Genomic DNA, 51,766 nt, shown 5'->3' with positions numbered 1-51,766 from the left:
GAATCTTCAGGATTATATACAAAAATTCACTATATACATAAAGTCTAAAGAGTTGAGGGTCAACCCAAAAGACAAAGTGTTGAAACATAGACAGTTTCAAACAACTATAGTTGGACTGAAATGCAAGTGAGAGTGAAAAACCAAATGATCTACCCCTAAACCTGGATTTTACACTAGATATACTATTGGATACAAAATCTCGCAGTTTTGGGGGTTCATCATGCACAAGGTCTAACTCGAAATGGACTTTGCTAGGGACGGGCAAACATGCATATTCCAATTGTGGATCCTTAAAGGTATTGTATTTAGATGCAAAATAGTCCAAGAGGAGTTGGGAGGCACACAGTTCCAGGCCTAGATTAGGTATTCTCAGAAAAGTTGGTTTTACAATATTGTTACAAACCAAATCTAGGTTGGGTGGAAGACTATCAGATTGTGACTTAAGTAAGAAGGTGACATATAAGTTTCTCACATGCATGAGATCAAGAGTACCAATATTATCAGTCACATCAGCATTTTCTAAGTCATAATCAAGTTGTGTATCATGCTTATCATCACAAAACAATTGCACAAGTCCAAATTCAGAATCACGGTTATCCGAAATATCCAAATCAGCATCAAAAGAAGCAATATATTGTGGCTTAAGTATGGAATCAGACACATCAACTATATTTTCATGCACATGATCATTAGTGTCAACAGAAGATTCAACATTACCTAAGTTATGCTCTTCACAGCATAACTGCACAATATCTAAATCAGTAGCCTCATCACATGTATATGGAATACTAGAAGAAACATCATTCATGAAGGTCGGGGCAGAAAAGCCTAATGTATTTGAACCCAAAGGTTCCATAACACTTTCATCATAGGCATGTTCTTCTAACATAACATCATCATCATCATCATGATCACAAATACATGAAAATCCTACTTTGTCAAAACCATTAGTGTTTTTCGTCCATACATCTGCCTCTAAAATAGGTGAATATGGATTGACATTTTCAGCAATAGGGTATGAAACACTATATCCATAATTAAGCTCATTGGGAAAATCAACATCTGACTCATGGTGATTACCCATATCATGTGGCATGGTCCTAGTTTCCCTATAGGTTTCCCACTGATGGGTTTTTCTGCAACTTCAGCTAGAAATGACCATGCATCGTCCACAGTTTTATCAATGAACTCACCATTACACATAGATTCAACCAAGGCTCGAGACTTAAAGTCTAGTCACTCATAAAGAATGGGGACCAGTCTCCACTTCTCAAGGCCATGGTGAGGACACTCAAACAACAAATCATTAAACTGTTCGAAATAATGAAAAAGTGTCTCTCCCTCTAACTTGACAAAACAATTAATACTTTGACGAATAGAGATGGTCCTATGATGTGGAAAGAACTTTTTGACAAATTGATTTGTGAGTTGGTCCCAAGTGGTGATTGACTGCGGTCTCAGATTGTAAAACCATGTTTTAGCCATTTCCTTTAAAGAAAATGTAAACAAGCTTAATTTCAATGAGTCTTCGGATATATGGTCAGGTTGTAAATCCCGGACAATTTTTTCAAACTCTCTTACATGGTTATAGGGATTCTCAGAATCGAACCCTCAAAATATAGGAAGTATTTGTATCATGCTTGCGTTTAGTTCAAATGGGCCATCAGTCTGGGGTAAGACGATACATGATAACTGACTTATTCCGTTAGGGTACATGTATTCATGGAGACTACGGGGTTTATTCACACACTCGCTCATTTTTTTTTTCAAAAAATTTGGTTTTAATGGGTTTTGAAATTTGGTTTGAAAGGGTTTTGAAAAGAAAATTTGGTTTGAATGTCGGAGAAAATTTTTGGTTATTGGGAGCAAATTTGGTTTTAAAATTGGGAGCAAGCCCACATTGGTGGGAGAATGCACAACCCACTAGAAGTTTGAAAAACAGCCTACAACTGTGAATTTGGATGAAGTTTGAACAGGCCCAGTTGGTATTTTAACAGGTCCCAAAGCATAGCCCAGTAGTCTTCAGGAGGACCAACAGGTTTTTTGGAAAGTGAGGAGCCCAACAGGAGTTTTTGAAATTGGAAAACTTGATAGATTTTCAAAGATTTTAAGCCCACTGTTCTCAAAGTTCCAAAGTTGTTGTTTTGAGTACAAGGCCCAATAAATGTTCAAAGTTATAAGCCCATAGTCCAATTAAAATTACAAGCCCAAAAGTCAAAAAACACAAGCCCACTGTTGGGTTTAAAATAATATTACAAGCCCAGAAAAAAATATAAACCCAACAGACAATAAAGAAGGCCCAGTTGGGCTTTGCTAATGGGTTCAGGCTTACTTGTTTTTGGAGGGAAGCCCAGTTGGGATTTTATCCCCTTTTCTTTTGTTGCACAGCCCAGTTGGGCCTTGTTCAATCTTTCAACTCCAACAGCAGAAGGATCACCTCTTCAGTGGCAGTAAGCTAGCTCACAGCCCACAGCAGCAACTGGTCATGGTCTTTGGCCCAACAGCAGAAGAGAAGGACCAAGATCAGCTTAAGAGTTAAGAATGGAGATGCACTGCTAAGATGGAGTGAAAAACAGTGCAAGAACAAGTTGACAGTGCAATTGACAGATGAAGAGTATGTAATGAAAGGGGATGCAAGATGTAACAGGATGCAGGTAGAGCAAAATGCAACAGCAAAAGAAGATGCAAGTAGTGACAGTTATGCAGTGAACAATAGAGCAAGGATAAAGAAGATGCAAGCAGTGACATGAGTGAGATGGAGCAAGTGAGATGAAGGTGAAAGAAACAGCAGGTTATGCAGGAAGGATGCAAATGTATTTACAAGTTATGCTAAATGAAATGAAATGATTTTTTGTAAACAACAAAGAATATGCTACCAAAATGCAATAGAAGCATGGGATGAATAGATGCAAGAAAATGATGCAGTGAAGACTGCAAGATGATATAATGCAAATAAGATGCAAGAAACAACAATACAAGGGAATGTACAGCAAGAACAGGACAGTAAAGATCAAGATCATTGAGCAAAGAGTGAACAACATATGCGCCGCCACTGAGTTCCTCGGCAGCGGCGCCAAAAACTTGGTAGGACTTGAAAGAGTACCTACGACTATGTCTAACTTCAAGTGCACAGTGTCACAATGTAACACAGGGCAAGCACAAGTCGATCCACGGGGACAAGGTGGGTGTAAAGCTGAAACTATGGTCTCACTTAAACTGATTCTAAACAAGAAAGAGTAAACAAAATGGGGGTTCTTTTGATGTGTCGATACGACAAGGTGTTGGTGAGGATTACAACAGAGAATAAATAAAAGTAAAAGATGCAAATAACACCGGGAGTAAACACTGAGAATGAAGGTACTAGGATTGTCGAATCCACCATTAACTCATACTATGTATTCAACTGATTATGATACTCTTTTCCTTTTAACAGATAAGGTAGAGGTGTCAAGTATATTACTTACCTAAGGTGTTTCACCAATGGATGATTCAATCACAACTAAAATATCAATCCGGAGCACTAACTGTCTAATTAAGCACAACTAGGCAAGGGATTAACAATAGTCTCTAAAGCATGAGCTGCAGCATAATCAACACTGTTTTATCCTGACTACAATGGATACATGGCATACACTGTGAAAGCAAAGCATTGACGTACTAAGATTGAAACTATCCTAATAGTTTAAGCATTCAAGAGCAACAATTAGTATGAATAACACAGCAGAAATCTAAGGTTTCATCTAAACCCTAGTTATTGAATTATAACATAATAACACTACTGAAAAAAACATAAATTACTACAGCTTGGTGCACCGGCTAATCCGGGCATCTAGGGTTGAGTTCTGGCTAACCCAGACATACCCACACACACACAATACCATGTACTATTTATACCCAAAATTAGGGTTCTCAACAGTTTCCCCCAAAATTCCAAAATTAGGGTTTACATTGAAAATTAAAATTAAAGCTCACCCGTCTCTGCTTTTGTTGTCTCCTCTGTCGAACCCATCTCTCTTCTGCGTCTCTGATGCTCTTCCTCTGCTCCTATTGTTCCCTACTGATGCCCTAGATAGCTTTTTTACAAACTCCACACCCTAGGGTTTCACGGGATGTGAAATGGGAAAAATATCTAACCTAGAGAGATGGTGGTGTTGTCGGGTGAAGAGATGGTGGTGGCAGTGACAGGGAATGGTGATGGAGCAGTTCTCTGCAATTTGGGGAAGATGGAGTTTGGTGAGAAGAGAGAAGAGATCGATGGATTTTGGATTGGGGAGTGTTTGGTTGGGAAGACGGTATTTGGTTGCTAGGGTGTGAGGCGGGGACATCAAGTTTTGATGATTAGTGATGAGAAGATGTTGGATGAAAAAATGAGGGAATGATCCAACGACGCGATGGAAATGGGTGTGGAGCGACCGTTAGATGTGAGATACATCAAAATTGACGGCGAAGATCGGGGTTAGGTGCTATGATGTTAGACAGAGACTTCAGAGTTCGATGTACTCTGATGAAGCGACCGTTGGATGATGGAATGGATCCAATCTGACGGCTAAGGAGAGAAGCGGGTTTGGGTTTGGATTTTGGGTTTAGGATATGGGTTTGGGATTAGGTAATCTTGAGCCCACTTCTTCTTTAAGAACAATTTTTTCCTTGTTAAGCCCATTTTCATCCTTGAGTCTTCCATACCGCATTCTTCACTTCTTTTCCGCTAGAGTTTCCTTCGGCTTTTTCCCGTGTCTTTGCTATTTTCGCTCCGCAACTCATCTAGACTTTATTTATCACCTAAAAATGCAAAATTAAGTAAAATAAAATATTTATCCTTGAGGAGAGTAAAATACAAAATTCATTGCAAAAAGGGAATTTATGGTATGCAAAAAGGGATAAGTTCCAATAAAATGGTAGCAAAATAATGCAATATTTGGCACCTATCACCGAGTTCCATTCTCCTCAAGTGAATTCATCTCATCTTCCATAGCAAGTTTCCACTTGCCTGAATCATCAGCCGCTAGTGCTTCTTTAATATCTTCAGGTTCACCTTCATCCATAAGTAATAGATAATTCAGAGCATACCTTGGGTTTGGTTTTGGATTTCTTGATGATATTTGTACTTCTTGTGGAACTGTAGGAGTAACTCCCACTGCAGCAGAAAAGTCTTCACCTTGTACTTCTCTTCCATCAGCAACACCGTTCCCTTCTTGTACCACACTTTTTCCAGAAACATCATCAATATCGATATACAACTCCTTATCGACGTTGCTTGATCCGACATCTTCAACTTGTGTTTTATTCTTGTCCTTGTACATCTCATTCTCATTAAAAGTGATGTCTCTACTTCTAATAACTTTGTGACCCTCGTAGTCCCAAAGTTTATACCCAAAAGCGTCATTTCCTTAACCAAGAAATATACACTTGTTTGCTTGAGCACCTATCTTAGACCTCTCACCGGGACTAAGATGACCATAACCAACACAACCAAAAACTTTCAAATATGAAAGATTTACCTTTTTTCCGGTCCAAACCTCGTCTGGTATCTTCATATCTAATGGACTACTAGGTCTCCTAGTAATTAGATAAGTAGTCGTCTCTGTTGCATGTGCCCAGAAGGTCTCGGGAAAACCATACTGCAACCTCATGCACCTAGCACGTGCATTCAACGTCCAATTCATACGTTCTACTACTCCATTCTCATGTGGCGTCCTTGGAACAGTCCTCTCCAAATGAATTCTATTTGTAGCACATAACTGTAAGAATTATGTTTTGTCATACTCACCACCGTTGTCTGACCTTAGACACTTCAACTTCAGACCAGTTTCTGTTTCATCCTAAGCTTTCCACTTCTTAAACACTTCATACACCTCGAACTTATTCTTCATGAAATAAAGCCACACCTTCCTTCAGTGATCATCAATAAAGGTGACATAATATTGGAACCCGCTGTGAGATGCAACATTAATTGGTCCCCATACATCCGTGTGAACCAAATCAAGTTTTGCACTTCTCAAGTCTCTTCCTCCTCTGCTGAAACTAACCCGTTTTTGCTTTCCAAGAACATAGTCTTCACAAAAACTCATATCAACAGACTTCACCTTAGGTAGATATCCTCCTGAACATAGAATCTTCATGTTCTTCTCACTCATGTGATCTAATCTTCTATGCCATAAGTTAGTGTCTTCACCACTACTAGCCACTGCTAAAGTAGTTCCATCTGAAGTCCGGTATAGAGTACCGACTCAAACTCCACGAGCTAATACCATAGCTCCTTTCTTCACTTTCCAATTGTGTTTCGTGAGCACAACTTCACAGTCATCATCACAAACTTGGCCCACAGACACCAAGTTCTTCTTTAAATTTGGAACGTGTCGCACATCCTTCAATTTCCATGCCGAACCGTTGACTTTCAAGATCGTATCACCCAAACCAATGATTTAACATGCTTCACCATCACCTAAGAATACTTGGCCATAATATCATTCTTTATAAGAGATCATACACTACAAGAAAAACTAGATTAAGCAACCAGTCGATTTTGGTGGCAACAGCCCGTTTTAGGTCGCTCAAGGGGTTTGAACAACTTAAAGTGGCACTCGCTCCTTTGTTGCAAGAGGTGGGATCTGTAGAGACTTGTGGCATCTATGCACTCGCTTTAGTTATGTTTTAACTTCATGCAGCGACAAAATAAGGTCATTGGTCTAAAATTACTCCGACCATCCTTGAGCGAGTAATAAGGTCATTGGTCTAAATTTACTCCAACCATCCTTCAGCGAGTAATAAGGCCACTGGTCTAAATCTAGTCCAACTATCCTTAAGCGAGTAACATGTCCAGCTGCATCAGTTTTCGTATAAGTTTGAGCGTCTAATCTGCAGGTCGTTGCTCAAAATAAAGTTTTGCACTTCTCAAGTCTCTTCCTCCTCTGCTGAAACTAACTCTTTTTTGCTTTCCAAGAACACAGTCTTCACAAAAACTCATAATAACAGACTTCACCTTAGGCAAATATCCTCCTGAACATAGAATCTTCATGTTCTTTTCACTCATGTGATCTAATCTTCTACGCCATAAGTTAGTGTCTTCACCACTACTAGCCACTGCTAAAGTAGTTCCATCTGAAGTCCGGTATAGAGTACCGACTCAAACTCCACGAGCTAATACCATAGCTCCTTTCTTCACTTTCCAATTGTGTTTCGTGAGTATAACTTCACAGTCATCATCCCAAACTTGGCCCACATACATCAAGTTCTTCTTCAAATTTGGAACGTGTCGTACATCCTTCAATTTCCATGCCGAACCGTTGACTTTCAAGATCGCATCACCCAAACCAATGATGTCGCATGCTTCACCATCACCTAAGAATACTTGACCATAGTATCCTTCTTTATAAGAGATCATACACTACAAGAAAAACTAGATTAAGCAACTTGTCGATTTTGGTGGCAACAGCCCGTTTTAGGTCGCTCAAGGGGTTTGACCAACTTAAAGTGGCACTCGCTCCGTTGTTGCAAAAGGTTGGATCTGTAGAGACTTTCGACAGCTATGTACTCGCTTTAGTTATGTTTCAACTTCATGCAACGACCAAATAAGGTCATTGGTCTAAAATTACTCCGACCATCCTTGAGCGAGTAATAAGGTCATTGGTCTAAATTTACTCCAACCATCCTTCAGCGAGTAATAAGGCCATTGGTCTAAATCTAGTCCAACTATCCTTAAGCGAGTAACATGTCCAGGTGCATCAGTTTTCGTATAAGTTTGAGCGTCTAATCTGAAGGTCGTTGCTCAAAATCAAGTTTTGCACTTCTCAAATCTCTTCCTCCTCGACTGAAACTAACCCGTTTTTGCTTTCCAAGAACACAGTCTTCACAAAAACTCCTTTAATATGAGTCAATAATGTTTATGTAGGCCACCATACTACTAGTAGCAAATTGCTGTCTTGACTTGTCTCTTGTGCAAGTCTTTGTGACTGGCTGCCCACTAGTTTCCTATTCTCTTTTATGAATCAATAATGTTTCTGTAGGCCACGATAGTACTAGCAAATTGCTGTCTTGACTTGTCTCTTGTGCAAGTCTTTGTGCTGGGCCAGTAAGTAATTACTCTCCAGCTTAACTCCAATAGTACTAGCAAATCGCTGTCTTGACTCGTCTCTTGTCCAAGTCTTCGTGCTAGGCCAGTAAGTAATTAACCTCCAGCTTTACTCGATGGGAACTGAATTGATTGATTCTCAGAAAAAAAATCTTATAGGATTTTGTTTTCCATCCACTTTTTTTTATAATGCAGAACAGAAGCGTAAATAAAACATTTGATAATAGAAGTAGAAAATTGTAGAGAAATCTCTAGTTTTGATTGATAATATTTTGATTAAAAATAATATTGTGATGTTCAATTGGGGAAATAATCTTTTGGTACTTTTTTAGGTAGTCCCAAGTCGGTTTGGTCATTCAGATAAGAAGACTAACAATCACATAGTCTCTTTGTTTTATCCTTGCACTCTCTATTTATAAGTCTATACCGATAAGAAAGGGTCTAAGATTTATATCCATGAAGTGAAATTGATCAGTATTATCCACCACCATCAATGGCAAGCAATCAAGCAACCAATTCTATTGTTGTAATCTCACCTCAATATTGCGCACTATATCCAGTGGAACTTTATACTGCCAAGGAGGTTGAAAAAGTAACAGAAGATAGGTATTTAGGAGCTTTTGATATCAATGGAAATAATATCTTCAAAGTTAAAACCAGTGGCTACTTCAGTAGTCGCCTTATCCTTGTCGATGCTGCGGGAGTTCCTGCCGTATCTCTAAAACCAGTGGTCGGGCGTCAATTTCATACGTATTTCCTATATCCGGTCCTATTTGACTGGATTTTATAAATTACATGATTTTCTCATTGGTATTGTTTCTTTGACTGTTTTCAGAAATTCTCTTGTCATCGGAGGTGGAAAGTATATAGAGGGGATAGCTCAGAGCCAAGAGATCTATTGTTTACTGTAAAGAAATCTCAGTATCTACAATGCAAGATTAAATTGGATGTCTTCTTAGCATCTAACACAACTAAAGATATATGTGATTTTAAAATTAAACAAACCTATAATGAGAAATCTTGTGTCATCTATCGAGGGAACTCAGGCAACATTATTGCTGAGGTAATAATATTTCACTCTTTTGATTTATACTTGGATCTTAGCTATATTGTACTCTTATGTTAATAATTTTTCCGGTTATGTTAGATGCACAAGAACAAGGCTGTCCGAGATAAAGTTCGTGGGAAGGACACATTCTCAGTCACCGTCTCCCCGAATGTTGATCATGCATTTGTTATTGCCATGGGTGCGGTTCTCAATGAGGTTAATACGCCTAGTAGTTGCAGCTGCTGTTGCTGTGTTGCTGGACTGGTGGAATTTGTCGGGGCGGCGGCTGGTAGCTGATCATGTCAATGCAAGGTGGGGGTGGATGTTATTATTGGCCGACCTTAAGGGAGGCCTTCTATGTGATGACAAATCTGCACTTTGTCGGTCACACAAAATGTCCCAAGTTTTTGAAATTGAAATTTCAAATATCACAATTGAGGTTATTTTTGGTGTGATTAATCAAATTGATGACAAATTCCAGTAGAATATCATCACTAAAGCAAACTCACAGTTCAAAGATCATAAAAATATCCATTAGATCGATTGGAATCGATCAATTTCAGTTTCATTTTAATTCAAAAAACATAAAAAAATAATCAATTCTCTGTTTCCAAATCACTTTCAAGGAATTACCAAACCGATAAATGATAAATATCCTTCAGTTTATCATTAATCTACAAAACAATAGTACCCATTTAATTTATTGAGATTTTTAGGATAGCAAATTTGACAATTCGAGAATCGATTTTTACTGAATGATAAAACAGAGTATATATTGAAGAACTATCCCGTCTGTGAAGACGACGACGGATTGACACCCGCCCCGACCCGACCCAGACAGTAATGAAGAAACAAACAGAATAACCTTTCAATATGTTCTTACATGATTATACATTTGGATTGGATTGCTAGCTTCAATTAAAATATTACAGTGCTTATTCACCCAATTGTAGGAAAAAAAAGCTGTACAACTAGAGAGAAATATAAAATGAAAATTCGAAATACGTCTAAAGAACCCCAAAACCGAAATCTCATAACTATTTACAAACACAACAAGATACAGAGAGTAAGAAAAGTGTACATGTGTGGATTTGTAACTCTTCAAGTTGTTGCAACTATCGATTCAATACATTAGTGAAAGAGGACAACCCAACTGATTGTTTTCATTGGTTTGTTTTGTAAAAGAAGAATTGAAAGGTTGCTGATATGTTTCCACCTGATTTGGGGGCCGGGGTTGTTTCTTCGTAGGATTTATGCAACGGTAGAAGTTGTATTTCACGTAAGATTTTTGAAAGATTAAAAATGATGAAGACTTTAGTTCCTAGTTAGCAATTAGGCGAATAATTCGCGAATTATTCCGTATCAATCGGGAACGAATCATACGGGCGACGCATTGAAAGACCGACCCAGATACGCGTGTTATATGAAGATCCCGAATATTCGCGTCTTTTACGTCCCGAATAAACCTTTATTCGTTCGGAGGGGAAAAATAGGGTTAAGAAATGAGTCTGTATAAATAGAAAATTTGGAGAGAGAATGAAGATTTCTTCTAACCTAACTCCTTCTTCTACCTTCTCAGTCACTGAACAGATCGCACCCAAATTCGTTTTCTGATTTCCTATCTTCAAATCCTTCAATATCTGCTTCTAAGGCTGGCGACAAGGTATGGCATGATTCCATCAAAATATTATGTGTTGTATTTTTATGTTTGATTCTGATTTTTTGGTTTTCAATATGATTCAATTGAATCAACAGTACATCTATTTATGTTTAATTTATATTGGATTGTATTGAATTCATGATTGGTTATATCTTTAGGTTAGATATTTTGTTACTGCAATTTTAGTTGATTAATAATATTATGAATAAGGAATTAGGTTATAGATTTATGAATAATATTATGAGCTTAATTTGGATTCATATGTTTATAAATTAATATCGTTATTCGTTCAAGAAATTCTCTTTCTCTAGTTTTGTTGATACTTAAAACTAGTTTCAGTGTGTATTTGGTAGGAGATGACGAAGATAAAAGACAAATTTTGGGAATATGCCGAGAAACTGAATAACCGTTTCAAATGTAAGTACTGCAAAAGAGATTTTCCTGGAGGAGTAGCAAGAGTGAAGTCTCATTTATCGGGTATTAAAGGTCGTGACATTGCTGTTTGTGCACAAGTACCTGAGGAAGTACAAGCATCTGTTGTTATTGCAGTTGGGGAGGCCGGTGTTAATGTTAGTGGGACTAAAAGAGCTAAATCATCTACTGGGAGTGTTGGGGAGAGCAGTGTTAGTGTCTGTGAAGAACCAAGATTGCAACAAACTTCATACCTGCAATGCTCAGCAAAAAGGATAAAGATGCGGTGGACATGAAAGTAGATCTTTGTTTCTTCTTGAATAACATTGCTTTTAATGTTATACAGACAACAGGGTTTATTGAGATGATTAAGGCTGTTTCGGAATATGGTATTGGATATTCATTACCTAGTTATTCTACTCTTCGAACTAAGTTGGTTGTCAATACTAAAGCATATGTGGAACGTTATGTAAATGAAGTCAAAGAATCTTGGAGTTTAACTGGATGCACCATCATGTCAGACATATGGACAGATATGAAAAAACGGTCGTTTATAAATGTGATTGCTTACTCACCAAAAGGGGCAGTATTCTTAAAATCAGTTGAATGATCCGTAGAGTCCAACACAGGTTTATTTATAAGGGAGGTACTTTTACCAGTTATTGAAGAGATTGGTGCTGAAAATGTAATGCAAATTGTGACCGACAATGCTTCAAACTGTGGACTTGCTTGTAACCTGATCATGGAAGAGTATCCCCACATAATCAAATCAAAGTGTGCTTCTCATGGAGTTCAATTGCTGTTTGAGGATATATATGATTTTGTTGATTGGGTTAAAGATATTTTTCTCAAAGCAAGAAAAATGACCATTTCTATAGGCATATCATTCTTTTGGACTTAATGAGAGAGCATACCAAGAAAGATTTGAGAAAGTATTCTAAAACCAGGTTTGCGTCTCACTTTCTTATGCTTCAATCTATTTTAGATGTTGAAGATGGTTTGAGAAACTTGGTCGCATCGGTTGAATATAGAAACATGTTGTACAGCAAAGGAGTTGTTGCTGACATAGTCAAAGAGCTTATACAAGAAACACCATTTTGGGAGGATGTGAAAGAGCTAATTTCAACAATGGAGCCATTGGTAAAGGTATTACGATTAGTCGACGGTGATGGGTCAACTTCAGGCTACATTTATGAAGCAACAGATAAAGCACGAAAGGCAATTAAAAAACTATGTGAAGAGGATCCTGTTAAGTATATGCATATATGGAAATTGTTTGAATTCAGAGCGAAATCTAACCTGCTTCATGAGGTTCATGCTGCTGCCATTATTTGAACCCTCCTTTCATGTTTGATGGAAAGATTTCATATACTAATGAAGCTGTGCAAGCTGCCTTGTCATATATTTATGACAAACTGATTGATACCACTGAAAGAACCAAGTTTTCGCAAGAGCTTTTACTCTATAATGGAAAACATCCAAAGATCTTTACAAGCATCTCAATAGATCAAATCAGTAATTGTCATCCAAGTAAGTTTTTTTTTAATGAATTTTTTTTTTTTTTTGGATAATTAGTCGTATCTAGGGTGTATTGTTTATCTAAGTTTATGGCCTTATTATAGGAGTGTGGTGGGAAGCAAATGGAGGCTCTGTTCCTATACTAAGAAAGGTTGTCATTCGTTTATTAAGTCAGCCGTGTAGTGCTTCAGCATGTGAACGTAACTGGAGTGCTTTCGATGCCGCACAAACAAAAAAGAGAAACAGATTGGCTCCACAGATGTTGGAAGATCTGGTGTACATAAGGATGAACTCGTTAATGCTGAAAAATTCCGTGAATTTTGAGTTAAAAGATAGAGACCCAATTAATCTTGAAAATCTCGCAGAGTGGGACACTGAACTTGTTGATGGCAATCTGGATGAAGCTATTGATGAAGGTTTTGTAGCCGATGCTCAAAGTGACCTGAATGCTGCTTGGATGGATAGAATGTGTAGCGGCATTGGGACATCTTCGAGAATGAATTATCGTCATCAGTAGGTATTTAATACTTGGAACAAATTAGGCTCTAACTGACACATCTAATTTCTTAATCTGTGTTTATATTTTGATTTTTTGTGGAGTTAAAACATTACTCCAGTAACTTAACCTGTTATATATGCACAGGGACAGGTATAAATAGACTGTAATGTATCTATATCTGCCAGAATCTAAGATATATATTATATATATGAATAAATATTTTGTATTTCGAAGTTCGAACTATGTATTTGCAGGATTATATATAAATTCTGAATATCTGTTATTATACGTGTGCCGAATTTTCGGTGACGAACTCATATTTGTAAATCGAATTATATACGTACATATGCCGTTACGTATTACTCCCGTATCACGAACCGTTGACCGGATTCTTGACCGAATTCGATTTTTACAAATCCGTATAGTACGCGTACGTATCCCGTTCCGAACGTATCCCGTATTGCGAATTGCTAACTAGGCTTTAGTTCTACAGATGTAACACATGTGTTTGGTTGTAGCCACGTGTTAGCTAGGTGTTAACGAGGTGTAGGTTTGAAATTGTATTCTGCTACATTCAGGTGCGGCAAAGTGTACGCTAGGAATAGTTAGCTGATAGGGTGTTCTTTCGTCCGTTATCTTGAAAAAGTAAATCATTAATATGTTGAAAGTTTTTAAAAATATTTTCAATAATAATTAATATGTACAAATAAATCAAGTTCCTCCAATTATACTCTTTGATCAATTTTCAAATATTATACATATGAATTAGTTGTCAATTCTTCGAAAACAAAATCCGGAAAAACCTTGGTATAGTCTAAATTTTAGACTTACATTTCAATTTTCTTTTAATTAAAATCTAATCAGATTGATCGAATTTTCGGTCGGCCTCCCCACCGCGTGCGATAATCTAATATAATATATGTTTGATCATCCATTGGAACTTTCAGGGTGAAGATTTCAGAACTCTGATCTTCCGTATCAACATAATATTGTTGTAGAATGACATCTTCCATAATTTTAATATCATGTGGGATAAATAAAATTACAACCTACTATGGAGTGTGTTGTACATAAACATTTAAGGGAAAAATAGGATTTAATTCAAAATCCCATCCAAATATACTAATTAGTCCTGACCCATTCAATTAGGTACAAATTAATCCTTTCTTTATTTGAAATATGGAAAATACACAAATAACCTTCCTGATTTACAACTTAGTCCAAATATTTACATTTCAGTCCAAAGTGATTTATCATGACTTCAACAATTTTAACTAATATAAAAATAATTAAAAAAATGATTTATCTTCCGAACCACTCGTCCAAAATTAGCGAACTTTATATATTCGGAAAGCTCTTTCCGAGACGAGTAAAATGAGTACCCATATGACCATATAATTTTCACTTTTAAATATTTTAATTTACATTGGTGTACAACTATGTACACAGCTGTAAAAATCCTGAAAATTCACATCCATACTCACATAGCAGTCAATATATCCATGAGAAGGGACGATGGTGTACAACTATGTACACATCTGCAAAATCAAAAAAATCCAACATTCACACAACAAAATAGGCCACATATTCGTGAGACAGAACAACGGTATACAACTATGTCCACGTCTTCAAAATTCAGAAAATCCAACATTTATACGCACATAATAGCCCATATATTCATGAGACAAGACAAGGTGCACGAGTTTGTACACACATACAACTTGAATCAACTACCCAAGCACCAACAACGCTATCCACATTGAATAAACATAACATTGAAACTCAGATGGATTTGAACCATCAACCTCCGCCAACCTTGTGATAGGTCGGGCGCTCGACCATTTTGAGCTTATGAGTCCCATTACAAACTAAAATTGGAATTTTAGGAGCATTTCAAACAAAAAAAGACTGTGCAAGCGATGTCAAATCTAATATATGTGTTCGTGTTACATGGATATCATAAGACAAAAATGAAAACTCATACACATGTACCGGCCTTAAATAAGAACCATGGGACTACTTACTGATCCATCCACGCGGCATGCCCATTGTCTATGTGCACTCATTAACAATCAAAAGGTCTGCAGTTATATATTGATCCATCCACGCAGTATTCCCATGGTCTATGTGCACTTATTAACAATTAAAAGGTGTACAGTTACGTGTATAACTATATGCACGTTAACGATCAATAGGTGTACAACTCTATGCACAATAAAAAAAAATTCTTCTTCTTTCGCTCCTTTCGCTTTGCCTTTTACTCTAAGTCTTTAAGTATTCACCAAAAGCTTTGGCAAAATTTTCTTTCGCTCCATATTTCAAATTCTGTAAGGAAAAGACAAAACCCCAAAAACGTAAAGAAGAACAAAAATAAATAAATAAAAACAAATAAAACCCTAAAAAAGAAAACAAAAATCTAAAAACTCTAGCCTAAAGACAAGCCCGCGTCGGCGGCGCCAAAAATTGATAGGATTTTCAATTTAGTTGTAGTACTAGGTTCGTTGAGGATTGTGAAAGCAAAAGATTCTAGACTTAATAAAATTTAAAATAAAGAAAACTTAACTCAAAATTTGATTTCAAGATATGAGAAAATAACCAAGACACTGATTCCACTATTACACATGAATCAATGATGGTAAATAACCCAAAACTATAATTATCTTTAAGTCCCTTATTTTCTTAACTCACAAATAATCAGGAAAATTCTCAAAAATTAATTGTATCCCCTAAGCATAGATTATCTAATCAAAGAATAACCTATCTAATTGAATCACAACTAATGAAAAAAATTATGCAAACAAGTAAAAACTCTGCAAAAGCAGTTACTGAGTGAATTATAATTAAATATTAGAAAAATATAACAGTTACCAAATTATTCATGCGTACATAGCTTCCTCATTGCCTTGGTTGTGAGATAATTAGCACATCATCATGTTGGAAACACGCTCGAAATTCATTATGATTGCTCAAAAATGGTTTACAAATGATGAAAAGGGAGAAATATAATGAAAACCGGGTTTGTAACAGCTATATGTGCTACAAACCAGAACGATACACAGTATGTGTCACTGATACTGTAGCAAATAAGTCTGCCTCTGATGTACGATCCTCGGCTGTGAGTCGTTATCACTGTAGAAAAACAACTGTCTTTGCTGGTCTGTTCTTCGTGTTCTTCAGCTATGTAGCAGCAGAAATGGTGACTCTCTGCAACTTTCAATTTCTCGCCTATGAGATGTTCTAAATCCTCCCAATTCTCTCCGTCCCCTTCAGTGATACCCTAATAGGCTATTTATACTCAACAGGGACAAGAATCTTCGCTCATTACTCCGGAAAATCCTTCCAATATTCGGCAGTAAAAGAAAATATTTTGGAGATATTTTCTTTCCTTTCTTTCACAATCATGCATCTGCAGCTGTCCGACCTTCCTTGTTAATCTCAGTCATGCTCCAAACACGCTTAGAATGAGTCCCTGGTGAAGTAAAACTCATGCAAGAACATTATCTTCACGTTATTTCCCGTGAATGTCTTCTCGGCCAAACAAACCTCCATGTTTTCTTCTAACTCGAGTCTAACCAAAATCCATCGAACCAAAGACCCAAAACAATCCTGTTAGGCTCAAAGGAAGAGTCCCAAATTGTTCCAGCTCTTTAGTCTCACTGAAACAAGCTCAAATTCGCAACCCTAGTTCTGACATTGAAACCAAAAATTTCCCGCCAAAACATAACTTTTGAAATGAAGAAGATGGTTAGCCCTTATCCAACGTCATGGGTGCCGAATGACAAATGGGTGTTGTGGACAAATGGGCTACACATAGTCGTGGGTGACACATAGCAAAAGGGGAGGGGTCCATATAGCAAATGTCCTCCGGGGTGCTCCGAGCAACTTTTCGAGCCGAATTTTCCAACAATATTTATTTTCAAAAAATACCTAGAAACACACAAAACACCATATTAAGGACGAAAACGAGTACTAACAATACGAAACATTGAGGAAAAATTAGACACATAAATGCGTCTATCAAATACCCCCAAACTTATTATTTGCTAACCGAGTTAATCTCGGGAGGGTTTACCAAAGGTGTACCCACAAAACCTTTACTACAAACCCTAGCTATCTACGCAGAACCTTGGAAGGCACTAAAGAATCTCCTTGGTTGGCATACAATCATTGACTATAGGAGGAAGTACCCTGATGCTAAATTCCAATTGATGTACACGAGTTTGCACTCAAGCATACTAAAATTCATATAAAGTGACAGAGCTCTACTCAGATAGTTTCTGTACATCATAACCGGAGTTAACCAATCACATGGAAAGATTAAGAAGATGGATAAAGAGAAAATAAAGATGGTTTAAAGTGAATGGTGTTTCCCATATCTGTCTGAAGGCCTCTGCCAAGATGGACCTATCCTAATGGACTGAGATACCGGTCTGACTAATATCAACACAACTGGAATATACAAGGGGACCAGTGGTCGATAAACCTAACTCTAGGTCAACACAACTGGCATATACAAGGGCACCAGTGGTCGACTTTATTGAATTTATTCCGGTTGGTTTGATGGTCTGGTCTTAATTTTCAATTTTAATTATTATTATTTTATTTATCTTTTTGTTTTTTTTGGTATCTCAATCACCCTATTTCACCCTAGCAAAGGTAACAACTTGAATCGCGTGCCCCACCAAATCACTTAAAAAATAAAAACTGAAGGATTAGGATTCAACGAGATATGGCGAAACTACCATGTTTTTTTTTTTTTTTTCTAACACCTGAGCTCTGTGCTTTTATGAATAGACTCTTTAGATGTTTTCATCTAATCAGATTGGTTCCTCAACTCCTACAACCAAGATGTTTCTATCCACTTAGATAGGTTAATGTTATCCTTAATAGGCATAAATTTCTAGGCTCTGGAGTTTATTTATACTACAACTAAAAAGTTTCTCCCATACCCCCAAACTTAAATCTAACATTGTCCTCAATGTTTCTAATGAAAGAGCAATACCAAAAGTAAAATAACACGAGGAGAAGTTGAAAAGATAGTACCTGGGTGAAGAAAATAAAAAACTAATATACAACATACAACTGCCTCGATGGTCAATCAAGGGTAAATAGGGTCCTCCAGAGGGACCTCCTCAACATCACCTGTAGGAAAGGGATCTAAAAGGGTTTCAATCTCTGACCGTTAACCTTCGAAGAACTACTACCATCTGGTGTCTCAATTTCAACAGCTCCATGAGGAAAGACAGTGCGTACAATAAAAGGACCCTTCCACCGAGAACGTAACTTCCCAGGGAAAAGATGCAAGCGGGTATCACACAGAAGAACTTTTTGACCCGGAGAAAATGACTTCCGTAAAATATTTGTATCATGCACAAGTTTCATTTTGTTCTTATACTCCTTCGCACTATCGTAAACATCTACACGAATCTCGTCCAACTCATTGAGCTGGAGTTTCCTATGGGCTCCTTCCTTGTCAAGTGAAAAATTTAGCTGCTTAACAGCCCAATAAGCTCTATGTTCCAAATCAACAGGTAAATGACATGCCTTTCCATACACAAGCCGATAAGGCGACATTCCAATTGGGGTCTTAAACGCAGTACGGTAAACCCATAAGGCATCAGTGAGCCTAGACGACCAGTCTTTCCGATTAGGATTAACTGTTTTCTCTAATATACGTTTTATCTCCCTATTGGAAACCTCTACCTGACCACTAGTCTTCGGATGATACGGGGTAGCTACCTTATGTGTAATACCATATTTCTTCATCAAAATCCTAAAAGTTCCATTACAAAAGTGCGATCCTCCATCACTAATTATAGCTCGCGGTGTACCAAAACGTGTAAGTATATTATTTTTCAAGAACTCAATCACAACCCTATGGTCATTGGTTTTACATGCAACCGCCTCAATCCACATAGAGACATAGTCTACAGCGACAAGGATGTATAGGTTACCAAAATAATTAGGAAAGGGAAAGTCAATACCCCACACATCAAAGACCTCAACAATTAGAATCGGGTTCAAGGGCATCATGTTCCTTCGGGAAATGGTTCCTAATTTCTGGAAACGTTCACAAGTAACACAGTAACTGTGGGAGTCTTTAAACAACGAAGGCCAATAGAATCCACATTGCAATATCTTAGCAACAGTCTTCTTATCACTAAAGTGACCCCCACAAGCATGATCATGAGAAAAGGAAATAATACTGGACTGGTCACTCTCAGGTATACATCTCCTAATAATCTGGTCTGGACAATACTTAAACAAATAAGGATCATCCCAAAAGAAGTGCTTAACCTCGGCTAAAAACCTAGAACGATCTTGTTTACCCCAATGATGGGGCATTCGACCAGTAACAAGATAATTCATTATATTCGCATACCAAGGTGCTTGGGTAACAAAGAAAAGTTGCTCATCATGAAAACTATCCCTTATAGGAAGGGAATCATCAGGGGAATCAACAACTAGCCTAGACAAGTGGTCTGCTACTACATTTTCGGCACCCTTTTTGTCTCTAATGTCTGGAGAAACTCTTGCAACAAAAGGATCCACCTAAAATCTAGGTTTCGTATCCTCTTAGACAAAAGATATTTCAAAGCAGCATGATCAGTATATATGACGATCTTAGAACCTAAGAGATAGGGTCTAAACTTGTCTAAGGCAAACACAATGGCTAACAGTTCCTTCTCGGTAGTGGTATAGTTCAACTGGGCATCATTCAGAGTTTTGCTAGCATAGTAAATCACATGAAGTAATTTGTTTTCTCGCTGACCTAGCACAACACCAATAGCATAATCTGAAGCATCACACATGATCTCAAAGGGTAAGTTCCAGTTGGGTGCCTGGACTATGGGGGGGTAGTGAGTAAAGTCTTAAGCTTCTCAAAAGCCTCTAAACAAGCATCATCAAAGACAAACTTAACATCTTTTGCAAGCAAATTGCAAAGAGGTCTAGAAATCAAGCTAAAATCCTTAATGAATCGACGATAAAAACCTGCATGCCCTAAGAATGACCTAATATCTCTTACGGTTTTTGGGACCTGTAAAGTCTTGATAAGGTCAACTTTGGCTATTTCTACCTCTATACCCTTAGAAGATACGATATGCCCTAAAACAATTCCTGATCGAACCATGAAATGACATTTCTCCAATTAAGCACTAGATTCTTTTCCTTACACCTAGTCAACACTAATGACAAATGATGCAAGCACTCATCGAAAGACGAACCAAACACTGAAAAATCATCCATAAAGACCTCTAAAAACTTTTCTACCATATCGGAAAATATGCTCATCATGCAACGCTGAAAAGTCGCAGGGGCTTACATAGCCCGAAAGGCATGCGTCTATACGCAAAGGTACCAAAGGGACAGTAAAAGTAGTTTTTTCTTGGTCTTCTGGGGCAATAACGATCTGATTGTAGCCTGAGTAGCCATCTAGAAAACAGTAATGACTATGTCCAGCTAATCTCTCTAGCATTTGGTCGATAAAGGGAAGGGGAAAGTGGTCCTTCCTAGTGACCTTGTTCAATTTCCTATAGTCAATACAAACACGCCAACCCGTGGTCACTCGGGTCGGGATTAACTCATTGTTATCATTCTGGACTATATAATACCGGATTTCTTGGGAACAACCTGAACGGGGCTGACCCACTTACTGTCTGAAATGGGGTAGATAATGCCTGCGCCTAACAGCTTAAGAACCTCGGTTCGAACTACTTCTTCCATATTAGGGTTTAGTCTTCGTTGCATCTCCCTAGAAGGTTTGGTATCTTCCTCTAAATAGATCCGATGCATACAAACAGTAGGACTTATACCCTTAATGTCCGCTATGGTCCACCCTAAAGCTTCCTTGTTGTTTGAAGGACGGTCACTAGCCTACTTTCCTGATCACTATCCAAGTCGGAAGCAACAATCACAAGTAAAGTCTCTGACGGGCCTAAAAACACATACTTCAGGGTATCTGGCAATGGTTTTAGGTCCAACTTAGGAGGCTCTTATAACGAAGGAACTAGGGTAGACTTAGAAACTGGTAGTGGTTCAAACTTAGGTTTCCATCCGTTACTAGTGTCTAACAAAGGGGTTTAATCTAACAAAGCATTCACCTCATTAATCACATTATCATCATCGAAATCAATCCCAAAGTGATCTAGGCATTTCTCTAACGGATCTTCTAACAAAGTGTTTGGTAATGACTCCTCGACTAATGTTCCTATCATGTTTACCTCTTCTATGCTCGAGTCATCTAGTTCAGAGGGTAGCTTACTAATATGAAAGACGTTCAGCTCAATAGTCATATTACCAAAAGACAAATTCATAATACCAGTTCGACAATTAATGATCGCATTGGATGTTGCTAAAAATGGGCGACCTAAAATCACTGGTATCTGGTTCTCTGGGTCAGGGACAGGTTGGGTATCTAGGATAACAAAATCCACTGGATAAATAAACTTGTCGACCTCAATAAGAACATCCTCGATCACACCACGAGGAATTTTAACGGACCTATCAGCTAACTGAAGTGTCATCTGGGTAGGTTTCATATCACCAAGTCCTAGCTTGAGGTACACATGGTATGGAAGTAAATTCACACTGGCTCCTAAGTCAAGCAAAGCTTTCTCAACACGGTATTTACCTATTGTGCAAGAAATGGTAGGGGACCCTGGGTCTTTATACTTAGGAGTAGTGGTATTCTGAATAATGGAACTCACGTGACTAGCTAGGAAGGCTTTCTTTGGACACTAAGCTTACGCTTTCGTGTACACAAGTCCTTAAGAAACTTGCATAAGCGGGAATCTGCTTAATCGCATCCAACAATGGTAGGTTGATAGTAACCTGCTTAAAAACCTCCAATATATCATTAAAGTTGGACTCCTCTTAGTTGGAACTAAGCTGGGGAACGGGGCTCTGGGAACAAAGCCGGGCTCAGCAGGACCCTCATTGGTCTCTTTGAGACTCTATCAGTCTCCTCATTTTCTGGCTCAGAAGGGTGAACTACAACATGTTCACTATCAGGCATGGCAACCTTATTGTCAACTTTCTTTCCACTCCTAAGGGTTGTAATAGAGTTCACATGATTGTACGATTTCTCTCTTTAGGATTGGGTTGAGTTTGACTAGGAAACTTACCTTTTTCCCTCAAAGATTCATTTATCTGACTAACCTGGTTTTTTAACTCAGAAATAGCTTGGGAGTTAGCATAACCTATATTTTTACTTTCTTCTATCCCTTGAGCAACCATTAGGTTGATCTTCAGAGTTTTTAATAAACGAGGCTAGAGTGTCTTCTAAACTTGTGATCTTTTTATCCGAAGGGTTCTGAAACTGGGGTTGACCTGAAGAGTTCTTAGCATAACCAAAACCTGGGGGAGGCTGAGAATTACTAGACTGACCTTGATTCTGGCCCTTAGACCAAGAAAAATTAGGATGGTTTCTCCAACCAGGGTTGTAGGTTCTGAGTATGGGTCAAACTTCTGACGGTTTCAAACCTAGCGTTGTTTAGACAGCATGGGCTTGTTCTTCACTAACATGACCTTCCCAAAACGAGTTATTGGGTCTATCCACAACTAGAGACTTGAGAGGCTCTAATCCTATCATCAGGTTCAACAAGAGACCTATGTTTAGGCTGATTCAATTCCAAAGCTTCTAACCTTCTAGACAAAGCAGCAAACTTAGCATCTGACTCGAAGCTTGTATCTACCACATTGGTGCTACTTCTATTGACCAAGAGTCTTTTAGGGGGTTCAACACAAGACTCCCACTGTTGGGATTTTTCAGCAATAGCTCCTAAGAAGGTAAAAGCATCATCAACATTTTTGTGAACTCACCAGCGCACATAGACTCGACCATGGCTTTGGTCGAATAGTCTAAACCATTATAAATAATCTCACAAGTTTCATCTTATCAAATCCATGGTGAGGACACTGGGATAGGAGATCATTGAATCTCTCTAAAACCTATAAAGAGACTCTCCTCTTGTTGCACACTAGCACTAATTTTCTGCCTAACAGCTGCAGTTTTATGCTTAGGGTAGAATTTCATATAGAAAGCAGCAATAAGTTCCTGCCATGTTTCAATGGATCAGATGGTAGGTTGTTCAGCCAGGTCTTGGCTTTATCTCTCAAGGAAAAGGGAAACATCTTAAGTTTCAAAACTTCATCAGTAGGTCTTTTATTCTAACTGTCCCACAATTTCCTCAAAGTCCCTAATATGAAAATAAGGGTTCTCATCATCTTTTCCTAAGAATATAGGGATCATCTGAAGAATACTAGGTTTTATCTCGAAATTAGTCGTATTGGCTGGCAATTTAATGCACGAAGCTCGGTTGGTCCTAGTTGGGAACATGTAATCTTTCAAAGTTGTCATCGCTGGCACAGCTGAAGTACTAGGGGTACTCTCCTCACAAAGAGACAGATTCTCATAACTGAAGTTTCTAAAAACGAGCTCTCAAAAGAAGAGTCTTCGAGCTCCCCGCCATCACAAGATGAACTACTAGGTTTATCACTAATCAAACAATCTAGAGTGTTTCTTTTCCAATCCCGCTCTCTAATAACCTCGGGCATACACTAGAAAAACAAAAGAAAAAGAAAAATCCCAAAAGGAAGGGAAGTTCTATGCAAACACAAAAAAGGCTGACTCCACCACAGCAAACCTACTGATTTCTAGAAAACAAAAATCATGATGGCTCCACTTAGATTGTTGTTAGACCAGCTTCTAATCCTTTGAAAGGGAATTCGTTACAATTTAAGGAAACCCTTCTGGAATCAATCCGAGTCGAAGTAAGTTGAATAGAGGCGAGGGAAGCTGCGTGGAGATTTTATACCCAAGGCCTCACCGCATTACAAGAGTAACCAATATTTTTCGAACAACTTTCCTATTAAGCTCGTTACGCTATAGGTCTCGTTCTAGTCAGTATTTTAAGCTTAGGTTTGCGTTTGGTATCATTTTCCTAAGGAGGGCAAGAACAGGACGGTGATGAAATATGAACCCTTATCTTGTGTGGCCAGTCCTTGCCCTTTACTAGGAAATTAAAGCAGCCGTTTTCAGTTCCTCGACATATATTCACACGAAGGAAGACAGTAACTCGCTGACAGGGGATTCGCGAGTGTTTCAACAAACTTACCTCCCGTTCCAGTCGGGGGATGAACCGTTGTAGTCGACTCGGGACATGACTCCTATGTCATGTACGAACCCAAGGGGCCGATACGATATCATAATCGTCGTCCTTCTCTGCACACAGTTTATATTTAAACTACCCTTCCGTAGTGTTTAAAAATAATGTCCCAAAGTTTAAAGTCCAAAGTCTGAAAATAAAGTGCAAAAGAAAAGGAAAGTCTAAAAAAAAAAATGTCTCTATTTTTTTTTATCAAAAAAAATTCTTCTTCTTTCGCTTTGCCTTTTACTCCAAGTCTTTAAGTATTCACCAAAAGCTTTGGCAAAATTTTCTTTCGCTCCATATTTCAAATTCTGTAAGGAAAAGACAAAACCCCAAAAACGTAAAGAAGAACAAAAATAAATAAATAAAAACAAATAAAACCCTAAAAAAGAAAACAAAAATCTAAAAACTCTAGCCTGAAGACAAGCCCGCGTCGGCGGCGCCAAAAATTGATAGGATTTTCAATTTAGTTGTAGTAGTAGGTTCGTTGAGGATTGTGAAAGCAAAAGATTCTAGACTTAATAAAATTTAAAATAAAGAAAACTTAACTCAAAATTTGATTTCAAGATATGAGAAAATAACCAAGACACTGATTCCACTATTACACATGAATCAGTGATAGTAAATAACCCAAAACTGTAATTATCTTTAAGTCCCTTATTTTCTTAACTCACAAATAATCAGGAAAATTCTCAAAAATTAATTGTATCCCCTAAACATAGATTATCTAATCAAAGCATAACCTATCTAATTGAATCACAACTAATGAAAAAAATTATGCAAACAAGTAAAAACTCTGCAAAAGCAGTGACTGAGTGAATTATAATTAAATATTAGAAAAAATATAACAGTTACCAAATTATTCATGCGTACATAGCTTCCTCATTGCCTTGGTTGTGAGATAATTAGCACATCATCATGTTGGAAACACGCTCGAAATTCATTATTATTGCTCAAAAATGGTTTACAAATGATGAAAAGGGAGAAATATAATGAAAACCGGGTTTGTAACAGTTATATGTGCTACAAACCAGAACGATACACAGTATGTGTCACTGATACTGTAGCAAATAAGTCTGCCTCTGATGTACGATCCTCGGCTGTGAGTCGTTATCACTGTAGAAAAACAACTGTCTTTGCTGGTCTGTTCTTCGTGTTCTTCAGCTATGTAGCAGCAGAAATGGTGACTCTCTGCAACATTCAATTTCTCTCCTCTGAGATGTTCTAAATCCTCCCAATTCTCTCCGTCCACTTCAGTGATACCCTAATAGGCTATTGATACTCAACAGGGACAAGAATCTTCGCTCATTACTCCGGAAAATCCTTCCAATATTCGGCAGTAAAAGAAAATATTTTGGAGATATTTTCTTTCCTTTCTTTCACAATCATGCATCTGCAGCTGTCCGACCTTCCTTGTTAATCTCAGTCATGCTCCAAACACGCTTAGAATGAGTCCCTGGTGAAGTAAAACTCAAGCAAGAACATTATCTTCACGTTATTTCCCGTGAATGTCTTCTCGGCCAAACAAACCTCCATGTTTTCTTCTAACTCGAGTCTAGCCAAAATCCATCGAACCAAAGACCCAAAACAATCCTGTTAGGCTCAAAGGAAGATACCCAAATTGTTCCATCTCTTTAGTCTCACTGAAACAAGCTCAAATTCGAAACCCTAGTTCTGACATCGAAACCAAAAATTTCCCGCCAAAACATAACTTTTGAAATGAAGAAGATGGTTAGCCCTTATCCAACGTCCTGGGTGCCGAATAACAAATGGGTGCTGTGGACAAATGGGCTACACATAGCCGTGGGTGACACATAGCAAAAGTGGAGGTTCGTATAGCAAATGTCCTCCGGGGTGCTCCGAGCAAGTTTTCGAGCCGAATTTTCTAACAATATTTATTTCCAAGAAATACCTACAAACACACAAAACATCATAATAAAGACGAAAACGAGTACTAACAATACGAAACATTGAGGACAAATTAGACACATAAATGCGTCTATCACGTATAACTGGTGTACATTCAAATACACCCTGTGTAGGAAGTACAAAACAAAAATAAATAAATTCATGTAACTGGTGTACAAGAAAATACACCTTGTAGAGCCAGTACAAAATTTACCTTGCCTTAGTAGAGGTCTCCAACAAACTTACTCTAAACATTTTTGCATTCTCCACCACTGCCAGACTCCCTAGAACTGTGCTACAGAATTTTCCTACGCAACACTAGAAATCCTCCTTAACCAGAGCTAGTACCTTTCTGATCATCAAAATTAAAAAAATGAACAAAAAATCAAAGGGTTTCAATGAAAGTATAGGTACCGTAAGGCATATACATAAATTCCTTCCAAATGCAGGTATAGCTAACAACGTTCAAAACGTATTCAAGCACAACTAAGAAACCATGGGATGCAAAAAATGAGTTAAAATGTCCTAACAGTTGAAAGCATCTCTTGGTTCCCTAATTATGAAATTGCAGCTACATGTTACTATTGAATGCCGCTATTAACGTAACTTGGTACTTTATTCGAAATTAAACTTGAATAAAAACTATTAATAATCAGCATGTGTACAACTATGTACACATTAACAATCCACAGGTGTACGATTATGTACACATTGGCAATAAACAGGTGTACAACTATGTACACGTTAACAATCAACTGGTTTACACTAACAACTTTGGCTCACGTATTGCCTTACATAAAATACACTTCCAATGAACACACCATAACAATTTCCCATGTCAATAAAAACATTGTCTCAGAGAATATCTGTACATTTTTGTTCCACTTTGACAAAGACCAATATCAACTATGATTTTACTTTAGCATCTACTAAGTGACCATTTTGAAACAAGCATTCAAAGGGATGTATTCAGATGCCTAAGCTCTGATGTATCCACTTTATAACTATGTATACTTACAAAAATCCATCATCTATACCCAAAACCTGCATATATATAGATAAGATACCACAATGGTGTACAACTATGTACACACCTATAAAAAACCCAACAACTGTACACATTAATGCTTTTCCTAATTTTTGGTTTGTACATATAAAATGAAGTTCTGCAAGTGGACGCTATGTACACCTAAATGATCAACATGTGGACAACTGTGTACACCTAATAATATAACATGTGTGTACAACTATGTACACATTAGTGCTTTCCCTAATTTTTTAGACTTCAAAAATGAAAATTTGTGACATATTTTTCACGTCGGGTCTTGGAGTGTAGATATGAGCAATGAAACATTTAAGTTTAGCAATTATAATAGTAACTGTAAACATTCCAACCATCTACATGATATTTAAAGCATTTCATACCATATCAAGAAAATGGCAACAGTAAAGAAACTACCTTGAATCCAGCGGCAAAGTTCCTATTACATCACCAGCTTCAACTCCTGGTACCTGAATTTAGGTTAATAAGTCAGTCACAAATTGCTTTTTGAGATACGTGCATACGTAATGATATCGATTACCTCAGTTACTTGGATCGACATGGCTTTGATTGATGCTTTTAAGAATTGAATCCCCTGAATTACTCCATCGGGTGTAAGACTATGGTGGGCCTTGGATGCTGGATACAAAGTTTGGCGGAAGTTCATACCTTCAAAAGTTTGAGGATATAATTAGTTTATTAGTTTATTTATACTGCATTGGCTGTCATGGAAAAGAAAGGAAGCTCTTGAACCACAAAGTACATGAAGCAAAAGCTTTCTAAGAGGAAACGACATATACAAACTTCATACATCTTGAATGACTATGTCCATTCGCAAAATAAAACTATAAAGCATTTTGTAAACATTTTGTTGCCATAATTTTTGTCTCCCTGTAGCTAGCCTAAATCCAAGAGTTAAATCCAATAAGAACCCAAGCCCCTATTACAGTAACAACGTACATAAACTTCAGGACCACGTGGCTTAGTCTAGTTAATCCAAAGGCAGGAAGAAAGAGATTAGTATACAAAACTTCTAGCATTTTAAAAGCTTACATTTTCCATTATAATTTTCTCTAGACAGAACGGATGTATGGTCAAAAAGAATTCCTGAAAAAAAAAAGTTGGTGAGCTCAAATTTCACTCTAAATGATAACTTGTGAAACCAAAGAACCAAGAATCCAAAATAAATCCCACTGACTCGATCATGAGATGATTAAACCAAACGACATCACATTGTTGCACAGTTCAATCTAGACCATAAGTTAGAGATAAGAATACACTCCAGTGACACCAACAGCTCAGTATAATCAAAAAGAAGGGTAAACCATTCCTTACCAGTCAAGAATGGAAAAAAATAAGAATAACAAAAACCTTTCATAGCCGAGAACCTAGAAGATCAAAGCAGAAAATTAGTCTATTACACACAACATCAGGACTTTTGGCTTAAGGACTGGAATGAGCTAGTTACGGAAGAAGAAAATGCAGGCAAATCAATGCAGCAATTTAAAAGTAACCTCGCCTAGCATACTCCAATTATGGAAGAAGAAATACAAGTATTAAAGCTAGAAGATAGGATATTTTTGTAGAAAAAAGTTCAGTTAGGTAGCACTGGTGAACATCCTTAATTACTAGCATTTAACCAAGTCCCTAGTAGATATTTGAATCATTCTTTTCACGGAGATAAGACATACTGCAAAGAACCAAAACAAAACAGAAAGAACAAGATCAATGTTTAAGATTCCATACCATTATATGTTATTAGTTCACTACATCTAACTACTTTGGTTGCAGGTTTCTTGTAAAGCTCACAACTAGGTTTCGAACAACCAGCTGAATACTTGAAGAAGTTGTAGGATCTCCTTTTAACTTATCATTAATTACCCAACTTGTGCAACTTTATCAGGCGAGCCAACACAGAGAGCGGAAGTACACAAAAACTTCCTCCAAATCTGTTGCATTTTTCAACAAAAAAACTTAGAAGTTTGAGTTCAGCATCACAACCTTCCACTTTTTCTATCTGGACATATTTGGGGTGAGACAAATCACAATAAACTTGGAGTGACTGTTTGTACCCAACATAAACCATATTTTCCCATACAATGACATATATCCAAACTCATGAATCAAATAAGAAACTGAAATTGAAACCGAAATAATTAGGTTTTTGAAATCATAAAAAGAAAAATGAAATTGATCCTGAAATCGATATATTAACAATTGCGATCAAGTTAAATGATAAGAATAGATAATCTTTCCGATCGTTTTCAACGACGAACTCTTCAATATTAAAATTGAATCTCATCAAGGTTTCTCCCGGATTGAGTTAATCTTCAAAAAGAAAGTACTGATGATAAGAATTTTGGTTTTAAATTTGAATCAAATTGAATCGATTATTTGTTTGATTCTCAGATGCGATTGAACTTTCATTGGATTCATTTAGGATCCGTTCCTCAGGAGAGAGTTTTTTAGACATGGAAACGAAATTCGAAGAAGTAATATCACAGGTGATAGGTATTTTAGGTATTGAAAAATATGGATTTGGATTAAATCGTTCACAAAAGGATTGACTCGTTCAGAATTTGGTAAATTTGGACCTCCTAGTATTAGGCTTGAGGGGGGAGGACTAGAGTGTTTAAAGCCCAACTAATATGGGATTAAACGTTAATTTCTACAACATTTAATTACCTGGATAAATTGGGGCCTATGCCACTTAATTGGGCCTAATACTAGATGACAAAATAGGTTCATTGGGAGAAAATTCATAGAAACCCCTTATCCAATATTTATATTAATGTCCAATATACCCTTATTAAATTAGTTCTAATTCAGATTAATAAATAATGTTTAATCAAGTTAATCCTGAAATTAACTTTTCATTAATCGATAATCAAAACTTGTAAAAAAAAAAAGTTTTTACTCGATCCAGAATCGGTTTATGTTAGTGCATTTGTAAACCGATTCTGGGTTGAGTTTTATGCTTAGGAAGATGTAAACCCAGAATCGGAGTTTTATCAATACCCACATAAACCGATTCCAAAAATCAGACATTTTTAATGCACATGTAAACCGATTATGCCTTACTTTCAGAAACAAAATATTCATTACATAGTTTAGGATTAGCCCACTACATATATATATGACTCAGTATGGGAATTCTAGAATTTGACACATCAAATGCTCATCAATGAACCTCCGATCACGTCGGTACAACGTCGTATATTCTTTATGGTGAATGAACTTTCTTTCCCCATTACGAATTCTCCATAGCCCGTTGAAACGTTCCAACTGAAATTCAATGAATTCTTATATGTTAGTATGTGAACTGGTGTAGTTGACGTAGGTATAAAAATGATCGCATTACTCACTTTTTCCCTAAGAGGAGATCGTGGATGATAGTGGTACACCATATTTCTAACTATTACGTACTCTCGCATTGCCCCTTTAATGTATTGGAATCAAAATGCCAAGTCTCTCCATTTGCGGTTGTTGGGATTCGCGGTATGCCCGTAAAAGAACTCTTTAACTCTCTTCCAAAACATTAAATAGATTTCATTCGGACGTTCACGGAACGTATTAGCAAAGGATTTAACGAGACACAAATCTTCAAACGGTTCCCATTCTATTTTCTAGGCTAAGTGTGTGATATGTGAGTGGCTGAAAGAGGTTGTCCTTATATAGATAAGGACTCAACGTCTATTTTTTTCAAATTCAAATCAAACAATCGGATTTTATGTATGTCCACATAAACCGATTGTGTCCTTACAAAATCATATAATTGTGCCTCTCAACAATCGAGATTTTGTAATACACATGTAAACCGATTGTAAAAGTTACAGAACTTTTCTTCATAAAAATCGAATTACATTTTTGTACATATAAACCGATTCTAAAAGTTACAAAACGTTTCTTCTTAGCAATCGGGCTACATATTGGTTGATGAAAACCGATTCTTGGCTTCAAAAGTTACAGGAGTTTGATTCATCACAATCGGGTTTTATAAAGGTAAATGTAAACCGATTCTGAAACTGAACCTCTGGGAAATTGTCAGAATCCGATTACAAATAGTTATATGTAAACCGATTCTGACAGAAAAAATGCTAGAATCCTCCTTTTTTTCCACACACATTAAGTCATTCATAAACTAGAAACCAGATTAAGCCATTCACTATCATGTGCTTTGGTTTTTCTCTCATCAAATTTGAAATCCTTGTGCGCCTTTGGGATTTTTTGTATGTAACAGCATTGGCTTGCGACTCTCGACGGGTTGTACATTACATATCCTCTTGGGTGAAACAAAGGCCCATGATATTCACCTTGATCTGGGCACCCAACCTTCTTTCCTTTTCCTTTAGCCAAAGCCTCATTGTAAGGATCAAAGACAACATCCTTCGTCGTCAAGTTGTCTAACTGGCGTCTCAAATTCAAATAATCCATTCTTTGTTTCTTCGCCTTACTTCTGTAGGTGTACTTGTTTCCATACTGTTGTCCGTCCCAATAATTGTTCTCAAAAGCCCTTTTAGAAAATATAGGGAAGTACAAATATATCCACGCATGCAGAAAAACCATATTCCCTCCGAGTTGGTTCCTTTGAGCCTAGAAGCCTTTCTCAACTGCATCAAATAGTATGCAAGGATGGCAGTGCCCCAAGAGTAGTACTATATCTTGTCAAATGGTTGCAACAGCTGGATAAAGTTTGCGTTAACACGGGCACCGGAAACGTCGGGGAAGATAACAGCTCCAAGGATATAGCGGACATACGTATTGGCCTTGGCGATGATACGTTGCGGCGTCACCGCTTTTCCCTCATGACGAAGCTTCTTTGTTCCCATTAAGTTGCTCATCATCCTCGAGAGATAGAATATCCTCTGCTTTGCCTTGCCTACTAGCATCTCCTTCTTGGTCTTCTCGTCATCCTATTGGAACACTTCCTTGGTCCACGCATAAATCTTGTCCCAATCAAGCTCTTGCACGTAATCTTTGTTCTTCACAGCTTTACCTTCTATGCTTAGCCCGGTAATGAACTTCGCATCATTTGGAGTTATCGTCATTTCTCCAAACGGAAGATGTAAAGTATCTGTTTCCCCGTAGTATCTCTCGGCAAAGGCGGAACAAAGAGGTCTATCATAAGTAAGGTAGCCCAAATTGTTGACCACAGAAAGCAACCCCGTAGAATTGACTAGATCAACCACTTCCAGAACTTCTCCCCTGCTTAATTCATCATATATAAGTGGCCATTTCCTCATCTTACTCACTGACGTTACAGGCTTCATAAGACGAACGACATGGTTGTGATCCTATAAAACCAAACAACCACGATGGACAATAATCAAAACACTACACGGATAATAATGTTTACATTACATGGCACAAGGTTTAGGTACTTACTATGGTATTGTAGACAACGCCGACCCAGCTACCTTTGTAACCCAATAACACATTTCCTCCATCAGCTGGTATCCCTAAAAATGGATCATCAGGGCCGCGAGCAAGCATCTTCAAATCGTCGGGAATGTGGTCACCTTTCTTATTCTTTGGAACTTCTTTCTTCTGAACTTTTCCTTTAGGGTCTCCTTCTTGTTCTTGAACGACTTCTCTTATCTCTTTATCACCTTCCTCGTCACCTTCTTCTTCATCACTTTCACTCTCATCACTTTCTTCTTCACCACCTTCTTTGTCACCTTCTTCTTCATCACTTTCTTCTTCAACACCTTTCTTGCCACAAGCATCTTCATCACTTTCACTCTCATCACTTTCTTCTTCACCACCTTCCTTACCACCACTTTTTTATTCAATCCTCTCCTCCTCACCACCTTATTGTTCAGTAGGTGTACCAGAATCAGGTTCTTCATGTGTTTGTTGCTCCGCTCGAGGTGGTGCGTCATTGATGTTGATCCCTTTGGATTTAATCCATGTGCCCCTTCGGTGGGAAGCATTCAAATTTTGACCGTCTATTCGACGAGGTCCCAAAGTCTTAGGAGTAGCATGGTCATGTTTCTTCTTATATTTATTTTCGGCTTGATTTTTTTGCCTGTAGAATACGGATTTAAGCAACAAAAAATAATGGAATAGAATGCATTTTTAAAGTCGGTTATATAATCGGTTTACTCGATATACATATGAAATCCGATTCCAAACATATAAAATTAACAATCGGATTTTTGCAAGTGCTAATGTGAACCGATTCATGAAATCGGTTTACCCGATATATATATAAAGTCCGTTTCTAAAATTAACAATCGGTTTTTGTTAAGACATATGTAATCCGGTTCCAACAAAATAAGATCCAGGAAGATTGGATACAACAATTGGGCTATTTATACACTAACGTTCCCCGATTCCTTTTCACAAGCAGAACAATCGGACTATAAGTTTATGAACATAATCCGTTTCTGATAAGAATCGGGTTACTTCGTGACTAACGTAATCCGATTCTGTAAACACTGAAATTTTTGGATTTCAAAATTTTCGATTTCTAACCTAAAGCATGTTACTAAAACCTATTTTAGAAGATTGGGTTGATAGAAAAGTACCTGATTCGACCCGTTTCTTCCTCCTGTGCGATACGAGAGGCTTCAAATTGTTCTTGCACTTCCCTCGTCCTATTTCGAATCGCTACAACAAGCCCGGGATCGTCGTCACTAGAATGATTCCTGTTAGTATCATACTTAGTTCTTGGTTTCGACATTTTATGGAAGAAAGAAAACGATTAATCGTTTTTGAATCGTCGATCATCGATGATTTTTGGTTTCAAAAAAATGGAAAAAGAGGGAGTGGAGGAGATGAATCGGTTTTTATGTTAGAAATAAAAACTGATTTTTGTTAGTTAGGTTTATTAAAGATTGATGGGGATAATTTAGTAATATTAATATTTTTTTAGGGTAATTTTGGTAGTTTACATAAATATTAGACACCCCTTATCATTGTGAATTGGATAGATGAAATAATCTATAGGCCCCAATTTAGCCACCTTTAATTAGCTTGGTTGAATACTATATCCCTTCAACAAAGTTGTGTATGTTGATTATGTAAACTTTTATATTTTCTGCCCGAAAGAAATTAATACTAGAAACATTTTACTGTTGGACTTATGATCTCTTTGTGTTTTTCCTTTAGTTTTTATCAATAAATTCTTGTTCAATTGTAAGAAAATTAAAGTAGCAAGCATATTCGTCCATATTTCACCACTTTACCTACACATTGTTTTAGCCTTTGCGATCACATGTCTCTTTGATGAGACAATCAATCCCAGCGTTGTTGTTCATGCTAGTGACTTTTTATATATCGATCCGTAAAGTAAACCTCCTCTACAGTTTGTTTCATAAGGAACACTAGACCTCGCGGGCGTGCCTGTGGTATAGCTTCATATATCAATCTTACTGTAGTTGCAGGAAATCCTACAACCACATCCCCTATGTACTAGACAAGATATCAAGTAATCATAATGAATCCTTTTATTAATTATCAAGTTCTATATTTGGTTACAAGATAATACAATGACTTTACTTTCTCTCCAAATAAACTTTCTCTCTCCTAGTTTCTTATCTCACACACACACTAAGATCTCTCCTCTCTGTGATAACCTTTTCTCTTTATATAGGGTCCTAAATAATGGATGACAGCTAAGAGATCCACTATTTTCGGAATCCATGTGCGTTACATTCGCTCAATCTCGCACAGCTTATACTTCGCATGGATCATCACACTTTACTCGTGACTTTGCTGACATCACTGAATACGTCATCCCAACTTTGTTATGTGCGATAGTCTTCGCTTTTGTTAGATAATCTTCACTTCGCATACCTATTGATATGTGTGATATTCCACTCCTACATTTTGCCTCATCTCATTTTGCTTACTCTAAAAGGTGAGTGATATGAGAAATATTCATCGCACGTATGTATCTTTTCATATTCCAATTCTGCCGACATACTTCCAGGATTTCTGTTTTTCTTTATTTACGTGTGTTTTTTGACCATCCATTATCTGACACGTCCTTATAACCACCCATTTTTATCCGTTCACTCTTCGCATTAATGAGGTAAAATCTCGAAAAACGAAACTGACTTTTCCTTATATATCTTTCTTCATCCTTTCCTTTCTTCTTTTTACTTCTTTCTTTCTTACTTCGTCTTTTCTGTTGCTTCTTCATTCCCATTCTGCAATGGCTCCAGCTGGTAAAAAGATGGAGGCAGAATTCAATAGATTAAAGGAAGAGTTTAATGCAAGGGGATATACACTTTCTCTTCCTTCATCATCTGATTATTCATCCAAACTTAATCTTGATCTGATCAACTCAGAACAATGGAGCAAATCAAAGGATTATTGTTTCAATAGGACAACTTCCGTGTAATCTTCCAATTCCCTTGTATAATCCAAAAATTCCCTTGTTTTATGAGATTCTTGCTGATGATCGATTCGCACGAGGAATATTCCAATTAGGTGGGGATGCGATTAGAATTGCATTGGAGTATTCGCGTCGCAGCTGGATTAGAAACCTCTTATCCTTATGAGGTGCGAAACAAGTCATATCGTGATAAAGTCATCGACTCTTCCGAATATACCCTTGATAATTTCTTCAACCACTATTATGTTCGAATTATGAAAAGTGATAAAACTAAATGGGCCGTTCGTTTAAGAAGAAAAGATGGTATTTCTGAAGATAAAAGGATTATGCGAGATGTGGATTGGAATGACAAGACCAATAGCACTGCTCGTAGATCTAATGACTCCAGTTGGCTTAATTTCCCCGCTATTTTAGAAGGTCCTTATATTTATGGTAAAGTTGAGGACGGTTCTGATCTCCCTCTTCCTGAGAATCTGTCTTCTTACCAACCCTGGAAATTTGTATTGTCCGAAGGTGAGGAAAAGAAAGCGGTATGTAATCTTCGCATAAATAATTGTATTCTTTGCATAATTAATTGTATTCTTCGCATAATTATTTTTTAATCTTAACGTAGCTATTTCTCATGTCTCTACTTCTCTCCTTTCAGGCTGTTAAGAGAGCCGAAACCTCGCATGATGCATCTTATTCGCAGAACAAAAAAGTAAGAAACATTTTTTTTTTTTAATTTTAACAATATTGTTGCCTCTGTTTCTTATCTTGATTATTCGCGTAGGGTAAATCTTTGGGTGCGAAGACTGAGGGTAAGGGTAAGAATCTTCCCAAGAAATTTGTATCCAAATCTTCATCCAAAGTGACTTCCTCAATGGATGAACTCTCCCAGAAGCGTAAAAGATACAATTCTTACTCAATTGCTGAGTCTAGTGATGACGATATATTTGCTTCTGAAGATCCATCTATTTCTTCTTCAATGGAAGGATTATCCAATCTTTTCTCTGATCCATTTTTAAATGTTGGAAAGGATGATCTACACCGAACCTTTGAAATGCTCTCCAAAGTATGCGACTCTCTTACTTTGGATGATCCTTCTCTTCGCGGATCTTCCTCTGCAGTAATCCCAAGCTTTCAATATACACTTAGTTCTTTGGTAATATTTACACTTTTACATGTTTGTGTTTTCTCCAATATTATCGATGCTTATAATGTCTTCTTCATATTTTCGCAGGTGGCTCGCTTATCTTATGCAGTTTCTTCTGATTATCAAAGGAAACTTTCCATTTTCGAAAAAGAAAATGACAAGCTAAAAGCCGAGAATTCAACAAACTCAGGATTGATCCGCAACGCCCGGGCTAGGAATGATGAACTCATTGGTATGTGGCCTTTATTTTTATTGTTCTTCCTTTTATGCGACAATTCGCAATTATTACTTTGTTATATTCGTAGACCTTTATAATCTTTCTGATGAGGCATCTAATCTTCCTGACGATGAAATTCTTTTAGAACACCTTAATTCTTCTTTAAATAACCATCCTACCCAAGAATTTAAGAATCTTAGTTTGGTAGAGTTAAGACTGAAATATGCTGATCTTAGAAAAAGCCATAGAATCTTATTGGCTCCATTTAATAACTTCAAACATCTTCATGAGAGTAGAGAAACATTTCAAGTCTTGGAGACAAAGAAGAATAAGCTATTGCTCTTAACGATGCGAAAGCACTTGAAAAATTCCAAGAATAGATTATTGAAGTTCAGGTAAAACATGATTTAGCTTTGAGCGAAAAGAATGCATTTGTTGAAGAAAGAAAATTAATCCGCTCTCGACTTCTCATAGAAAGCGAAGCTGAATTTAGTTGGGCTGCTAGGATTTTGAATGATGCTAGGAAGGATTTAGCTGTAAATGTGAGCCTTCAAGCTGAACACTCTGCACTGGTTAAAGACATTGTTTCCAATTATGAAGGTCATTTATTGCTCTTTAATACTTGTTCTTTTTATGAGAGTAACATTTTCTTTCATCCTAACTTGCTTATTCATATCTCGCAGAGAAGGAAAAGGATTATCTGGAAAAAATTGCAAATTTACAGAAGGAAAAGGAGATCTATCTTCTCGCAACTCTAAGTAACAGCAATTGAAGAAGAGTTTCACCATAATGGTCAAGAATAATAGTAATGATGCTAATCGTTCTCGTGAGGCTGCTGGTAGGAGAGTCTGCATTGAGAATAACATTACTCTTTCAAAGTATATATTTCCAAAAGTTCCTGACAATGAACCTATGCCTGACATTTTGAACAGTGAGGGAGAAGATGAAAAATCTGAAGAAGAAGAAGTGAGCGATTCTGAGGCTGAGCAAGACGAAGGAAATGAAGATTAATCATTTTCACTTGTTGTAACTTTTGTATATTTTCATGTAATATTGAAGTTTTATTCTTTGTCGTACCTCTTGTGAGCATTAACTTTCACTTCCTTAATATAAGTTTATTTTTATCCGTATTCAAAATATCATCCCTTCCCACATGTATATGAGGATATCAAATGGGACAAATAACATTCTATCTACATTCCCATTCTTGCCTCTGTTATTTGGCACATTTTGATAGACTTGTTTGAGTACAATATATGCGAATAAATGCGCACATGTAACTTTATGAATTTTCATGCCTCGTGCTTGGTCTATTCCTTGTAAACAAATCCCTGCAAAACAAAGTTAGCTTTTATTTTTCTCGGGAGGTCTTATTTTGCCTCCCTAAGTAAAGGTCTTATCATGCCTTAATTTGTCTATGCGACGAGATCGCAGGAGGTCTTTACACTGTAGTGTACCGACCCATTGATCTCGTATTATCTTTTTCTCGTATTATTTCCTCTTCAGGTTTTTCTCGTGCGTAAATATGATAAGCCTTAATACTCCCTTGAGTAAAAAGCCTCATGACATTTACGTATTTGTGACACAATTCAGCTCCCTAATGGAGGGTGTCGTCCTTATACTCCCCCTGGTTTCCCCTTCAAGGAAGCTTACCTCTACCGGGTTAAGGTTGGCTCCTCCCATCCGGTAATGCGACAACCAGTTGATTTCGCAGTCTCTTATCCCACTACCGATAAGGTGTATGGTTACGAGACTGCACCCTAAGTGGGGTATCTTCGGACTGAGTGCATCATTGTCAGGACTTGTCAAGAGTGGCAAGGTACGCTCCAGAAGCCCCATGCAATCTTGACTCAACCGTGTACCTCGGCGCCCTGATTGAGTTTCTGCACTCCTTGGGAGAGACTTTCTCACCTTAGTCTTCCAATCTAAGATTTTTCACTTAGACTGAAAATTTAAGGTACCTCTTCCGGATGGGCATTTTCGTTTTTCTCACCCCAAATCTCCATGACTCAAGTTCCAGGGTCGATGTAGCTTTCCCTTGAGTCATGCTTTCTAAGTTCTCCCCGATTATGACGTGCGATAGATCTTACATTTTCCCTCTTGCATGTATGCGAACTAGGGTGCACGCCACATTCGGATGCCTAGTCTATCTGTTGAAAGTTTTCTGTTTCCTTTTATCAAGGTATTATTGTAAAGAAAAATAAATTTTCATTCCATACTTAATCTGGAGTTTGTATAACTCCTAGTACATAAATTTGTTATTTATTTCTTTTCCATAACGAAAAATACGTGCCTCCTCCATGCTGCACATTTGTCCCATTCACTTTTTATATCTCTTTAAGCTCGCAGATGCTTTTCAAAATACTATTTCTGTAACTTCTGTATTCTCCTATGCCCTAGAATTATCGCACCCTTCTTTTTTCTCCTGAGAATACCACCTCTGTTTTTGCATTCTTCCTCCATCTGTAGAGGTGATTTTTCTTGTTCGCTTAGCACTACCATTCACAGAGGATTCTGCTTCAGCATCCCACTTTCCCGTTTTTCCAATTTTAGACACTACATCCACCATTAATCTTTCATCTCTTTGACTATCTACAGCATGTTGTTTCCAATTTCTTCGCTTAATTTCCCTTTCTTCACACTTGTCAATGTCAACTTCTTGACAACTTTTACTTTCAACTGTATCTCCTCTGATTATTCCAATGCCTTGAGGTAAAGGAAACTTTATGCACTGGTGAAATGTCGAAGCCACACCCAAGATATTGTGCAACCATGGCCTCCCAATTAGAGCATTATAAGGTGGCTCAACATCCACGACACAGAATACAATTTTTTTTGGTAAATTCTGAAGAAGAATTCGCATTGTCACTTCTCCTTTCGGCTTGTTTGTAGTTCCATTGAAGCCATAAATTTTATATGTTGAAGGAATTAATTCATCATCTCATCCACTCATGGTCTTGTATGTATGATAAAAAGGAATATCAACAGAGCTCCCCGTATCTATTAGTATTCTATTCATAGCCCAAGTGTTTGCTTCATCCTCTTCATCATTTTCTAATTTCTCCTTCGGATTAATTCCTAACCTTACCACCAATGAACATTCGTGCGATTCTCCTCCTCCTGGTGTTTCTTCCGCACTGAATGAAATAGTCTGTTTTTGCCAATTTTTTTATGGTGATACTTTCGCAAGGTTGGGGATTTCTCTTCCTTCAGCATCTCTCGCATACACCCGACTTAAGATATTATCATGAAAGTCTTCTATGTTTTTGGACGAATGTATAATCGAATTACAATACAAGTTCTTTGCTTTCGCACCTACTTCAATTACAAATGTATTCTTTCCTTTTTCCGCTCCATATGTATTTCCTCCTGGTGGTGGTGGTGGGTTCTTTGGTTGTTGAACTAAGAAATGATCCAACTTTCCTTGTTTAATCATCCGCAATATGATTTTCCTCACATTTCTGCAATTGCTTGTTGTGTGACCATGAAAGCGGTGATATACACAAAATTCTTTACTTCTTCTCCCCGATGGTGGCTCATCTCCTACATTATGTGGTTCTGGGATTTCTTCTATTAGGATTACAGATTCTCATATTTTATCTACTGTAATATTCAACTTTGGTAAATTTATTTGTTCCCATATTATCCTTCTTGTTCCTTGTCTCTTATTATAATATGGTTGTTGACCTCCATAATTTTCTGGTGGATTATCCAATCTTTGAACCTTATTATTTCCTACGCGATTTTGAAGTTGTTTTTCTTTGTATTCCCTTTCGAATTCTTCTTGATCTGCACTGCCCATGGCTACCATATTTTTTTCCATCTCTGTAACGTTCTTACCTTGATTTCCCTGCGATGTTCTCGCAACAACATTTGTCATTCTTGGGAGTAAGCTTGCATTTCCGCTCTTCGCATCAGGTACTGCTATTGGGTAGGAGTCCATATCTCTTTGCTTCTCTTTGAGTGCTATATATTCCTCTTGAAATTCGCGCAACTCTGTCATTGTTATTGTGTCCTTTATCCTGAAGATTCGTATATATAATAAATCTGTAGGGAAAAGAGCATTAACAAACGCTAGAATAAGGTATCGCTCATCCACTCGTCTTTCCATTTCACTGCACATGGTCCTCCATCGTGTTTAGTTAAGTGACGTAGACTCTCATTTGTTCTTCTGCGAAGTCCAAATGCCGTCTCAATTCCTGGTCTCGTCATGTTATTGCTGATATATTGTCCTAAAAAGAGATTCTGCAGTTGATGGAACGATCCAATGGTTTCTACTGGTAGTCCTTCAAACCATTTCAGATCTTCGACTGCCAAACTCGCAGCAAAATATTTACACATCACTGCATCATTTTTTCCCACTGCAGTAGAGATCGAGTGTAAGCTTTTACATGTTGTATAGCACAAGCGCTTCCATCAAATATACTAGAGAACACTGGTAGATTGAATTTATGTGGTATCATTCCCATTTGAATTTGGCTAGTAAAAGGTGTTTTCCCAGCCTCTTCTACTGCTTCTTCTAATTGTCTTCTTCCATCATTTTTTCATGCAGTCATCATTTCTCTTAATTCCGCCATTTCTTTAAGAAGTTCTTCACTTAAGGTTTGATCTACATCCTGTCGCATCGGTCTTTTCAATCTTGCTTTCCTCAAACTATTCTTATGATTATTCTGTCGTACTGCTTCTTGTATCTTATATTTTTCATCTTCTCCTACGCCTTTCCCTTTCAATGTTCACAACAATCTGTGCTCTATCACGCCTTCCTTCTTCATCTGTGCGATCATGTTGATTCCTTAACATTTCCCTTTCTTATAATGCAATCCTACCTTGTTTTATATCATCCATGCGGTAACGTTCGCGCCGCCTTACTCGATTATCATGATTATTTTGACGTAACGCTTCTTGTAATTCTCTCTCTTCAATTTCTTCCCTTCTTCTTTGTCTGTCTCTATCATCTCTCGCACGTATAACTTCCCCTTCGCGCTCGTATTGTTCTCTCAACATTTCTCCATGCAATGTCATATGTCCTTGTCTTGGATCATCTTCTTCTCTCTCAAGATTATGATGTGTGCGACGAAGAAGTTCACGCGGATGTTCATATCGGTTAGTTCCCAAATCATGAATCATACGTCTTCTCTCCTGTTGGGCTTGTGAACTGTTATCTTCTTGCAAGTTTTCTTCAATAGCTTCCATGCGATGTCTTCTCCTATCATCTCTGTGATTAGATTGACTTTTTCGTATTGAACTTCTGCTTGATCTTGACCTTGATCGTGTAACACTTCTTGATCTACGTTCTTGCAATCTAAGATTCTCTTCTCTTAAATCATCGTTTTGACGTATCAAATTCGCACGATCTTCCTCCTCTATCCTCCGTTCTGCTAGTAATCTTTGTCTGAGTGCTTGAATTGTCATATTTCCTTCGCTTTCTTCAACTAGTCCTGCACTTCCTGTCCTTTGTTCCTCTTGCTCAGTAGAATTTGTTCAAGCTGTATGGACACTATCGTTACGCTCTTGTTCATGTTGAGGTCCAATTGGATTTTCGTTTCCTTGATTTTCTCATTCTCTTTCTTCATGTTGCTCAGTATTCGCATCTCGTCTTCTTTCAGCAATTCTGTTACTTCTTCTAGTTGCTATTGTTTGTTCAACAACAGATCCAATTCTTACCATCTTGAATTTCTTGTATCAACAAAGATTCAGTATACTCGCCAACAGGATTTATCACCCAAAGCTGTTTCTGGCGCCAAAATGTAGTTGCAGGAAATCCTACAACCACATCCCCTATGTACTAGACAAGATATCAAGTAATCATAATGAATCCTTTTATTAATTATCTAGTTCTATATTTGGTTACAAGATAATACAATGACTTTACTTCCTCTCCAAATAAATTTTCTCTCTCCTAGTTTCTTATCTCACACACACACTAAGATCTCTCCTCTCTGTGATAACCTTTTCTCTTTATATAAGGTCCTAAATAATGGATGACAGCTAAGAGATCCACTATTTTTGGAATCCCTGTGTGTTACATTCGCTCATGTACATTCGCTCAATCTCGCACAGCTTATACTTCGCATGGATCATCACACTTTACTCGTGACTTTGCTGACATCACTGAATACGTCATCTCAACTTTGCTATGTGCGATAGTCTTCGCTTTTGTTAGATAATCTTCACTTCGCAAACCTATTGATATGTGCGATATTCCACTCCTACACTTACAAAGTAAACAATAGCATCATCATGTTGAACAGGGTTACTCCATGATTATAAAAATAGTTTGGATTTAAATTATGTAAGAGTTTCATTCTATCCGATGTCCTGAAGGGACGATCATGTAAGAGTTTCAAACTAAGTTGTAAGTGAGTTCCGCAATATTCAACAGCTGATGACAACCACTTAAGTCCAATACGGATAATCAAGCCATATTTCCTTCTTTATGAAGTAACACATACATATTTCCTTCAATATGGATCATCAGAAATACAAAATCAATAGAAATTCCTTCATTTCCGTCTTTAAAGACATTTTATTTTAAGGATATTAATCATCACTTAGTAAACACGGTTGGGAGAACCCACACCTCTCTCACAAGGATTGATTTAGAAATCTAAAGGAGCTCGTATACTTTCCAATAAGCATGCTTCAGCGTAATTGCAATATTGATTATCTGAGTATCGAAAACTGCAATGAGTTTCAAGGATTTCGAGTAAATGAAGATGAAGAAAACGAGAACGGGGTTACTCTGCTTCGCTCAGAATTCCATGGTGGCTCTCTTCAGACTTTTTATTTGGAGGATTGCCCTGTTCTTAAGTTTCTTCCAGATTTACGAAGATGGACTTCTCTTCAGGCCTTAACCATTCGGAACTTCCCCAAAGCGAAGGAGTCTTTAACTTATGATCTTAAATCCCTCTCTTTTATTGAAAGGCTTGATGTTAATTATACAGAAAGTTCTAGCGCGCTGGGCTGTCCAATTCAGTAAGCCTCTTCATTCTACTACATTCATCAGGTAAATATGGGCAAATGTATCTATATCTTCTTCGGGTTTTCTTTTCTTCCTGATCACTACTTGATTCATGCTTTTGTTGTGCAGATGAATACAATATTGTGGATTAGATAAATAGCAGAGATTGTGTAGAGAAGCAGTTTCACGACCTCAAGGATGACATTCTCAACTTCCTGACCAGGTTGGTACGTAAAGATGTGATACGGCCATTCTGTTTCCAACTAGCTAATAATACCCAATTGTAATCTATACACATTTACTCATCCCTTTTGTCTCAGCAAGTATCATTTCATCACTTTCTCAAGAGTCCGTGTTCATTTGATTATCTACCTCCCAGTTGGCTTTATTCTAGCATATTGGACAGGCTCGCCGTATATACATAGGCTTCAACTAATACTGCCGCTTAGTTCATTTGATTACTTTTCCATTCTGTAAATCTAAGTGAAGAGCAGAATAATTTTAGAATTCTTCTTGTAAACTTTTTTTTTTTTTTTTTTTGTAAACTGCATAAAATTTAAATAAATGCATGGAGTATGATTAGTTTGTGCTTTAGGGTCATTGAGTATTTTCCTTTCTTCCATAATATTTTCGGTTGTTTCCTTCAAGAAAAAGTAATAATTGTTTGATTTCTTCTTCAAGGAATTGGAGTTTAGGATGAATAAGGTAGGAGAATAATGATGTACGTGCAATACTGTCCATGTTACTGAGTGCACATGGCTTGGCCTGTCATATTTTGTTTTTCATGTGCTGGGTAAGTATGGGAATTATTGGTACGTAGCTGGTGATGTCCTCCTAACTTTTACTTTCTCTTGGCCAAAAACTTTTTCTTTATTGGTAAGGATTTATCGCAATTTGGGTTTTCTTTTTCTAGCTTGGCTAATACATGTTCCCCGGACCCCCGGCCATAGTACTTGAAAAGTCTGGACTAATTAGTTAATCTTCTGCGAAAATTAACAAATTGGAGATCTGTATTACTTATGTCATTGATTAAACCTGTTATTCAATTCGAATTTTAAGGTTGTTAAGTGTTATATAGTTATTAAGCTCTACATATATCTAAACCCACTTAATGGTGTTGTTAGTAAATGCTATTATTGGTTTGATGAAATTGTCAAACTCACTGACCTTCATGACCTAACAAGAAGTAAACTGAAGACACGAAGCAACGAATTGTCCAAAAGTTCACTACGCGCTTTCTTCTTCTCAAAGTAGGAAAATGGATTAGAAAAATGAAAAAACAAACAATCCCAAATTGGATTAGGGTTGAGTTAAATTTAGATCTCAAACCAGAAAAAAAAAAAACAAAAAAAACAAAAAAAAAAAAACGACACCGTCAAGTATACTGATGTGAAGCTAGTAACCAATACTGTGACACCCAACTGATAATCATCCACGACATGACCCGTGGTAAATGATCCCATATCATTAGTTACGCATAAAACCGTGGTTAGCTTCGTGGTAAAAAGTATTAGGTGTGTTTAAGTGCTTAGCATCAAATCAGTTACTCCGTGCTGATGTGAATTGTAGTAATGCCCGCCACCCACAGGAGGCTTTCCTCCGTTGCCTTCCCTCAAAGAGTGTTTTCCTTGCCCCTTATCTGCAAAGTCGTGCTTGCATGATCTCTGTCTTACTGGTCAGAGTCAACGGCCAATAGATTAAATTATTTTAATTTTCTAATTAGTTTTCTTTTTCTTTTTTGACGCAAAAGATGAATTTTATTACTAGAAGGATTGGGTTACAAGAGTTTTATCTTCTTCAATTGCAGCAGCAATGAAGTTTGGTGGATTTAATTTTCTAATTATTTGTTGGTTATATTTTACTGATGATTGGAATTTCATTCCAAAATTCGATCGAAAATTAGAATCTGACGAAGAAGAAAGACAAGCAATGTCAAGTCTTCCAAAAGAAATCTACATCGACATACTTCTGAGGGTACCAGTAAAATCGATAATTGTATGTAAGTGCGTTAGCAAGTTTTGGTTTTCCATAATTTCCGATCCTGATTTTGTTAAATTGCATCTTAATTTTACTTCCCAAAGAAACAACCATAATTTATTGCTTCAGAATTATTATGACATGAGTTTTCATTCCATAAGTTATGCTTCATTATTATCATCATCGACTGAATCTATTGTTGTTGTTCAAAAGAATTTGCACTGCAAAGATAATAAACATGATGAGTTTGATTTGTTGGGATCATGCAACGGCTTGGTATATGGCTGGAATTATTTAATGAGATCATTTTCTCTGTGGAACCCAGCCACAAATGAATATAGGATATTACCCAAATCACAAGATACGTATAATTATATGGGTCGATTACATGGTTTTGGTTATGACTATAAGACCGATGATTATAAGTTGGTAATCATCCATGAAAACAAGGAAAATTGTTTAACAGAAGTCTATTCTTTGAAATCAAACTTATGGAAATGCTTTCGATCCCCCCGGTGGGGGTTTCATGTTGATAAACTGTCTGGGGTGCTTCTCAATGGAGCTCTCCATTGGTTTGGGCCGATTGCAATGGATATCAGTGAAGAGAAACTCAAAGAATTGCAACTACCAATGATTTGTGATAACTTTGTGAATATGGGAGTGTTAGATGGGTGCCTTTGTGTACTTGCTACTGACGAAGAGGTCTTTGAAGTTTGGGTAATGCAAGATTATGAAGTTCAAGAATCTTGGACTAAACTTTATACCATTACGTATGAGAGTATAATATGTGATCCCCGTTTTCCTGTGGAGCTTATTGGGTTTCTCATGAATGGTGAGATTATGTTCAAGGACCCAAAGATGCAGAGCATAATTTTATACAATCCGAAGTATGATACTGCAAGAAAACCAAATATGCATGGTTTAAGGTTGCTGAGAGCAGTGAGTTATTTTGAAAGCTTGGTTTCACTGATATCTATAACTTCACTGGATGAAGGAAACAGAGAGATATCACTAGAATTAAGCTTGTAGAAGAGAAACATGTAAATATGCTATTTACACCTATACTCGTGTGATTCTTTAGTGAGCTTTCTTTCCTTTAGTTTCGTTTCATATGTTAGACCAATAAACCCTTGTATGATTGTTCTATATTTTACAGGTTTTGTACCCTGTTAAGCTCCCAGGAACGAGTTCCATTAAGTTTCATGTATGCTACGGTTAGTGTGTTTTCCCCACTGAGTTTTTTTAGATCATAAGTTACCTTTACTGATTGATGAGCACTACCAGGCTACAACATAGAGCTTGCTCTTGCTTCACAGGGATACCAGATAATGGCTGCTACATGCTATGGTGAAATATGTCGGTATGTATGGTGAAGAGGGCTATATGCTGTTGTAGTAGAGCTTTAACTGCGTCGATCATCATTTCTTTCATTATTTACAATTCTCAACTAGTTGTTTTTCTTTTTTCGCAATTACGTTTTACTGTCACATTTAATATGTGTCATCCAAATCAAAACCATGTTATGTTGTCACATTGTAAGGTTTTTCTTTGAGAAATGGAACACCAATGAACTTAGATGCGCAAGTATAAATTTTGCTATTTTACTGTTGTCATTTCCATTCATGTTGTTTGTATGCCTTTTATTCGCAGTGTGTTTCGATTATGTATCAATGGTGTTGGTATGTTTTTCCATGTAAACTTTACTTGATTCTTTCCAATTTGTAAATTATTTACACAGTTTATGAAACTTATTATAAATCATATTTAGTTGGCATTTGGATGCTAAGTTATACCTGCAAGCCAAACGACTTGGTAATTCAATTAACAGATAAATATCATCCAGCGTATATATAAGAAATGCAAAAAATAAGATCCGTGAGGAGAAAATTGACTAGTTTTAGTTATGAAGCAAATCATAATCAAAGTTGAAATCAATGCTGGGCATAAAAATTAAAATTCATCGTAATTAATAAAAGATAAAACCATGGGAGTTGATCCAACTCTCTGTCGAGCTTACTTATTTGGAACACGCAAAAGACTTTCGATGAATGTTTCACACAAGAACTCGTCCTTCTTCTCATATTCAGGCAATGCAGTCAAGTTGGGAATTGAAGAGTACAACACACCAGTTTCCACCTTTGTGAAAGCTTTGCTTTTCCAGTTGTAAGAATAAAGCGACAGATGCTTCATATCAGTACGGTCATTATAAGTTTCTAAGAATAGCTGATCTGTTCCAGCGATGCCATGAAACTCAACCCACCGATTTTCATTCCACTGGAAAGGTAATTCAAGAGTCACTTCTCTCCAATTAGTAGTGTCATCAGGTATCCATATCTTTGTAATATTACCACGAGGTAATACGTGTGATAGAGCAACATGGTCATTCACTTCCAACAAATGAGTTACCGGGTGGAAATCTTTACCAAACTGATCAGTGATGAATTTTGGGACTACAATTGTTGTAAACTTCTCACTGCCAACATGAAATGCAACTATGAGTAATTTACGAATGTGTCCATGAAAAAGATCATAAGCGATCCAATGTACAGACCCATTCGCATATACAGCTGGTCGTTCGAGATAGTGCTGTGGGACCCCATCAATAGTTCTCCATGTATTAGCACCTACTGTCATCACCAAGCAACCATGATACCAAGCAGAATCGTTTTGTTTATAATCCCAGATGCAAATCACTTTGTGTTCCTTAGTAGCAGGATCAAATCCAAAATGATAGGTTGGAAGATAGTTAACATGTCTTTTCTTCTTTTTCGGAAATGTTGTTCTAATCCATGGTGACAATTCTCGGGTGCTGAGATTGTATATGCGAACGCCAAAATATGGCCGCGTAGTAGACGTGAAACACACCAATCCGTTTACAGGCTTCGAAACTTCATCATAATTTAACAAAACCGTCTGCCTAACATTGACAAGCATTGGCGGTTCTCCTGCAATCATTCTTCCTGTCTCTGACAAATCAGCTATTACAATATCCGCCTTCTGCAGCCTGATGTGGTCACATTCTCCTGGAGAACACCATTTGACTAATTCCCTTGGGATGGCTAAAGTGAAACATGGACGTAACCTTGATCGAATAAGGTGTAAATAAATGAAGTATGAATCATCTTCGATTAAAGACAACCAACTTTTACATACGCATTTGAATCGCATGAGAGTTTTCACCGGAAGTCTGCTTAGTATTTCACAAACTATATCGCCTGTCAAGAATATTGAAAAATCATCGCTTCCGCTTTTCTGCTTCATCTTCTTCTTCCCGATCTTCTTCTTCTTCTTACTCGTCTTCAGTGCCATTCTTGTTGGTGTTAAGCAAACAGCCCTGTACAGAGAACTAGAAGTACTGTTGTTCAACTAATATTATAGCTGAAGAGAAAAAAATTATGTTACCGTATTATGTCAAGAACCTAACAACAGATAATAATAATAATCTAAATTGATGATCTAGATTCACAAAACTAGTTAATTATTCTCGACAAATTTACAAGTATCACCTACAGAAAACACTAACTTGTTGCAAGTACAGATATTAATTTTAGTTCAAGCAATATACCAAACTTACATATGCCAATCAGAATACTTCAACTAAACACAGTTAATTCAAATTCTAATCTGAACCCAATTTTTGTGTTAGATAATACAGTATATAATTAGAACATGCCATAAGATGTCAACAATTAAGATTATAGATGTCTATATATATATGTATGAAACTGATTTAGGAAATATAACAAACAGGTGGTGTGCTAAATTATTTCTTATTTCTGTGCTCCATATAAACATGATTTCTAAAGACCATACAATTATAAGTGACTCGGAAAAAGAGCGATAAAGATATCAGATTCAACTAACCGAGGCGAGGATCACTCTATCCTTAAACTCGATTCACCCTGTATAGTATGCTGTAAAAAAATTACAACAATGATGGTTTCCCAAGGAGCCCTTGCGAGTTGCACTAAGTCCTCTTATTCATAAGAAACAAATGGTATATTACAAGTACTAGTTAAATTCTGATCGGAAATTTGTCAAATTGTGTTTCAGGAAAGTAGAATTATGCTTCCTCCCCGTTGGAACTATTTGGAAGACTATGCATAGACACCCAATATCAAGGATGTGAAAGACTCTACGGGTATTAGTGGGTGGTTATCAATGGGTACCCATTACCAGGAACCGTTAGGAACCGGGCCTGACTTTTATAATAGGCCCGTTTACGGGTCCAATGATACCTGGATGGATTCGAACCCATTGACACCCCGTATCACAGATGATGGTATTCCATTAAGTTTTCACCTGAGGATCCCATCTTGGAGTATGCATTTACCGGATGATACAGACTTCACTGCTGCTTATCTGATGATGGCGGAGAAAGTTACCACATGACTGGCCAGCTGCTCATCCCTGGAAAATGTTGTTATTTGTGTTTATGTGCCTTTTATTTCCATGATGTGTTTCCATTATCTTTCAATGGAATTCTTATGTTTTTCCATGTACGATTTTATTTGTCTCTATCTTGATCGGAGACTCCACAAGTTAGTTAAAGAAATTGTTTTAGTTTTTAGTGAATTTAACTCATGGTCATGTCATTATGTACCTAAGGAGATGAATAATCCTATCTAAATTTGCAAGAATTAAAAAACTGAATAATGTACAGTCAAATTCTCCTCAAAGCATTATCAGATTACAGTTGCTGGAGGATATGCATCATGTAGCTCGGTAACTGTTTCAATCGCTTCAATAATAAGAAGAAAAAAAGACCTTGCCAAACTTGAATTTAAGGATCTTTAACTAATATCCTTAGCAAATGGGATGCGGAGGTATACCTGCATACCAAATAACTAGCTAATGCAATCAGAGCAGGAAAACTGACATATATCCGTGGAAAAAGACATTACTACAACACGAATATCATCTAGCATATAAGAGATGCAAAAATAAGTTTAATATGGAGAAACTTGACAAAATTTAATAGAATAAAAAAAGATGAATAATATATCTGAACTCCTCCATAACTTTAACTAACTCTATGTTGACATTACTATTACAAGTAAAACTGTCTCACACGAGTAACAAGATAAGTAGGAGTCCCGCGTACATGATCAATAATACATCTCAGACTCAAAAATAGTTAACCCACAAAGATCTTTCTACATAAACGGATGTAACCTTGTAAGTTAGATTAGATTGTTTATCAAATCTCTAGTTAGTGTAGATTAGTTAGATTGGTCATCTTTATATATTGAAAAGTCACAGATCACAGATGTTTATCTGGATTGCCATCCTAAAACTGATGTCTCTTAAAAGTGAGCATCCTAAAAGTGAACATCCTAAAAGTCATAATATCGGTGTGGGAGAAACAAATTGATTACATATGGGATTTTAATAGTTTGATTTAGTGTGTGGGATCGGTTAGTGTCACTAGTAGGATTGGAACTTTTATAAATCTGGCTTTTGTGGAGGTGGTTTTAGTGTTTATTCATCCATAAGTAGTATGCCACGGTTAGTTTCAAGTTCTATAAAGTCTGAATACAACTTTTGAAACAAGATGATCTTTTGGTCTATTCGGGTTGGAAAGAAACGCCAGGGTTTTCTCGGACATGAAGATGGAGCTTCAATGAGTAATAGTCAAAGCTAATTTTTTTTTTTTTATTCTTTGTGGAATTTCAATAGGTTTTTTTTATTTCTGTTATTAGCAGCTGGAAGTTGTTGCAATTTAAATAGGTTTCCTTCGAAAGATGGCGAGTTTACTGTCAAGAGTGCATATAATAAACTTATGGAAGTCAGGGTTCAACAGCAAGCAGCCTTAAATGTTGTGCCAA

The 51,766-nt window shown here is 37.1% G+C and overlaps 4 protein-coding genes across 11 annotated transcripts; 2 read left to right on the top strand and 2 right to left on the bottom strand.

Moving 5' to 3' along the window:
• Positions 1–8,272: 8,272 nt before the first annotated feature.
• Positions 8,273–9,602, top strand: LOC113283785 (protein LURP-one-related 10-like). The gene is made up of 3 exons (XM_026533149.1): positions 8,273–8,798; positions 8,904–9,131; positions 9,216–9,602. Exons 1-3 carry the CDS (start codon positions 8,562–8,564, stop codon positions 9,411–9,413), a joined length of 663 nt encoding a protein of 220 aa, XP_026388934.1. The 5' UTR covers positions 8,273–8,561; the 3' UTR covers positions 9,414–9,602.
• Positions 9,603–26,205: 16,603 nt separating this feature from the next.
• Positions 26,206–29,570, bottom strand: LOC113278219 (DNA polymerase I-like). Of its 3 annotated transcripts, XM_026527118.1 has the most exons (7): positions 29,051–29,570; positions 28,640–28,692; positions 28,358–28,411; positions 27,846–27,973; positions 27,722–27,774; positions 26,477–26,614; positions 26,206–26,266 (listed from the first exon to the last, which is right to left on the bottom strand). In XM_026527118.1, exons 2-6 carry the CDS (start codon positions 28,680–28,682, stop codon positions 26,581–26,583), a joined length of 312 nt encoding a protein of 103 aa, XP_026382903.1. In that variant the 5' UTR covers positions 28,683–28,692; positions 29,051–29,570; the 3' UTR covers positions 26,206–26,266; positions 26,477–26,580. The 3 variants fall into 3 exon arrangements, 2 of the variants coding, with proteins under 2 accessions (XP_026382903.1, XP_026382904.1); XR_003325368.1 differs by lacking the exon at positions 28,640–28,692; XM_026527119.1 differs by lacking the exon at positions 29,051–29,570 and having other exon boundaries at positions 28,640–28,861.
• Positions 29,571–45,575: 16,005 nt separating this feature from the next.
• Positions 45,576–47,522, top strand: LOC113283784 (F-box/kelch-repeat protein At3g06240-like). Of its 4 annotated transcripts, none has more exons than XR_003327627.1 (3): positions 45,576–45,960; positions 47,095–47,152; positions 47,223–47,522. XR_003327627.1 is itself a non-coding variant. In XM_026533148.1 (3 exons), exons 1-3 carry the CDS (start codon positions 45,774–45,776, stop codon positions 47,287–47,289), a joined length of 276 nt encoding a protein of 91 aa, XP_026388933.1. In that variant the 5' UTR covers positions 45,581–45,773; the 3' UTR covers positions 47,290–47,522. The 4 variants fall into 4 exon arrangements, 3 of the variants coding, with proteins under 3 accessions (XP_026388933.1, XP_026388932.1, XP_026388931.1); XM_026533148.1 differs by having other exon boundaries at positions 45,581–45,956; positions 47,255–47,522; XM_026533147.1 differs by having other exon boundaries at positions 45,587–45,956.
• Positions 47,523–47,823: 301 nt separating this feature from the next.
• On the bottom strand, positions 47,824–50,028 carry LOC113278218 (putative F-box protein At1g32420). 3 transcript variants are annotated; one of them, XM_026527117.1, is made up of 2 exons: positions 49,803–50,028; positions 47,824–49,293 (listed from the first exon to the last, which is right to left on the bottom strand). In XM_026527117.1, the coding sequence occupies exon 2, from the start codon at positions 49,245–49,247 to the stop codon at positions 47,952–47,954; it is 1,296 nt and encodes a 431-aa protein (XP_026382902.1). In that variant the 5' UTR covers positions 49,248–49,293; positions 49,803–50,028; the 3' UTR covers positions 47,824–47,951. The 3 variants fall into 3 exon arrangements, with proteins under 3 accessions (XP_026382902.1, XP_026382901.1, XP_026382900.1); XM_026527116.1 differs by having other exon boundaries at positions 47,824–49,284; XM_026527115.1 differs by having other exon boundaries at positions 47,824–49,272.
• Between the last annotated feature and the right edge of the window lie 1,738 nt (positions 50,029–51,766).

Source organism: Papaver somniferum, chromosome 5, assembly GCF_003573695.1.
Source record: "Papaver somniferum cultivar HN1 chromosome 5, ASM357369v1, whole genome shotgun sequence".
Lineage (NCBI taxonomy): Eukaryota > Viridiplantae > Streptophyta > Magnoliopsida > Ranunculales > Papaveraceae > Papaver > Papaver somniferum.
This window is presented reverse-complemented; position numbering and strand designations above follow the sequence as displayed.

Coding starts and splice junctions, on each gene's coding strand:
- LOC113283785 (XM_026533149.1), top strand. CDS start 8,562: ATGGCAAGCAATCAAGCAACCAATTCTATTGTTGTAATCTCACCTCAA. Junction 8,799..8,903: donor CCGTATCTCTAAAACCAGTG/GTCGGGCGTCAA, acceptor GACTGTTTTCAG/AAATTCTCTTGTCATCGGAG. Junction 9,132..9,215: donor CAGGCAACATTATTGCTGAG/GTAATAATATTT, acceptor CGGTTATGTTAG/ATGCACAAGAACAAGGCTGT.
- LOC113278219 (XM_026527118.1), bottom strand. CDS start 28,682: ATGAAAGGTTTTTGTTATTCTTATTTTTTTCCATTCTTGACTG. Junction 28,412..28,639: donor TTTTTTTCCATTCTTGACTG/GTAAGGAATGGT, acceptor TTTTTTTTTCAG/GAATTCTTTTTGACCATACA. Junction 27,775..27,845: donor TGTCGATCCAAGTAACTGAG/GTAATCGATATC, acceptor ACCTAAATTCAG/GTACCAGGAGTTGAAGCTGG.
- LOC113283784 (XM_026533146.1), top strand. CDS start 46,080: ATGAGTTTTCATTCCATAAGTTATGCTTCATTATTATCATCATCGACT.
- LOC113278218 (XM_026527117.1), bottom strand. CDS start 49,247: ATGGCACTGAAGACGAGTAAGAAGAAGAAGAAGATCGGGAAGAAGAAG.